This window comes from Erpetoichthys calabaricus, chromosome 12 (genome assembly GCF_900747795.2).
Source record: "Erpetoichthys calabaricus chromosome 12, fErpCal1.3, whole genome shotgun sequence".
Taxonomy (NCBI): domain Eukaryota; kingdom Metazoa; phylum Chordata; class Cladistia; order Polypteriformes; family Polypteridae; genus Erpetoichthys; species Erpetoichthys calabaricus.
The window spans coordinates 15,479,280-15,551,368 of NC_041405.2; the positions used below are offsets into that span (position 1 = coordinate 15,479,280).

Sequence of the window (72,089 nt, forward strand, 5' to 3'; positions counted from 1 at the left end):
ATATATTCATTTTATTATCTCAAATTTAAGCAGTGATGAGATACTTTTGGAGGCTGTACAGTAAACTATATTTGTTACCTTCAATTTCAAAATTAAAAGGATCAGAACACAAAGCAATATATACCATTCAAAAATATATTTTAGCAATAAAAAATGTATTGGCAAAACATTAACAAGCTACAAAGAATTAAAAAAGAAACCTTATTTTCCTTATTATCCTTAGTCTCAATTAGTAGTTCTCAGTAATATTAATTAATCAAAAAAAAAAAAAGTAACATACTGAAAAGGAAACGTTGACATTTTTTGAATTGTTTTTGGGGATGTCAGAGAAATTTTCTTCTTCAAAGATCTAAGTAATTTCTTGTTAACAGCCTACAAACAAACAAACAAACAAATAAATAAATAAAACGTCAAGGCATATAATTATTTACTTCTGTATAGTATCAGAATTCCTAGAAAGTTATAAAGCTTTCATATTTTGTTTTTCTAAGCCAGCATCTTAAAGTTGTCCACTGGGATTTTGCAGTACTGTGCAACTCAGCCTGCTGTTCAATTTAATCAAAGTATGTCAGTCACTGCTAACTTGCGAAATGGCTACATCTATACATTTTTATAAAAGAAAATGGTGTTAAAGAAACTAAAAATGAAAGAAAAATAGACTAAGAAAGATACAACTTAATGAAAAAATGTTTCCTACCTCTTTGATTTTGCACTTCCAGGATATTCACTGGCTCCCCAAAACTTTAAAATGAAAAGAAAAAAAAAACAGTTTGGATAACTAATGGATGGCAACATTAACAAAGGAACAAAACATGAAATGGAATTGTGACATTTACCATATTTACAGCTAAAATAAGACAAAGAAATTGTTTGAAGCACCGGCATTTTAGTGTACACACATTCCTACTTTTTTTCTTATGAATTTTACACTTAGTGTTGTAATGGTAAGCAAAAGTGTTAACTGATTAAGCACTGAAAGAAAGCTATTATACACAGCAGCATTTTGAAGTCGAATATATTCAAATTTATCTCTCCTTCTATGTAAACACCTTTAATGGTTAGACTTAACAGGAAGCTCATGTTTTTTCTGGGCAGTAGCAGCAATAGTTCTTTTGAAGGTATAGCATTGGTGTGTAAGTATTATTTTTTTACTTTACAGTTTAAAATAAAAGTGAAAACATGTTTTAAGATATAATGTTGAAAGAAAATACAACAAACTGTTTTGTCTTATGAAAGCATATGCTGTGCTGTTTTGTAAGAAACAGTTTATCAAAGTAATAGCTAATACAGTACTTAACCAATGCATAACTAAAGAATCAGCATCGACCAAGCATGTTTCCATCATTTGCAAACTTTCTTGTACTATTAAAATATAGAATGTTGATCTGAATACCTGAAGTAAAGACAAATGAATACAGTATGTAAAGAACATTTTCATGTTTGCTCATGATTTTAGAAAGACACATTTTAACAATTTTCATCAAAAATCAACCATTCACCATTCACCCTGTACCCTTATGGTGTTAATAGAGTCAAGCCAAAGACAAAACGAGAAAACATACCCTGTTAGAACAGATAGTCCTTGATGTAAGAAATAAGCCAATGATAATTCTCAGCATGCAAAGACAGTACGTTATCTGTAAGCTGTATCAACACTGATGTTTTTTCTTTTGTTTTGGTACTAAGCAAATAGAAAATATTGCTCTGTCATTGGGCAGCATTTGCTTGAAAGGTATTTATTGTTGATCCTTTACCTTCACTTTGCTGATGCTAGATTTCAATTCAGCCTTCGCCTACTCATATACTTTGCCTTTCACCTTAGTTTGAATAATTAAACATGCCCTTATAATTAAAATATCGAATTGCTAGAGCTTTGCTTGTGTTGCCTTCCTTTCACTTTTGCTTAGTCCTTGTTTGGGACATTGAAGAATTGTTGCTAAGTAAAGAAAAGGGCTGGTATGGTGGATTTAGCATTAGAAAACTATTTTGGAAAGTATGACAAATAATCTGCAAAACAAAGCAGAACATTTTGGTGATGTGTATAAGCTGTTAGCAGATACCCACAGCTATTTCACACATATCCATTATGTGCATTTAATGAATAGTCAGCTTGACAGCTATATTGTTCTTCAGGACAGACCAGTAATTATCTCATTTTCTTATATATTGGTGTCTTGACTGTGGAAAATGAAAAAAACAAAACAGTAGGTCAGTGAGTTTCTAGCATTTTGGTGCTATCATCCCTTGCATGTACTTAAGTTCACTTGGTGGTCACACTTTTGACAGGAATGTTTTGTAATAGTTTTATATTTCTTCCACTCTTGTCTCCAGTTTTGAGTTTATAGATCTCCTTTGGATGCACTAATGCCTATCTCGAAAGTAGGGCACTCCTATTTTCTTACAACACCCAAAATTGAACAAAAGAATTAGAAATTGATCATTTAATTGCCTATTGGTTTAGATAACTGAGATGCAGAAATCCAACCTTCCCATATGAAGCTGAAAATTATGCTTCTTGTATTAACGTTGGGATGTTTTATTACAAAGAGAATAAACCATGAAAAGGTGTCCCTTGCTGAGAAGAACTGTATTGTTAGAAATAGATAACTGTCAGAAAATAAAAAGGTTTTATCAAAATGGAAATACTAAGAAAATAGGATGATACAATACATCTACTTGTTGTTTTGAAAAAATTAAAAACATTTCTTCAAACTACTTTAAGACTCAATCTTCAGAAATGGGCTCTCTATTTCACGGGTGCATTGTTGTGGAATTTTGCTTTAATAGAGCTGCATTATTATAGCACTCCATGTGTACAGTCTTATCTGCACATGGGCAGCTTCTTTAAGCAATGAGTCTTACTAGCTCAGCACAAGCTGACCAAATGGGTAAGCTATACCTGTGCCAGTAACCAAAGAAGGTGGCAGCTTGCCATGCTGCTTTCTATTAAAGCCATCTCTTCTCAGCTGCTAACTCATGTGGGAACATGACAGTCACGCAAACTGTTCTTAATAATATACCTTGACCCAATCAAATCATATAAAATCAATTTTATAATAAAGCAAAACTAATAAAAATACAGTAAAACTGATGGCAGCAAAAGTAGGAAATGTATTTCAACAAAGACTTAAAGATTAGGAAATATATTAGAAAGAGTCTTATTAAAAACACTTATTGAAAATACAGGTGATGGAAGATGAATCTTTTCACGTCTAAGTTCAGAGCTGTTTCAGAATGTTGTTCAGTCGGCAGAGATCTTATCATTGTTTGGGGGTTCTTCTTTTTCTTGTTGGTCTGCTCTACTTGATCTTCTTTCTTCTACTCTGCTCTTCTTCCTTTTTCTGCTCAGCATTAAAACTTTCCAAATTTAAAGGCCTCACTTCACATCAAATTAACAATGATTACAAGAATAATCAATATGTGTCTGTGTTTCTCAGGCTGTTCGTCTGATCCTAATTACTCCAGATTTAATAAATTATCAAACGTATTTTATTTTTTAAGATTCTAAAGGAATGATCAAAAAGATACAAAGTTCAACCCAGTAAATAGCAGTCATTTAAAAAATATACACAAGATTGTGTTTAAAATAGGATTTAGAGTAACAGGTTTTAAAATTTAAGAAGACTGTTTAAATAAAGTTAAAAGGTAAAGGTTTTCTAATTTCTTGCTATTTACTCAACTGTCCTTATTGCTGGCAGGTTAATCAGAGGCTGCTGAGTGGATCTATGGCTTTGTGTCCTTAGAAAAAATATAATCACCCTGGACCCAAGAAGTATTTTTGTGTTTGGAACAGACGTAAATCCAGAAAAGGATCTAAAGCCTCACGCCTGGACAAACTGGTGAGGAAGGCAGGCTCTATTGTAGGCACGGAGCTGGACAGTTTGACATCTGTGGCAGAGCAACGAGCACTAAGCAGGCTCCTGTCAATCATGGAGAATCCACTGCATCCACTGAACAGGATCATCTCCAGACAGAGGAGCAGCTTCAGTGACAAACTGCTGTCACCGTCCTGCTCCACTGACAGACTGAGGAGATCATTCCTCCCCCACACTATGCGACTCTTCAATTTCACCCGGGGGGGGGGGGGGGGTGTGTGGGGGCTTTAAACGTTAACATTATACAAAGTTATTGTCTGTTTTTACCTACATTTTTATTACTCTTTAATATTGTTTTTTTGTATCAGTATGTGCTGCTGGAGTATGTGAATTTCCCCTTGGGATTAATAAAGCATCTATCTATCTATCTATCTATCTATCTATCTATCTATCTATCTATCTATCTATCTATCTATCTATCTATCTATCTATCTATCTATCTATCTATCTATCTATCTATCTATCTATCTATCTATCTTTCTTTCTTTCTTTCTTTCTTTCTTTCTTTCTTTCTTTCTTTCTTTCTTTCTTTCTTTCTTTCTTTCTTTCTTTCAGGAGCTGCAGAAGTTTTTACAAAAGTCACCTGTGAAGATAGAATTCTGTTTTCTAATCTTCAGCAGCAGGTGGACTATGTGGTATTTTACGAGGCCTCCCAAATCCTGCTTTTGTACTCTGTATCTACTGCGAATAAATTAGTTATGTTTTCTGAAAGTGCTTCAGTAATGGTTTAATATAAAAACAGCATGATTTGGAAAACTTGCAAAACTATTATTTCTTTGCAATAAATTACATTGTTCTTGTTTACAGGTGTAATTTAAAAAGCATTCTTTTTTTTGAAACATAGCATCTTTACTGAATGATATTCTATAACTCTTTATGCAAATTTCTTGCAATTACCATAAACTACAGTACAGAGAGAAGAGCACCGAGAAGGTTACTAAGTCACACATGTGTTAATAATAAGACTTAAGTAAGGTTACATGACATGATGTGGATGAGCTAAACCTTAATTTGATATTAATTGCAGAAATGAGCTGTTGCTTTGCCACAATGAAGTCTGCATCAAAACTTAAATGTGGAATTAATACATACTGCTCAAAAAAATGAAAGGACCACTTTTTAGTCCAAGTACAGCATCAAGTTAATGAAACTTCTGGGCTATTGATCTGGTCAGTTAAGTAGCAGAGGGGGTTGTTAATCAGTTTCAGCTGCTTTGATACACTAGGGGGGCAACAATGAGACGACACCCAAAACAGTAATGAATGGTTTAACAGGTGGAGGGAGGCCACTGACATTTTTCCCTCCTCATCTGTTTTGTTACTCACTTTGCATTTGGCTAGGGTCAGTGTTACTACTGGTAGCATAAGGCCATACCTGAACCCTACAGAGGTGGCACAGGTAGTCCAGCTTCTCCAGGATGGCTGGCACATCAGTATGTGTCTTTGCCAGAAGGTTTGCTGTGTCTCCCAGCACAGTCTCAAGGGCATGGAGGAGATTCCAGGAGACAGGCAGTTACTCTAGGAAAGCTGGACAGGGCCCCTCGTAGAAAGTCCTTAACCCATCAGCAGGACCCACTGGTATCTGCTCCTTTGGCCAAGGAGGATCAGGATGAGCACTGCCAGAGCCTACGAAATGACCTCCAGCAGGCAGGCCACTGGTGTGAATGTCTCTGACCAAACAATCAGAAACAGACTTCATGAGGGTAGCCTGAGGGCCCAACGTCCTCTAGTGGGCTCTGTGCTCACTGCCCGGCACCATGGAGCTCGACTGGCATTTGCCATAGAATACTAGAATTGGCAGGTCCAACACTGGTGCCCTGTGCTTTTCACAGATAAGAGCAGGTTCACCCTGAGCACATGTGACAGACGTGAAAGGGTCTGGAGAAGCTGTGGAGAATGTTATGCTGCCTGTAACATCATTCAGCGTGACCAGTTCGGTGGTGGCTCAGTGATGGTCTGGGGAGGCATATCCATGGAGGAACGCACAGACCTCTACAGGTTAGACAACGGCACCTTGACTGCCATTAGGTATCGGGATGAAATCCTTGGACCCATTGTCAGAGCCTATGCTGGTGCAGTGGGTCCTGGGTTCCTCCTGGTGCACGACAATGCCTGGCCTCATGTGGCGAGAGTATGCGGGCAGTTTCTGGACGATGAAGGAATTGATATCATTGACTGGCCCCCAGGCTCACTCGCCTGACCTCAATCCAATAGAAGACCTCTGAGACATTATGTTTCGGTCCATCCGATGTCAACAGGTTGCATCTCAGACTGTCCAGGAGCTCCGTGACGCCCTGGTCCAGATCTAGGAGGAGATCCTCCAGGACACCATGCGTCGTCTCATTAGGATGTTGTCAGCCATGCATACAAGCACGTGGGGGCAATACAAACTACTGAGTACGATTTGGAGTTACTGCAATGAAATTTCAGTGAAATGGACTAGCCTGCCTGCCGCATCATTTTTTCACTTTGATTTTCGGGTGTCTTTGAATTGAGCCCTCTGTAGGTTGATCATTTTCATTTCCATCAAACGATGTGGCATCCTTTTGTTTCTAACACATTACCATATCAGTCCATATCAGTAGAGATAGCTAGCAGAATTTTTTTTCTCATTGAGATCTGATGTGTTTTCAAAGTGTTCCTTTAATTTTTTTGAGCAGTGTATAAATTTGAGATTTCTCAGAAATTAAATATTTAGCTGAAATTATTACTTGCCAAACATTTTATGCTAAAAATGTTTGTTTTTGTGGTTTTTCATTTACACATGTAATGGAGAATAATATCTTGTATATAGGTTGAAAATATTTTTTATTGGTGTCTACCGATATCCAAGTTTAATCTGGCAAGGAAGTTAATGTCTAAGAAAATACACCGTTTAAAGGGAAGTAAGCTATATAACTGGTCTTTGCGAAGATACTTTTATCTGGTAAGACTTTTGCACGCAGTTCCTAGCAGAAATACCAAAGCAGGAACTGGGAAATACAGGTGGCCAAGTTGAAAAGTCAAGGATGGAGATTCACAACTCAAGGAAGAAACATACCTCAAGACTGACTATAACTCAAATACTGTATACCTGATACACAAATTCAGTGAACTGAATTTCAATTTTGGTGTTATGAGGTTGCAGTCTTAACTCACTGCCATCATAATAACAACACAATTTAAAGAATAAGAAACTATTCTTTAATTTATTTTCTAAATCCATCCCACTAAAAACAACCACCCTTAAAGTATAAAATTTAAAAAATGGATATCTTTAAAATCATTTTAAATATAAATACTCTCTGTCATGCACATGCATGTGGATAGGAGACAGCTTAAGGTTCTGGTGATTGTAATTCCCCGATGCTCCAGTGGTTGCCACTGTGTCCTAATGCCATTTCTGCCACTTCACCTGTAAACCAAATGATTGACAGCTGTAACACCTCTGATGTGTTCATCCACCTGAACCCACTTCTTGCCGGAAGGATTTAAAACCAGAAGATCCACCATCTTGAGACAGTTCATTTGGGATCTCGTGTCTCAAAAGATGTTCTTGCAATTATTGCGTGCTTTCTTTTTGTGTCTGCTGCATTCCAGTTGTACGGGGTCACTAGGGTGGTGCCCCAACTCTTTATCATGGTCTGTCTGTTCTCTTACAACTGAAAATGTGTTTTCTTTGCGTACTTTGGTTTTCTCAAGCGTGAGTGTCAGTATGGGTTTGCGCATGAGTGAGCCCTACAATGAACTAATCCTCCATCCATGTTTGTAGACCTGCCTTGACCTTGAACAGGAGTAAGCAGGTTTGAAGATGTTATCTTCCACTATAAGTTTAAATAGTTTGACTGTTATTTAAACTCATAAACACTCTTTTTATTTGCTAAAAAGAATTCTAAAAGGTACAGTAATATTCAAGAGTTTTTACATTTTTTTTGTTAATTACCTTTTCACATTGCTTGGCAGATATCACTGTTGTGAATAACGAACATGCACAGATAGACAGTATTTTTTAAAAACAACCTTAAGATAACCTCAAAAGCAAGGTTAGATAAGGTGTGTCTTCAGCACAATGGTTAGCATTGGTGTCTCACAGCTGCAGGAGAGTGGGTTCAAATGCCAGCACTGCCTTAGTCTGCATGAACATTTCTTTTGAATAGATGACCTTTAATCAAGGTTGGTCCAGTGGTAGCACTGCTGCTTCACATTAAGGAGACTGGGATTCACATCCTAGGTCCACCCTGCATAGACTTTGCATGTTCTCCACATGTCTGTGTGGGTGTCCTCTGGGTGCTCCAGTTTCCTCCCAATGTCCAAAAACACACAGGTTAGGTGAATTGGCGATGGGGTGTGAGGTTGTTCTGTGATGGACTGGCACCCTGTGTAGGGTATGTACCTGCCTTGTGCCCTACACTTGCTGGCATGGGATCCTGGTTTGGATTAAGCAGATTAGAAAATAACATGACCTGACCTGACTTTTAATTGACTTTCAAAAAATGAACATTCATTCCTGACTTGTACCTTAAAATGTTAAAAGTGAGAGGTTAAACGGATATGCCTTAGTAAAGGATGATTTTGATTAGCAAGAAAAAATCTGGAAAAAGAAAACATAAGATAGTGAAACACCAGAATAGGAAATGAGACCAACAATAAATTTTGTTTTTATCTTAATATGTCAAGACACCAAGAAAGGCACAAGCCTCAAATTAAAAATACTGTTTTTTGGAAAATGAGCATACAGTAATGTGTCAACAGAAAACTGTGATAAGCATATGTTACCAAGTGTTTTGCCTGCATACATTAACACACAAAACAAATCATTGAATATCATTTCAAAAAGGCAACATGTTAAAAATTGTACTTAAAAAGCTGGTTAAAGAATAAAAATGAAAAAATGCAGAAACATGTAATATCGAAAATGAAAGTATTAGGAAAGCTAACATATCTGCAGTGAGAAGATAACTTGATAAGAGAAGAACTTTTCATAAACATGTTTACAGAATAGCAGCAAAATTTGCACATAAGGCAAATGAATAGACGAGTCAGCTACAGAAAAAACAGATGCTCACACAAAGATAAAGAGGAGGACGCTAACAAAAAGTAACATGAACCAAACAACTGTCTATGCTGCTAGTTCAATGCAAAGTGACAGGAGGTCACAGCCGATCGGAGCACCCAGCTGGAAACAATTCTGAACTTCTGTTCATGGCAGAGATCACATGCATGCAGTGCCCACAAGGCCAGTTTGGAGAGGCACGTTAACCTGACAGCAGGGCCATCTTAAAATTAATATAGGCCCCCTGGCAAAGCAGTGCACTGGGCCCCCTACCTACACAACCACTCACAGGAATAAAAATGTAAATGGTCGATAAAATTAAACATATATTTATTGTATTAGTATGTCCAACAAAATCAGTGTTTCAGCATTAAAAAACATGCTGTACAAGAAAGATTAATCAACACAAATGTTTGAACAATACAGTAATCCCTCCTCCATCGCGGGGGTTGCGTTCCAGAACCCCCCACGAAAGGTGAAAATCTGCGAAGTAGAAACCATATGTTTATATGGTTATTTTTATATTGTCACGCTTGGGTCACAGATTTGCACAGAAACACAGGAGGTTGTAGAGAGGCAGGAACGTTATTCAAACACTGCAAACAAACATTTGTCTCTTTTTCAAAAGTTTAAACTGTGCTCCATGACAAGACAGAGATGACAGTTCCGTCTCACAATTAAAAGAATGCAAACATATCTTCGTCTTCAAAGGAGTGCACGTCAGGAGCAGATAATGTCAGAGAGAGATCGAGAAAAGCAAACAAATCAATAGGGCTGTTTGGCTTTTAAGTATGCGAAGCACCCGCGGCACAAAGCTGTTGAAGGCGGCAGCTCACACCCCCTCCGTCAGGAGCAGAGAATGTCAGAGCAAGAGCGAGAGAGAGAAAAGTAAGTTGGGTAGCTTCTCAGCCATCTGCCAATAGCGTCCCTTGTATGAAATCAACTGGGCAAACCAACTGAGGAAGCATGTACCAGAAATTAAAAGACCCATTGTCCGCAGAAATCTGCGAACCAGCAAAAAATCCGCGATATATATTTAAATATGCTTACATATAAAATCCGCGATAGAGTGAAGTCGCGAAAGGTGAAGCGCGATATAGCGAGGGATTACTGTATAACACAAAAATTTCAACATATAAATGATACTCAATTAGTAAACCATCCAGACGGAGATGGCACAATATGAAATTACTATGAATTATTTATTATTAATCAAGTGTTCAACACAAACAATTTTCTTTGCAGAGAATTGAGTTGAAGTGACATTAACATATACGCTTCTATGTTCTGTAGTGAGTGAGATCTGTACACATACAGGCACGAGAGGTTGCAGAGGTGACCATGATACTAAATCAGAGGCAAATGCCCATGTGCACTTTTAACACAATAACAAATGTTTATACTGTAGTTTAGTATAGTCTAGTATTTATTTATTGACAGCAAGTCACAACATATGTAGATTAGTCCCCTGGGCAACTGTCCAGTGTGCCCATGCATTAAGACAGCCCTGCCTAACAGGCATGTATTTGAAATTTGGGGAGAAGCACATGCAGGGAGAATGTATAAACTTCACACAGGCTGCAATGACGAATCTATGATGCAGCAGCAGAACCAATTCCTAAGCCACCACAGTGCCCAAACTTTTATTTCGAATTCTATGAGGGTGCAATGATAGATAGATAGATAGATAGATAGATAGATAGATAGATAGATAGATAGATAGATAGATAGATAGATAGATAGATAGATAGATAGATAGATAGATAGATAGATAGATAGATAGATAGATAGATAGATAGATAGATAGATAGATAGATAGATAGATAGATAGATAGATAGATAGATAGATAGAAAACTCGCTTAGCCGCTAATAACACCAGTGAGGTGAACACGTCAGCAAAATGAAATCTCAGAAGAAAGATAAAGTCGCTTAGCCGCTAACATTGGCAAAACGGTATCCTTTTTACTTTTTCTCCCGCCACTAATACACAAGCGAGGCGAGTACATCGGTAAATAAAAGTCCTCCTAGGAAAGAGACGCCCAGAGGAGTTCCTTTCAATTACCTGACATCTCTACATTTTGATTTTTTTCCTGACGCTTTCAATACTTTCTAGGACCCCAGGCTTTTTACAACATGGGCTTACACAGATAGTATATATATATATATATATATATATATATATATATATATATATATATATATATATATATATATATATATATATATATATATATATACTGCGGTGGGTTGGCACCCTGCCCGGGATTGGTTCCTGCCTTGTGCCCTGTGTTGGCTGGGATTGGCTCCAGCAGACCCCCGTGACCCTGTTTTCGGATTCAGCGGGCTGGAAAATGGATGGGTGGATATATATATATATATATATATATATATTGTGGCAGACGGCTGGTGTCCATGCAGAGCCGGGATACCCCTGCACACTATATTCAGTGGGGGCAGCCCTGGACACTGCAATACTTCCCCCTGGACACTAGATGGTCGCCCTCCTGGGGTGAGCAGTGCCTCAGTTTCCCACAGGGCTTCCTGGGTGCAGCCCTGTTGGGTCCCGCAGGCACCTCCAGGGGGTGATGTGTTTGGGACTCCTGATCCCGTGTGGGCAGCATATTCATTACACCCGGAAGTGCAGCCGGAACTCGGGGATCAAGCACCTGGAGCACTTCCGGGTGAAGTATAAAAGGAGCCAGCAACCATCACTCAGTGGCCAGAGTCGGGTGGAGAAAGACAAGGTTGCCTGGGAGGAGTGGTGGTGCCAGTGAGAGAAGAAGAGTGTTTGGGGTGCTTTATTTGGGACTGTGTATTGCCTGTGGGTCACGGGGAAAATGTGCACCCAAAGACAAAGAAAATAAAAAGTATTTGTTTATTTTACACGTACCTCCTGTGTCCAGTTTGTGTCACGCACGAGCGCATGGGAAGAAGCTTAAGGACCCGACGCGCACCGTGACAAGTTGTGCCAGGGGACAAAGGCAGAGTACTAACCTCTCTCTCTCTTTCCCCGTAGAAAGGACGGAGCGCAGCCACCATAAACTTGCTCGGACAGCCCAAAGAACAACACTTCCGGGTTCCTTTCTTTCCTCTGGTCCCCCATTGATGACGTCTAACACCCATACACCACCACGCCTTCCCAGCAGTCCTCATTTCTAATTTCCGGTCTGCCACTTTAAATTGTCCGTTCACCCATCCTTTTTTTGTCTTATGATTTTGAAATATTATTGGACCCAAGTTTTTTTGTTGCAGTATATGGGGCTAAAAACCCCAAACCTTGCTTATCGTGTCTGTGTTTTATTACAGTGGCATAGTCAGCAGGATTTTGAACCCCCGAAAAGATGACAGAAGGGAAGGATTTAAACACCTAGTCTAACCACTTTGGCCAACGAGCTCCAGGCGCTCAAGGTGGACCAGGTGGCCATCAAGGCAGAGCTCGCGGACGCAAGGAGACGACTGGCAGCGGCAGAGACAGCAAAGCCGGAGCCCGCACGACCTCCGCCTCCTCCTATCATTCCACTCTCGGAGACGGATGACATTGAGTCGTATCTCTCGATCTTCGAGAGGACGGCCGCCCGCAATCAGCCCGTACTTAAAAGGCCCAGCGCAGCAGGCCTATCATGATCTTCCCAATATGACCACCTTAAGGCTGAAATCTATAAACGCTACGGCGTAACCTCCGGCCAGCAGGTGAGGGAATGGCGGCACTGGAGATTCGACCCCAGTGGCCTGGCTTGGACCCAGGCCTTCGAGTTCTGGGGCAAGATCAGGTGGTCGAGCAGGTCGTCTGCGAGGTGTTTATATAAGCCATGCCAGACTACCTTGCCCAGCAGGTCTGGAGACATCTGTTTAAGGATATGAACGGCCTTTTGGAGGTGCTTGAGTGACAACTGGCGGTGTCCCAACTCGGGGAGTCTGAGGATCCGGCTTGCGGGGTCCGACAGGGACATGTGGCCACCCTGGAACCCACCCACCATGCTCCTGAGGCTCTGGCTAAACCAAGGGACAGGCTGCCCATCACGCCGCGCTGTTTCACGTGTGGTGAGGTGGGACATATCGTCAGCTCCTATCCCCTCAACCAAGAACCCATGGACTGCAGCTGGACCAAGGGTGAGAGGTATTGTGCTCTGTCTAATCCTCTGGCCATCAACAATACGGGAGTGGTATTAATAAATGGGCACTCGGTGGTGGCGTTATTCGATTCCAGGAGTAACATTACCATTGTTGCTCGCCGTTATGTTTTACAGCGACACTGGAGAGCTCCAAACTTGAAGGTCACTTGTATACATGAGGAGACCAGGTCGTACAGGTCCGCAAAGTGCTTCATAACCTGGGAAGGGGAACCTAGAGAGATGTTTGTTGCAGTGTTGCCCGAACCCCTCTTCCTGGGGGACAAGACTGGTCAGAAAGTAACTGCGATAAAACTGTTAACACTCTGAAGCCCCAGTTGGGTCTGATTATGGAAGGGCAAAGCTCCCTCAAGCTGCTCCCACGCCGTGCTCTTCGGTGACTAGTGATGACACACTATGGTCTGAACACATTCTAGAATGTCTAAAAAGAAAGAAAACTTAAAAGAATGAAAAGTTCTGACTTGACAGTCCCAGTCACAGTGAGGCCTTATGCAGATGTATTGCTGTTGGTATAAAGGAGCCCCAGTCTCTTTTCTTGACACACTTCTGATGAATAATTCTTTGCCTGAAAGTCCTCAGAGTTATTGTGTCAGAGAGAGGATGTGCAGCATTTTTTATAATGACACTCAGTTTGTCTTCTTTCTCTCCTTCAGAGGGTCCAGAGTGCATCCCATAACTGAGCCAGCCCTTTTAATTAGCTTATTGATTCAGTGGGCCTCTCTTGAAGTGATGTTACTGGCCCATCACACCACTGTGTAGAAAAGCACACTGGTATTAAACCTGAGCGTATAAAGTCCTAAATCACTACAATAATAACTATATCACATAAAAATTCAAGAATTAAATTTTTTTTAAACAAAATTATGTCACTCGTTAATGCCTGTCCTTTCATTAATGGGAAATTACTTTTTTACACAATGCCAGCTGGTGATGGATAACTTTATTCATCCAATTAACAAAACAAGTTAAACAGTTTGCAGTGGTAGCGCTGCTGCCTCGCAGTAAGGAGACCTAGCTGTGTTCGTTTCCCTGGTAATAATAATAATAACAATTCATTACATTTATATAGCGCTTTTCTCAGTACTCAAAGCGCTGTAGGTCCTCCCTGCGTGGAGTTTGCATGTTCTCCCCAATGTCTGCGTGGGTTTCCTTCGGGTGCTCCGGTTTCCTCCCACAGTCCAAAGACATGCAGGTTAGGTGGATTGGAGATTCTGAATTTTCCCTAGTGTGTGCTTGGTGTGTGGGTGTGTGGGTGTATGTGTGTGTGCCCTATGGTGGGCTGGCACCCTGCCCGCGGTTTGGTTCCTGCCTTATGCCCTGTGTTGGCTGGGATTTGGCTCCAGCAGACCCCTGTGACCCTGTAGTTAGGATATAGTGGGTTGGATAATGGATGGATGGATGGATGGATGGATGGATGGATGGATGGATGGATGGATGGATGGATGGATGGATGGAAGTTAAATAGTTGACAATGATTAAATAAATAATCAATAATCTCAAAACCACAGTCATATGTATACATTACAAAATTATATTGCTTTCCTGGGCTGATGTTGCATGCTAGATTTATTTTCTCCAGCTTAATAAACAAAGATTTTGATATTCAAAAGAAATAAAGTAAAAATAAACATTTAGAGTTTTTCAATGCTAAAAAATCTGCACACCATCTATTAAAAGATGAGAAGCATCAAATAAACATTTCAAAAGCTAAAGTTGCATCCTAGTTGAGCACATAATTAAGCAGTCTTTAGTATGGCTTGTTTCATAATTCAGCATTCAGGGATGGTTTCTTTAAGAAGTATCAGGATAACTTGTGTTGCCTGCTGCTCGTTAATCCATCTTATTTTATTGCATTCTGTCTGAGAAACCAGAAAAATATGGCCTGTCTGAACATTTCTTCAAACAATCTTCATAGTGGCTTGTTTCAGTCATCATTCACTCAGCCAGTAATGTTTTACTGGGCTATATGTTCACAGTTTGTTGTGCATAGAAGGTATTCTTGTATCTTTACAGGCTTTCGTTTCACTGTATGTCATTGAGGAAGCTGAAACATACATTTTACTAAATCTGAGCTGAAGCTCCACTGTAAAGAAAAAAGATAAATAGACACATTTAAGTAAATGAAAAAAATGCTTAATGCAAAGAAAAAAGATGTTAAAAAGATTATCTAACAGTCTAAAGGTATTTTTTCCAAGTAAAAAGACATACAAACATGTTATGCCATACTTGACTCTCAATACCCAAAAGCTGTCTTGGCTTCAAACATGGACACATTTGGTAAATTTTTAAGCTTTTCCTCCATGTCCTATAGCCTTCAATGTAAAGTGCCAGTATGAGTGATTGATATATATATATATATATATATATATATATTTGAAGCCAAGCTATATATATATATTTTTTTTTAATTATCATCTCCAGACAGAAGAGCAGCTTCAGCGACAGACTGCTGTCACTGTCCTGCTCCACTGACAGACTGAGGAGATCGTTCCTCCCCCCAAACTATGCGGGGGGGGGGGGGGGGGGGGGGGGGTAAACGTTAACATTTAACATTATACAAAGTTATTGTCTGTTTTTCACCTGCATTATTATCAATCTTTAATTTAATATTATTTATTGTATCAGTATGCTGCTGCTGAAGAATGTGAATTTCCCATTGGGATTAATAAAGTATCTATCTATCTATCTATCTATCTATCTATCTATCTATCTATCTATCTATCTATCTATCTATCTATCTATCTATCTATCTATCTATCTATCTATCTATCTATCTATCTATCTATCTATCTATCTATCTATCTAATTTATAGAAAGGACGGCAAATGCGTATCAACACTGTGCTGTGAGCTGTTTCCTATGAAGATAATTTCTGGAAAACTGGAATGTTATCATTTAAAAATTCGTTCATCTTTGCAGCTATTATTTTTATTGAGACATGAACATATGTGCTATATTATGTATTAATAAGTTTCTTTTCCTTAAGACCAGTTAGGTCTGTATTGTACCTAGGCATCACTTCCTCATCTCTATACTTTTACTATGGAAGTAAAACCTATGAAGACATCTGATAAAGATGTGAACCAGTGAAGCACAACACCATATATGAACTTGATATCCTGGCTGCAATTCACACAAAATGCGGCAGCAAGAATCTTAACTAACAGAAGGAAATCTGAGCACATCTCACCAGTCTTAACCTCATTCCACTGGCCGCCTGTGTAATTTAGGATTGATTTTAAATACTTTTAATTGTATTTAAGGCTCTAAACAATCAAGCACATTTTTCTGTTTTCGAGTGTCTGTACCCCAACATTCCTAATCTTAATCTTGAATTCCCAAATGGGAAACATAAAGAACCCTTGATGCAACATTCTGTTTCAATGTACCAAAAATCTGGAATACTTCACCGTCAGAGATATGCTAGACAAGTATAGATGAACGTTTCGAAAAACTCCTGAAATCTCACTCTTTGATTTGTTTTTTTTTTTTCTCAATGTCTTTAGAAATGACTACAATCACTTGCATTCCTTCAAATTTTGGGTAAAAATTGGCTCTTCTAATAAAATGTTGGTAATTCTATTTGTTGCTTTAAAGTAATCACTTCTCTTTTTTTTTTCTGGTACTCGGTGGTTGCACTGTGTGTTATGGCCTTCAGATCTTAGTACACTGAAGCCATTTGCAATGCTGAGAAGGACAAAAGAGCTCTACAAGAACATCTTGCTAATGGTGACACACTCGTCGACTGTAGAATTACAAAATCAGACTTGGTGGTCTTTCGACCTTCGACTCACTTAGGTTCATTTTCTCCAACATCCCTTAACTAAAGTTTTTTTTTCCTCTTCTCTATGGTCATGTCATTATACAGTATTTTTGTTATTAAGCTAGTAATTGTGATTCTTGACTGTTTTATGTATATCTTTATCTTTATATATAATACGCTAACCTTGGCTGTCCATTTGTCTGTCCAGGATTTTAAAATCACCTGTAGCTCACAAACTGTTTGACCTATTGAACTGAAATTTGGTACACATATACTACGTGATGTCTTCTATCCAGGGCCAGATTAAGAGCTTTGGGGGCCCGTAGCACATTTCAAATTTGGTGGCCCTTTTGGTCTGCATCATCTGAACTTTAGATTCTGAACAGTTCAAACCGGACTAAATAATTATTTTACTCTCGATTATAATAAGAATCTTATAATATTTATGTGAATTTTATGTGTTGGGCCCCTAAAGTTTTGTTGTGTAAGAAATTTACAGTTTAAAAACGTAAAGATAATATTTTTAAAGACCAGTTTTTCAATGCTACACTTTTTCATTAAATATTGGGTCCACCATTTGGGGGCCCCCGAAATTGCGGGGCCCGTAGCATATGCTACATGTGCCTATTGGTTAATCCGGCACTGCTTCTATCTGCTTTCAGGTTGATGATTGACCTCCAAGGTTATTCCTCTTTTTATTTTATTTAATTGTAGAATCAACTCTCGGCAACGGCCAGCACGGCGGGCGTGCAGTGCATATGTACGGGCGCTGTTCTCATCCCTACCACCTTCACCATCACTTCTTCCACCTCTTCATATCTTAAATCATTCTTGAGGCAGATTGAAGACTTAAGTGCCAGCTTAAGTGAAAAATTAAGACAAACGTATTAAGTAATTGCAACACAAACTCTGACTTAATCAGTTTTAACGTGAAACTGTCGACGAAAGAACACAAGAAGCGGGCTGCTAGAGTGGAGAAAAGAAGAGCTGCTCAGGAAACAGCAAGCACATCAAAATCTGAGCAAATGAATGATAAATGTACAGAGAAAGAGAATGCAAACTAGGAATGCTCAAATCTGCAGTGTGCCATTACTGGTTTTCTATGTTCTTCTTCTTGTTTCGGATGCTCCTGTTAGGGATTGCCACAGCGGATCATCTTCTTCCATATCTTACTGTCCTCTGCATCTTGCTCTGTCACACCCATCACCTGCATGTCCCCTCTCACCACAACCATAAACCTTCTCTTAGGCCTTCCTCTTTTTCTTTTCCCTGACAGCTCTATCCTTAGTATCCTTCTCCCAATATACCCAGCATCTCTCCTCTGCACATGTCCAAACCAACGCAATCTCGCCTCTCCGACTTTGTCTCCCAACCGTCCAACTTGAGCTGACCTTCTAATGTCCTCATTTCTAATCCTGTCCATCCTCGTCACACCCAGTGCAAATCTTAGCATCTTTAACTCTGCCACCTCCAGCTCTGTCTCCTGCTTTCTGGTCAGTCCCACCGTCTCCTACCCTTATAACATAGCTGGTCTCACTACCGTCCTGTAGACCTTCCCTTTCACTCTTGTTGATATCCGTCTGTCACAAATCACTCCTGACACTCTTCTTCACCCATTCCACCCTGCCAGCACTCTCTTCATCACTTCTCTTCCACAATCCCCATTACTCTGTACTGTTGATCCCAAGTATTTAAACTCATCCACCTTCACCAACTCTACTCCCTGCATCCTCACCATTCCACTGACCTCCCTCTCATTCACACACATGTATTCTGTCTTGTTCCTACAATTAACTATTTTTAGTTTTGGGTCCCTTTGTAAGTACTTTAGCCATTATTGTTGTAGAACATTTCAAGCTCCTTTCATGTGTCGAATGAAAACAACAGGCTCAACAATTTATCCCACATAAAACAAGGATTTATTTATGATTCTACAAGTAGAATTGAAGCACTTGATAGAATACTGATGTAATGTCAATTTGTCTGCCCTTTTCTCTGACCACAGTCACCTTTATATGCTCTTCATCATCACGCGATGCCATGGTGGAATGATTTTATTAAAGTTTATTACTTGTCAGTCAAGCAGGTTTTTTTACCAGATATGCTGAATTTCCAGTCTTTGCAGTTCTTTATCTAATGCCATCTCAAAGGTCAATGCTGTGCCTGCTATTAAAGAATCAGCTAATAACAAGTTTCAGATTTAATGGATTAACAGTTTAAGATTTTTATACTAAAAATAAGGTTACTTTGATACTTTAACACATGTACTGTATGAAGTATGAATAGTGCACATGTGAGACTATCTTATGTGCATGAGATCATTTTTGTGTGGCGTTGAGAAAGTTTCCCATGCTCACAAGATCTTTTTTGTATGCACATGTGATAGTGTTTCTGGGATACACACGTTCCTCTAGGTGTTCCACACTAGGGGCTCCATATATTTCTGGTAGACCTTTTCGACTTCCAGAGCTGTAACTTTTTAATTGTGTAGCCTATTAGAAAGTTGATACGGGCATGAAATTTATAGGCCTATATGTGAAGCAGGGTCTTTCCCATAAAGGCATCAAGATGTTCAATGTCTTACTTTGGAACATTTCTTGACTTCAAAAGATCTATAAAGTCATTCTTCTCCATCATTAATGTAGTCGGAATCTGTATCACAACTCCTTACTTCCAGGATTGACAGGATGTGGCCCCAAATCAAATACATTTCTGTCTATGATTTCCCATGCGGGCACAAAAAGCACACAATATTTTCTATATGGAAAACGTAATGGGTGTGCCCCCGATACTATCACGTGAGCGCACAGAAAGATCTTGTGAGTATGCAAAACTTTCTTGTGCACATGCAACAAGATCTTATGATTCCAGGATATTTTCCTGTGAGTATGCATATCTTTCTGTGAGCACAAGAAAAAAAGATTTCTTTGCTTTCTTTTTGCCCATGTCCCTTTAGGGGGTCCATACTATAGAAATAAATGTTGTTGTAATGAAAAAATCATGAGGCTTGAAAATCATTAAGAGGGAAATCTCCAATTTGCGATATGGTTCATGGGGTTCAGATGTGTAACCTAACAGACATTTCATGCTAAAGGAGGAACTTTGGAGATCATATATCCCAAAGGATATTATAATTAGTTAAACAGTCATTTTTGGTGTACACATTGAATCATATTTCTGTTTTAACAGCACAACAGCAGCATGGTGGTACAGTGGCTAGCAGTTTCCTCAAAGTTGAAGAGACCTGAACTCTTGGCCTGGTAACTGACTGTATGGAGGTTTGAATGTTCACCTCAGTTCTCTAAGGGTTTTGCTTTTACAATCCAAAATATTTGCACATTAATTCATTGATGTTATTTGGATGACTTAGTAAGCCGAGAGTGGCAGCCTTTTTCAGCAGCTCCGTGTATGACTGTATGTGTATGTGTACTTTTCTACTTTTATTTTTCTATTTTTATTTATTGAACACTCCTATCACTTTATTTTATGTAGATCCGTTCCCTGGACACACTTACTTTTACAACGTGGACATGGATTTTTACACGCCGAGACTCGTCTATTCAAGTACTCAACTCCGAGCGCTGAGAACAAATGCCAGTGCCGGTGTGGTTCCCTATTTACCCGACGAGGTAAGAAGGCGGTATCGTGGCAGCAGAGCCGGCACTAAGCTAAAAATGAAGCGGCTTGTGAGAAAGTGGAGCTACAAACCTGCAGTGCCTTCTGTGATTCTGGGAAATGTGAACTCAATCTCAAATAAGATCGACGAACTGGCTGCGCTGGTGAAAAATGTCAGGACCTACAGAGAATGCAGTTTGTTGTGCTTTTGCGAAACGTGGCTAACTACCACCATCCCAGATGTTAACGTGGAGCTACCCGGGTTTAGCACAGTTAGAGCAGACAGAGATGCAAGTACCTGCGGGAAACAAAAAGGAGGAGGACTCGCTCTCTATGTTAATACACGGTGGTGTAACTCTGGACATGTTAACGTCAAAGTCTCCACTTGCTGCAGGGACATCGAACTGTTGGCCGTAAGTTTACATCCCTATTACTTGCCCAGAGAGTTTGGACACGTCATTGTTGTTATTGTATACATCCCTCCTCGGGCGGACTTGGAGACAGCGAGTGACATCATCCATTCTGCTGTTGCTAAGTTACAAACGCAGCACCCTGAGGCACTTGTGCTAATCGCTGGAGACTTTAACCATGTGACGCTGGACAAAACATCACCTGCCTTCTCCCAGTATGTGGACTGCAACACCCAGGGAAATAAGACTATTGATTTACTGTATGCAAACGTTAAAGATGCATACAGCGCCACCCTGCTGCCTGCGCTTGGGAAAGCAGATCATAACCTGGTTCTGCTTCTGCCTCACTACAAACCCAGAGTGAGGGTCCTACCTGCAACCACACACTCATTCAGGAAGTGGTCCCCTGAGGCTGAGCAGGCACTGAGAGAATGTTTTGGAACTACAGACTGGGATATCCTGCAGGGATCACATAGTGAGAACATTGAGGAGGTTGTTGACTGCACTACTGACTACATCAACTTCTGTATGGACACTGTAGTTCCAGTAAGAACTGTACACTGCTATGCTAACAACAAGCCATGGACTACAAGTGACATCAAGGGCCTTTTGAACCAGAAGAAAAGGGCTTTTAAAGGCGGTGATCAGCATGAGCTCAAGCGCGTGCAGAAGGAACTCCGAGTCCAGCTCAGGGCGGCTAAGGAGCAGTACAGGAGAAAGCTGGAGCAGAAGTTGCAGAATAACAGCATGAAGGAAGTGTAGGATGGGATGAAGATCATCACTGGCTGCAGCTCGAAGCGGGGTACTACCATCGAGAGAGACGTGAAGAGAGCAAACCAAATGAACAACTTCTTTAACAGGTTTGACCAACCTAACACACTCTCACTCTCACCTCGGAGTACTGCACCCTCCACAAATCCTTCTGCTGATACCAGCATAGGAGAGACATCCCCACCCATAATTACAACAGCGCAAGTGAGCAGAGAGCTGAGGAGACTTCGTGCCAGCAAAGCAGCGGGTCCAGATAGAATATCGCCATGACTGCTGAAGGTCTGTGTGTTGGAGCTGGGGCGTCCTCTACAGCGCATCTTCAACCTGATCCTGGAACAGGGGAGAGTCCCGAGGCTTTGGAAAACATCTTGCATCACCCCAGTCCCAAAGGTATCACGTCCTAGTGAGCTGAATGACTTCCGGCCTGTTGCTCTGACATCACATGTGATGAAGACCATGGAGAGGCTGCTGCTTCACCACCTGAGGCCACAGGTTCAACACGCCCTCGACCCTCTGCAGTTTGCATATCAGGAGAAGGTGGGAGCGGAGGATCCCATCATCTACATGCTACACCGAGCCCTCTCCGACTTGGACAGAGGCAGTGGTGCTGTAAGAATTATGTTTCTAGACTTAGCTAGCGCCTTCAACACAATCCAACCTCTGCTCCTTAGGGACAAGCTGACAGAGATGGGAGTAGACTCATACCTAGTGGCATGGATCGTCGACTATCTTAAAGACAGACCTCAGTATGTGCGTTTTGGGAACTGCACGTCTGACATTGTGGTCAGCAACACAGGAGCGCCACAAGGGACTGTACTTTCTCCGGTCCTGCTCAGCCTATATACATTGGACTTCCAATACAACTCAGAGTCCTGCCACATGCAAAAGTTCGTTGATGACACTGCTATCGTGGGCTGCATCAGGAGTGGGCAGGAGGAGGAGTATAGGGACCTAATCAATGAGTTTGTTAAATGGTGCGACTCAAACCACCTACACCTGAACACCAGCAAAACGAAGGAGCTGGTGGTGGATTTTAGGAGGCCCAGACCCCTAATGGACCCCATGATCATCAAAGGTGACTGTGTGCAGATGGTGCAGACCTATAAACACCTGGGAGTGCAGCTGGATGATAAATTAGACTGGACTGCCAATACTGATGCTCTGTGTAAGAAAGGACAGAGCTGGTTATACTTCCTTAGAAGGCTGGCGTCCTTCAACATCTGCAATAAGATGCTGCAGATGTTCTATCAGACGGTTGTAGCGAGCGCCCTCTTCTACGCGGTGGTGTGCTGGGGAGGCAGCATAAAGAAGAAAGACGCCTCACGCCTGGACAAACTGGTGAGGAAGGCAGGCTCTATTGTTGGCATGGAGCTGGACAGTTTGACATCTGTGTCAGAGCGACGGGCGCTCAGCAGGCTCCTGTCAATTATGGAGAATCCACTACATCCATTAAACAGGATCATCTCCAGACAGAAGAGCAGCTTCAGTGATAGACTGCTGTCACTGTCCTGCTCCACTAATAGACTGAGAAGATCGTTCCTCCCCCAAACTATGCGACTCTTCAATTCCACCGGGGGGGTAAACGTTAACATTTAACATTATACATAGTTATTGTCTGTTTTTCACCTGCATTATTATCAATCTTTAATTTAATATTGTTTTTTGTACCAGTAAGGTGCGGCTGGAGTATGTGAATTTCCCCTTGGGATTAATAAAGCATCTATCTATCTATCTATCTATCTATCTATCTATCTATCTATCTATCTATCTATCTATCTATCTATCTATCTATCTATCTATCTATCTATCTATCTATCTATCTATCTATCTATCTATCTATCTATCTATCTATCTATCTATCTATCTATCTATCTATCTATCTAGTTGAATAACAAAATAAACACACATTGTTAAATGTCTGCAATGTGAGGCAATGGTTAGAGCTGCTGACTCACCTCTCCTGGGTCTTGGGCTCAGAATTTGGTCATTTTACTCTCTGTGTGAAGTTTTGTGCTCTCACAGTGACATGGTGGATTTTCCTTGGGTCCTCGTGTCTTCTTTTAGATGCCAGAAATCCAGAGAATAACTTGACTGCTGGTATTATTTGTAATTTAGTTTGGTATGACTGAGGTGATGTGTAAGTAGGCCTGGTGTTCCAATGAGGTTCCATTGAGGGATAGCTTCTCTCTTGTGAGCTTGATCTCATTTGTATCCAGTATTTTGTGAGCCTGTAATATAATAGATATATATATTTAGTGAAGGTCTGTGATATGGTTTGCAAATTTGTAGCTAGAAATCCACAAAGGGAGAAAATTAGTCACATATCTTAAAATAATTTTTCATTCCTAAGCCTTCAACAACCTACCAGGTGTCATCATCAGAGCAAAAATGATTAGACATACAGGAATTAAAAGCAATACATAGCAAAATAAATAAGGTGTGGTGCAGAGGGTGTTGTTCATAATGTCGACCCGGCACAGACTGACACAGAGGCATGTGTATAATATACAGTCTTTTTTATTTTTCTTCAGCTGGATGGCACGTCTTCCCCATAATCCCTCCAGCCACAACACAGTCCCACAAGCACTTACAGCACAAAGACTTTTCTCCCAACTTTGGCACCAACACTCCTCCCAGGCAACCTCATCCTCTTCCTCCCGATTCTGGCTCCTGAGTGGTGGATGCTGGCCCTTTTCATAGCCCACCCAGAAGTGCTCCAGGTGCTTGATCACCTGTGGCTAATTGCACTTCCGGGTGGGGCCGTAGAATCGTTCACCTGGGCTGTTGGAAGGAGACAGCCCCCCCTAGCGGCCACACCGGGCCCCAACCAAGCTGTGGAGGACTCCATATCTCATGGAGCGCTGCGGGAGGTTGGGGAATCAGCGTCGGCCAGGGAGGCTGCCACCAAGCGCCCCGGGGGAGGTATTGAGCTGTCCATGGCTGTTCCCCCGGAACATACACAGCAGGGGCGTCCCAGTCGGGCATGGGACCTGGCCGTTCGTCACAACACATACTTTATATATATATTTATACTGTATATATATATATATATATAACATTCAACATTTGTCTGTTATTATATCTGTCCACTTTTAACAAGGGAACTACTTAAAGTATTTGCTTGAACATTCTGGTTGATTTTACAACCTCTCTCATCATGCTAAGTATCATAGTTCGCTTGTAGTACCAATTTATTTGTGCGAATCTGAGAGAGACGTGGTGGACTGAGGGGAGGGGAGTGGGGCCCCTCACATGCCACCATTGGCATGTACCTTACAGCCACTTAGCTAGCGAACGAGAGAACTACTTAACGTTTTTTTTTTTGTAGAATTTGCTTGAACATTCTAGTTAATTTTGTGACTTCTCTCATTGCTGTCTCTTGCAGGAGCGATATATTTGTGCTAATCCGAGATAGAGGCTGTTGGACGAAGGGAGGGAGTAGCGTGACGTCGGGAGTGGGGAGTCAGTCTACCTCTGTGTTTTAGAGAGTAACTTGCCCATGCTTAGCTAGCAGTACATTTTTGTTTTTTTTTTGTCCTATTTCACTACTACGCATGCGGGAATGGCTAGTTTTTTTTCATTCCTAAGCCTTCAACAACCTACCAGGTGTCATCATCAGAGCAAAAATGATTAGACATACAGGAATTAAAAGCAATACATAGCAAAATAAATAAGGTGTGGTGCAGAGGGTGTTGTTCATAAAGTCGACCCGGCACAGACTGACACAGAGGCATGTGTATAATATACAGTCTTTTTTATTTTTCTTCTACATCATTTTTAAGTGGGTATTTGAAAGCTGTAATGGAAATTCTGAGGTACTGTATGTGACTGTTGTAATATGACATGTGCAAAGCTTGGAAAACTCTTAGCCATGTCTACTAACTGCTCAAAAAGTTCATTCAAGGGTGGTCATCACCCATTCTGGGAAACACTATTAATACAGAGAATTAAAACACTTACTGTTGAGGGATAAAATCCTTTGCCAGGGCTTTCTGGTTGTTGATTGCATCCTCTTTCCCTTTTTGCAGAACCTCATAAAGGTGTTTGTATGACTGCAGCTCTCTCCGCAGCTCAGCCACCGTCCTCCTTATAATTTCTGCAGTTTCATTCTTTTTACCTTTAGCCAGGGATATGCTGTTTGTGCAGATTCTGTAAAGATCCCAAACTATAAAAACACTACTACCAACCCCACCCATTATTTTTAGTGCTCCTGTTCCCGTTCCTCTCAGTCCTACAGCTGCACCATCACTCACTGTATCTCCAATTCTAGTCAAATTGGCGATGTCGTCTGCCATGTTTACTGCAGCTTTGCCTAACCCCACTCCTGATCCAGCAGCTTTGATACCAGCATATGACATTTCAGTCTCATCTGTTTTTAGATGATTTTTTTGGATCATCTTTATTAAATATTCCGGTTTACATATTTCCGAAACCTTGTTGAAAACTAGTTCTTGTTTTCTGAGGCTTTCATCAATAGGCTCTATTGTCTTTTTATACTTGTTCAGGATTTCCTCAACTTTATTCTTCTTTACTGCATTACAAGCCCCTTCGGTGATGTTTGTTACTAAATCTCCCACACCTGCACCTGCTCCAACTGCAGTTCCTACTATACTGAGTATTGAGGAGACTCCAAGTGTGACAGGTGTCAAGACCAAGCCAATGATACACAGCACACCGCCTGCTATGCCAACAGTGCCTGTAGACACGCTGACAATCGAGACATTTCTCTTTACTGTGTCCATTGCAGACGCAATCTCCTCTATTTTTCCAAGACATTCTTCCAGAGCTTCCTGATGTTCTGAAAACGTCTTCAGAAAAGGGGCTGAAAACTTCTGGTAAATCAGGTTAGTCCTCAATTCTGGGGTGTTTCTGTTATTAGAAAATTTAAAACAAATGTTAAATCTAATGTGTATAACATGACCACATCTATACCTCTATACATTCTTAAACCCACCAAATTGAACTCATTGTCATGGGGTGGAGAGCCTACCCTGGCAGTACTGGATAAAATGAAGGAAATAATCATAAACTGGACAATCCTGGGGGCACGTTAGAGTTGACACATAACCTAATACAACCGTTTTGGGGAATAAAATCAGAATATCTGTGGGAAATAAAAACAAAAACACACAGACACACAGAGGATGTGCAAGGAGAAGAATATGGTGTTGGAATTGAAAGCTGGACAGGAGCCAAAGGCAACAGGGCTGTCCACCATAACACTATGTTGTCCATTACCTTGTCCAGTAACTCAGAAAAAGTTTAAGTGGAATTTTATGATGGGACATTTTCTTAAATTTCAAGAACTATTTGGTTTGTTTAAATGTCAATGGTCTTTTATTTTAAGTCTGCTCATCGAACATTAACTAGTAGATTAGGGGTTACCATCTCCGGTCCTGGAGGGCCCCAATGACTACAGGTTTTCATTCTAACCCTTTTCTTAATTAATGCACTGTTCTTTTCTGCTAATTAACCTCTTTTGAATTCATTTGAATTGACTTGTTTTTTAAGATTTGTTCCCCTCAGTTTCTTCATTTCTTTTTTTTAAATGGCACCCAAACAGAAATGAAATGTGAAGTGAGGGAGCCAACAGAAGACCAACTAAGTAGGGCCTCAAACTCCAAACAATTTCACTCTAACCAGCTGCTTAATTAGGAGCTGATTCTTCTTGTTAATTTAATTTAATTTAATCTGTATAATTTAATTCCTGATACTCTGTATATCCAATTCATTATAATAACTATTCATTCAAAATCTGTACTAACCCCTACTCTCTCTTCTGTTTCCTTTTCCGGTTTCCTTTTGGTGGTGGCGCAACCACCACCATCTACCCAAAGCACCATGATGTTCCAACAATGATGGATGGATTAAAAGCCAGAAGTCTGTATGACCATCAGCATCAAGTGACTCCGTGAGAGCCCTAACTACAAAGAGGACTATTTCATTTATGTTAGGTAGAATGCCCAGAGGGGACTGGGCGGTCTCGTGGCCTGGAACCACTACAGATTTTATTTTTTCTCCAGCTTTCTGGAGTTTTTTGTTTTGTTTTTTCTGTCCACCCTGGCCATCGGACCTTACTCCTGTCTATGTTAACTAATGTTGTCTTATTTTAATTTTGTATTTTGTCTTTTATTTTTCTTTTCTTCGTTATGTAAAGCACTTTGAGCTACTTTTTGTATGAAAATGTGTTATATAAATAAATGTTGTTGTTGTTAGTTAAACCCATTCTTTAATTCCATGGCTTGCTGCTGTTCTCCTTGTGTAGTAGCAGACATTTCCAAAATTGTTGATGCTTGGGGACCTAAGCAGATCAGCATTCCTTAGACATTCACCTTTCTTTATTTTCAGATATTGTATGATGGACACAGTTTGCTGGTCCTGTTTTGGTTTATTTTGTATCTCATTATTATTTGGCTTCTAATTTAGGAAAAAGAAACAAGTAAGGGGTCTGAGTCTTCTAGAGCAAGTCAAGTAAAATTAATTCAAAAGAAGTTAATTAGCAGCAAAAACTGGTCACTGATTAAGAAAAGATTTAGAATGAAAACCTGCATCCACTGCGGCCCTCCAGGACTGGAGTTGGGGACCCCTATAGCAGATAGTAATATTCCTTACAATAAATCTATCAACATTGACCATTTGTTGGGCAGAATGTTAGTGAAGCAGTTATTGCTACTTCTTCATGAACCCCTGGATTCAAACGCTATAGCCAGTTGTTGTCTATGTGTAGTCTGCATGATCTCGCTGTATCTGTGGGTATCTTTTGTTCAGCTATTCTGGTTTTCTTCCCACACTCCCAGACATATATTGGTTAGTTCAGTTACTAATTCCACATTAGCCTGTGTGCGTGTGTGTGTGTGAATGGACCTTACAATAAACTTGTCCTTGTCCAGGGATGTTTCCTTCCTTGCACCTAGAAAAGTTTTTACCCTCCTCAAAACTATAGTAAATAGGCATAGAAATTCTACAGTATTTCTTTTTGTCCCATCGATTGATTAATTTTTCCCCAGCCATCTGCTGAAGTACATATGTATATAAAGGATTTCTCTGTGATTTTATGCTTGATTTATTGTGAAATCCTCTTCTTTTTATGTGGAACGTTTATTGAGGATTGTACTATGCACAGAAATGAAAATATGCAGAGCAGAAATGAATTAAGCTAAGGGAGTGCACTTTTACGAAACATTGTTTTTTTGATGTTCTTTTGCCATTGTTTCATTTTGCTGTGTATTTGTAATATGTAGCATTATGATAATGGTATAGTACAATGTCATTTAGAACAATAGAACAACCTAGAGGAGAACAGGCCCTGACAGAAGAACTGACAGAAGTTGGTCAGTGTTTTACGACTTAACTACCTGCATATCCTTTCTTCCTTGTTTGTCTGAAACTACTGTTCTGCGTCTGTTGAAACTACGGAGATGGTAGCTACAGAGACACAAGAAGAGGAAGCTGGCATGCTGCCGACTTTCTCTATCTGGCATTTTTCGTCCAGGGAGGAGGAGGAAGAAGCCAGGCCATCGCTGTCTCCATTCAAAGGCCATGCAGGAGTAAAGACCAAGCCTGACCAGAATATCAGACAGCGAGCCACTTGGTAGCAGCATCTACTTAGATTATGATGGTATTTTTGTTACATTCATTTTACTTTGTTCATTATTTGAGGCATATGGTGGTGGCTCTGAGGCTAGGGATATGCACTGCCAATCAGAAGGTTGCCAGTTCGAATCCTGTAAATGCCAACAGGGACTCTGCTCTGTTGGGCCCTTGAGCAAGGCCCTTAACCTGCAATTGCTGAGCGCTTTGGGTAGTGAGAAAAGCACTATATAAATGCAAAGTACAATGCACGTGTTTTACTTTCTCCTGCCTCTTCAGGTACTTTATGCAGTTGCCTGGGTTATAGAAATGAAAAGAAAGTGTGTAGTGATGAACTACAACTACAGTTAATCCTGATAGTGTGGCAAAGGTAAGAGATTTTGGGGCAGTCTGTTAAGGTCTACATAATAAAAAGTAAAACAGGGAATGGGATCACCTTAGCACTCTAGCACAATAAAACAAACTTCATTAACATAATGCAGTGGATCTCAACAGGCATTGGAACTGTTAATATCTTTAAAAGCATGCATGATCACAACTTCCTTAAACTGGCATAACTTAGCTTTCCCCTTTGTAGCTCATCATCTTATTAGGTACAACACGTGAATTGAGTAGAATGCCATTTCTGTTTTCACTTATGAGATGCTATTAACTAAACTGATAATATTAATTAGATAGATAGATAGATAGATAGATAGATAGATAGATAGATAGATAGATAGATAGATAGATAGATAGATAGATAGATAGATAGATAGATAGATAGATAGATAGATAGATAGATAGATAGATAGATAGATAGATAGATAGATAGATAGATACTTTATTAATCCCAAAGGGAAATTCACATACTCCAGCAGCAGCATACTGATACAAAAACAATATTAAATTAAAGAGTAATAAAAATGCAGGTATAACAGACAATAACTTTGAATAATGTTAACGTTTACCCCCCTGGGTGGAATTGAAGAGTCACATAGTTTGGGGGAGATAATTAACATATCTCAAAACTGAAAGACAAAATATGTAGCAGTTAATCAAATAAAGACCTGATCCAATACCTTATTTTTTCCAGTTGATGAAGATGGTTGGTCATCTCAAGAAAGCAGGTGTCATCCATGATGATGTAAGAATTAAAACAATTGTATAAATTGCCAGTAATAAAAATGAATAATCCGTAAGGTATACTGTGGAGCACTTCGACTTATCAATTTTAATTCTCGGTCTCCTTCTTGTACCTTCTTTTGTGGATTACAAATCTCTAAAACAAGCAAGGAGTTGGTAGTGAATTTGGTTTGCTTAATTAAAAATATAGTATACAGCTTAATCCAGCCTAAATAATGAGTGTGAAAATTGACAAGCTCAGTGTAAAGTAAATTATTTCTACTTTCATTATTACTCAAAGAGGGGAAGTAAGCTATAAATATTAACGTTTCCTGCTTTTGCTTAACAAGGAAGAAATATAATAAATCTGAAAACTAGCACCAGCTGTGAATATTCTAATGAAATGTGATATTTGGTTTTAATAGGCAGAGAGAAAGGGAACAGCAAAGACACATAAATATAAGTGCTGATTTTATTTTATTGAAATCAATAAATGACTGATGGTCAACAAAACAGAGCATAGTTGTGTTTTAAAACTACGTACATACCAGGTAAATAGCTGGCTATTCAGTGGTTCTCTCACTTAATGCACCAAATCGGGGAGGTTGCACTCATAATGTTTCTCCATACCTGAAATAATGCCAGAGACGCACTAAGTATTAAATAAAAATTATAATTTCATTACAAGGGGGGAACACAAAGTGCAAAGAAAGAAAAGACAACATAAACACAAGTGACATTATCTTGATCTTCCTATCACTCAAAAAAATGTTGGTTCTTTAATGGCACCTCACGGTTCTTCATTGAGCCATTTCTTGACAAAGAACCATTTCATTCTGTGTAGGTTTCGTTGTATGTAAAGTTGGTTCTTTGTGCTTTTGAAAAAATTCCTAATATGTAGAAAAAAATAAAATCTTTAATGTATGGTAGGCTGCAGGATATAGCAAATTAAGAAAACCTGGACTTAGTGTGTGCTATTGTATTTTAAAGAGTCCTTTATAAATCAGGAGCTATTGCTATTTCACAAATTTGTTATCTATTCATGGTTATTTACTGAATGGAGCTTGTTGTGGATCTCAATAAAAAAAAGGTTCTTTCTGGAACCTTCACATGAATGGGTCTTTTGGGAACAATTGGTTCCCCTATGGCATCGTTCTGAATTAATTGCTATGGCACCTTTATTTTTAAGGGTGTACTCAGGTATTTGCTCTCCAATCTGCTGGATGAGGTGCCTGACCTCACTGCTCACAACTAAGTTGCCAGCAAACAATTTCTCTCTATCTATCTTTTGGATGATCCCATCCTTTGCTTCTTGTCTGCTTTCATTCCTCCTGAATTATTCTCGTAATGTTAAATTTAATCTGCTCCCTGACTTGAGGTATCTATAAATAACCTCTTAAGTTCATTTCCATCAAAGCCCCAGTATTTCCAGTGTCCAAGGTGGCCCCTTTTTGGCTAGCCTGGTATCCATGCATCTCTAAGGCTCTGTTAGCATTACAGGTGTCTCACCTTCAGGGATTCTCTCAAGGCATCGCTTCTCCTCAAGAAGGAAAAACCCAGTCACCATTTTACCTGTCCAGGACTGAGTGGTAACAGATCTCAAGTCCGACATGTTAGTTGTTGCAAACTTTAATTTCTGTATTTTAGGGCCCATGGACGGATCAACCCTCAAAGCATTCTGGCTGCACTTCCAGGGGCGTGTGATGGCAAGGAGACTTTCACCATTCACAAACCTCACCCTACTCAACAAAATTACCAAGGGGGACACAAAAAAATTATTGCATATCCATGCACCAAAACTATCTAGGAGAAACACCCCTTCAGCCCCTCTTCACCACTCGAGTCTCTGCTGGAGTGAAGTCTCCGCACAAATTAAGTAGCGGGGTGTCTGAATGCTGATTCATTTAAAGTAGGACAAACTCTCTGCTAAGGAGGTCTATTCATTAAGTAATCCAAGGGTCTTAATCCAGCCTTGATAGGGACCCTATCTGAAAATTGTTTATTCAAAATAGCAGTGAAAGGCCTGGCCCACAGCTTCTAGTTCATAAAATGATTGTTTGTGCTTTTTAGTATACCAGTATTTTCATCAAATATTTTGTTTTACCGGGCGGCACGGTGGCGCAGTGGGTAGCGCTGCTGCCTCGCAGTTGGGAGATCTGGGGACCTGGGTTCGCTTCCCGGGTCCTCCCTGCGTGGAGTTTGCATGTTCTCCCCGTGTCTGCGTGGGTTTCCTCCCACAGTCCAAAGACATGCAGGTTAGGTGGATTGGTGATTCTAAATTGGCCCTAGTGTGTGCTTGGTGTGAGGGTGTGTTTGTGTGTGTCCTGCGGTGGGTTGGCACCCTGCCCGGGATTGGTTCCTGCCTTGTGCCCTGTGTTGGCTGGGATTGGCTCCAGCAGACCCCCGTGACCCTGTGTTTGGATTCAGCGGGTTGGAAAATGGATGGATGGATTTTGTCTTACCATGACATTCTCTATTGTCTTAGACTGGATTTCTGCAGTACATGAAGTTTTATGGGTGGCATAGTGTGTCAGTGGTTACAGAATCCTTGATGGACTTTGTACTGTACATTCTCCTTATGTCCATGTCCCCTGGTACTCCTCTCATAGTTCCAGAGTTATGCCTAGTAGATTAGTTTATGTTTCTTATTTGAACCAACGTGAGCTTGAGAGGACCCAGCAACAAACTGGTGCAAATTCTGCATGTGGGTTTGGTGGATGGTGTTCTGGATATTTTATTATATATAAAGATTTTTCTGTTTGTTTTCACTTCAAATGTCTGTTTATTTGGGCCTTTTAATAGCAAAATTCAGATGAGTACAGATTGGTGCGTTAAGTATCCTTTTTTGCTTTTAAATCTTCTAGAGAGTTCATCTCAGTATCCATGGCCCATACACCTTTTAATGTATTTAATGTGCTAAGATCTCTTTTGCCTTCTCTGTGCCTGTTCTCAGAGGTTAGAATAAGGTCACCGTTCCACTTATGTATCATAAAAGGCAATTTAAGGAGACTGAAGTAAGGAAGGGCCATGAAAAATTTCCTACAATAACCCCTTTGAGGGAGATTTTGGCCAGACCATAAAAAAGACAATTAAAGTGGCATAGTGACAGATCTTATTTGCTTCACCTCTCTACCTTATTGCCAGTTCACCTAACCTGTATGCCTTTGGACTATGAGAGGAAACCGGAGCACCTGGAAGAAACATATGCAGAGAGAGCATACAAACCCCATGCTGGGAGGGCTCACCATGGGAATTCCAGTTTCCTTGTTGCAAGGCAGCAACACAATCTCTGTGCCATGGTGCCATTCATTTTAGTAACATAGCTTTCTAATGAAATAAAGACATCCTAACAGAAGCCAGGATTAGGAAGAATGTCTTATCTTAGGAGAACTACAATACGAGACAACTGCAGTCTATGCATTCACTTTGGTTAAGATTAAATGAGAATCGTAATGGAGGTTAAATGAATTTACCAAATTGTTGGTTGACATGTGCAGGAGAGTTACCAGGAAGAAACTGTGTAGTCATCTGCCTGCTCATATTAGTCATCACAAAATAGGTTCCTATTTTATGGGTTAATTTCAGACAAAGGAACTGTCTTAAGGCTAAAAAAATAGACTATGACATTTCTCTCTCTTGTAGCATTCATAGGAGATTTCTTCCTTCAATGTCTCTTTGCTTTTTAGCCTATAGTTGACCGTTTTCACCTTTTTAGCTTTGTATTATCATTTTCCAGGTAAGGTTTCAAATTAAGTTATAATTCAAAGATGCTGCAAAGGTAGTTACCTCTCAGTTATTTAAATCACCTGTGGCATTAGCTCTTGGCAGCACTGTTCTACAGGTCCCTTTATACCTCATAGAGTTTTGTAAATTGTAGTTTACTAACCATTTATATTTTTGCATTTGGATTTGGTATTGGCATTTTGGCTTCTTAAAACTTTGTGTTTGTGTATTTTTAGTTAATAATGTATTTTATTTAATTAAGAAACTAAAATTCTCTGTTGTCAGAAATTAAAATGGCTTGAGAGCTGCATTATTTAACTAGAAACAAGAAGTTATTATGAGAAATACATTAGCCAACTCATGACCAATTATGGCACTCTTAACCTTTTAACCTCCAACTCCCTAAATATTCCCCATGCCGGGCGAAATCTGAACAATTTTCGGTTTTTTACTTTTTTTCATTTATTCAAGCAGTATTTATTTACCTGCTGAAATACCTGCTGAAATGTTTCAAATAAATGGTCAATCAAAGGACGTAGCTTGAACAAGCGGTCACGGTTTGGATCTTTCTTATCTGGCTCATTGCTGTTGTCATTGAAATGAAAGAATTTCAGCAGCAAAGAGAATCGGTTACGTTTCATGATAGCTGCAAAAATAGGTGTTGCATACATAGGATCTGTAGACCAGTACATCTCAATATCTGGTTTCTGATTATTCCCATCAACATCAAAATCCCAATGAATTTTTTCATTTCGTTTTCATCAGTGTCTACCCAAGCATGAACACGGGAATGTGGGGGTAAATTGGGATTTTTCTAAATAAACTGTACTGCATACAGATGTGTTTGATGAACAAAATGTCTGATCAAGTCAGGTGACACAAACAGCTCATAAAACTGCTCAGCAGTGTAATTGTTTACATCAACAGTAAAACCACACGTTGCCTCAAATGGATGCAGAAAAGGTAGTTCACCACAGGCAGCAGTCCAGTTGAGATGCTGGGGATACACCCACTCATCGCCATCATCCGATGCGTCGTCATTCACAGTATCATGCAGCGCACGTTGCTGATCATCATTGTCGCTAAAATCTTCTTCATAACTGCTACAATCATGATCAGAATTATTGTCCAAAATCGCCTGCAAAACCTCACTTGAAGTCAGTTTACGTTTCACCATATTCACAGCTTTCACTTCCGAATCACATCACGTGACCAGCCAATACAACCGCAGAGTTGTCGAAATATAATGTAGTAATAATACCCACGCCAAACTGTCAGTTATACTACGCGCCAGGCATTCACATAACCATAGGCAAATGTGCCGGATAATTCCTGCAGTAAGACGTCAGCAATAACGCTACGATGCCGGATATATCCGGCAGACGGCGGTTAAGAGGTTAAGAGATAAAAGGTGGCCATACCTATCTATTCCTCAAGTCTTTGTTGGTCTTTGATATCATGAGTGCTTCTTTTCTAATATTGGTGTTAGTTTCTATAGAGCTGAGTTAAATTAGCTCCCTATGTATGTATGTATTTATCTTTTTTTTGTCTATTATACTAATTGTTAGCATGCCAGTTACTAGTGTTTAGTGGTTTGCAACATATATTTTGTACAGTGGGTATAATGTTTACCAGTAATTCATTAAGGTAAGAGTGCAATATAAATACACCAAAATAAAATGCAATATAAATACCCCCAGTATCATGAGGATGGTAAAATAATATTCAGATAGAAATATTCACTTAGAAAAAAAAATACTTTGGAAACAAATTGTTGTACTTACTACAGGTTAGAACTAGTATAGGTAAAATCTCATGAACTGACTGGTCAGCTAGCCTGGAGGAATACAGGTGGCTGGGCCATTAACAGGCTGACAGATGGACTTGGGGTTGAAGGCTTTGGATCAATCTACTTGTAACCAGTTTCAAAAGGTTAGTTTATGCAAGAGCTCCAAAAATTAAAGATGGGGACACTTTATATTCCGTTAGCACTTTGCACCAGGATGAAAGGCTGGAATAGAAGAGATAGGATTATTTATGCACCCCTTAACTCTTCAGAAGGAAAGCATGGGCTTGAATGAGGGCTCAATGTGCCTGAAATGAGTCATTTTGAACTAAACACTCTAACTCATGCAAAAGGCATGTCAAAGACCATCAGAACTTTATAAATGAGACCTGTAAAGGCATGCTGGAGTCTATTTCTCTGCCATTTTCCATCCTGAGGAGAGGTCATGTCTAAGTTTCTTTGTCTCCATGCAGAAGCCATACTGAATTAAGGACAATGAAAGATTACGAACCATGCTGGACCACATCATACCAAAGACCAATCATCATCATAAGACAGAGAGCCACCTGGTAGCCTATTGTCAGGTTGTATCATTTTATCAGCATCATATTACTCTCCTACTGTGAGCATTTTATCCAAAACATATGAACTTTCCCTCTTGCCAGTTTTATTGCTGTCTTGTTGCTTGAGATGGTGTAACAAATGAGGGCTGTAGAAGGGATTTGGGGCATGTAATAAAGATTATAAAGGGGAGAAAAGGACCATGACAAAACAAAACAAAAAACAGACATTTTACTAGAAAATATCTGTGATGATAAAGGAAGAATCAAAACGATCTTAACAAACATTCTGGTAATCTGAGACAATGTTATGATTAAATGAAACTTTTAATTAGATTCTCACTTATTGTACTGAAATCAATCCTAGACAAAATATGTTATTCCGCAATATGTGCCAGTCATGGGACAATTCGATTTAATACTCTTTATTACATACATCCATTTAGAGTGAATACATTTGTTCAGAATTCTGTAAAGCACCTGCTTTGCCTGGCCACATCCTCTGACAATACTCTTAAGCTTCTTCCTGTTTACGGAACACTATTGTGATTATAGCAGAGCTCCATTTACTAATAGGGAACAACACCTAATGGAAAATCTCGGCTTTATCAGCACTCTGGCATGATAACCTTTCCAATACCACTACTATCATTTGGTTTATTTAGATAGATAGATAGATAGATAGATAGATAGATAGATAGATAGATAGATAGATAGATAGATAGATAGATAGATAGATAGATAGATAGATAGATAGATAGATAGATAGATAGATAGATAGATAGATAGATAGATAGATAGATAGATAGATAGATAGATAGATAGATAGATAGATAGATAGATAGATTTATTTTATACATTTCTATCAGATAGAAATGAAAGGCACTATAGGATAGATAGATAGATAGATAGATAGATAGATAGATAGATAGATAGATAGATAGATAGATAGATAGATAGATAGATAGATAGATAGATAGATAGATAGATAGATAGATAGATAGATAGATAGATAGATAGATAGATACTTTATTAATTTAACTCAAGTGAAAGAATCCCAGCTGGTTTTGTTTATTAAAACAGGAATGAATTGTAATATTTTAAATTAAAAAAAAAAAAGAAAATCAACAGAGAAGCTGTTAGAGAGACAGCACCAATCAGGATTTGATCATGTCTCACATTTCAGGGTGCACATCCCAGCAGGCACAAGACCATGAAATATTATAGAATTTTAGCTGAGAGAAAGAGATATATGTGTACTAGTCATTTCCGGATAAAGTCGTAGCAATTCATAATAATTAACAGTCTGTATTACATCAGATCAATACAAAATTGTGCGTTTAATGACCAAATGTAAGTTTATTTGTATTTATCTTCTATTACTTGTTTGTTATACAGTTAAACTGTTCATTCATTCATTCTTTCATTCATTTATTCATTTTCCAATGGTTATCTGAAGCCAGGTCATGGGGGCAACAGTCTTAGCACAGAGCCCCATATGTCCCTTTTCATAGCCATATACTTGCCAACTTATTCTGTATGATCTCAAGGCGTTCCCCTGCTATCCTCCCAGTGAGGCCTAGGTCTTCCCCAGATTCTCCTTACAGCTGGTTGTGTCTGTAAAACCTCCACAGGGAGGTGTCAAGGAGGCCTCCTTATTAGACGCTCAAGCCACCTCATTTGGCTCCTCTCAATGAGCAGGGTCAGCAGCTTTACTCTGGATGTCTGCGCTTCTCTCTCTATCTCTAAGGGAGAGCAACGCCAGCCCATAGAGAAAACTCATTTCAGCCAATCAATCTCATTCTTTTGGTCATTACCCAAAGCTCATGAGCATAGGTGAGGATCAGAACTAGGGTTGCCACCCGTCCTTTAAAATACGGAATCGTCCCGTATTTGAGAATGAAATTGTGCGTCCCGTTTTGAATCAATACGTATGCATCCCTTATTTTTTTGTATTAAAAGTGGTAACCCTAATCAGAACATAAATCAACTTTTAAATCAAGAGCATCACCTTCTGGCTAAACCAGTGGTTCTCAAACTGTAGGGTGGGCCCCCCTAGGGGGGTGCAAAGTAACAAAAAGGGGGACGAGAAGATGTGAAAAAAAGAAAACAAGAATCTAAAATATGAAAAATACATCTATTGAAACCAAAACAAATTAACTTAAACTACATTCTGATACTAGAAAAATAAATATAGAGTTAGATAAATGTCGATAAAGGTTAAGTAGGTATAATAAAATATGCATCTATGATATATCATTAATTAAAAATGAACAAATTGGTATTAGTGGGCTCCTTTCAAAAAAACGTTAGGGAGTGGGGTGCAATTAAAACTGTTATGAAAACTCGGGTCGCAAATACTTAAAGGTTGAGAAATGCTGGGCTCAACTCCTTCTTCCCCAATACAGATCTGTATAGATCACAAAACTGCCCTTGCCATCCTAATCTGTCTGTCTATCTCAACATCCTTTTTCCATTCACTTGTGAAGAAGACCCCGAGGTACTTAAACTCCTCCAATTCAGGCAGTTACTCACCTCCCAGTCAGAGAGGACAGTCCACTTTTATCCTACTAGTGACCATGGCCTCAGATTTGACCAATTGTGCAGTGGAGTCCACAGACTGATAAAGACAACAGGACTACGTTATCTGCAGACAGCAGTGACACAATCCCAAGGTCACCTAACTGGACTTTGTCTGACCTCTAGGAACACTACCTGTTTGCAATGCTCCTTACACTCATTTTTACAAATGCTTTCCAATACTGTAAAGATTTTGTCTATTTTTATAAACTCTAACTGCCTACTCGCTACTAAGTTTTCTTCTTTGTTGAATCGTTTTTTGGCGAGAAATGAGAAATTAGATGTGTTGTCTGAAATGTATCAAATAATGCAATTGATCTTCAGTTAATAGTACTATAAACTTGCTCTGCAGTGTGATATGCAGCGAATCTTGTGTTCCACTATCAATTTCTATCAAAATGGAAAGATATTAAAATGCTCATAAAGTGAAATTGAAATAAGCGAGACACAACGTAGTATAACTGATTTATTACACAACATTTAATTATGTATTTTCACTTGATTACGACAAGGTGGCTGTCAGTGCAGCCTGTTTGGTACTTTCTTCACACTGATTAAATGTTTTGCTATGTATCTAAAGTAAGCCTCTGCCAGGACTAGAGCTGGATTCCTATAATTGAAGCCCACCTGTTACAATTTTCGTAAATTATTATAGTAATTATTTTAAAAAAGCAAAAAAAAAAAAAAAAAATACAGAGTCATAATTCATTAAAAGTGCCGAGCTTCAGAACCAGTGTTAATAAAACCGCAGACACTTTAAATTATAATATAATTGGTAAAGTAATTGGCAGTAAAGCTTCTGCTGATAATCTAAATGTAGAACATTCTCAAGTCCATCTTTAAATAGATCTTTAGGGTCTTGAAGAAAGTTCACGAGAAAGGGGGCCATTTGTTGTGCTTTGTTCACAAAAAGATGTACCTTCTCACAGTTTGCCCCCGGAGGATACTCAAAAGAGGAGTTTGTATTGGGGAATACAGTCAGTGACGTGACAGCCAGCTTCTCAATGGCATCCAACACCTCTCTCATTCCCTCGTAACTTTTCTGGGTTTTGATAAAAACTTCACTCAGTCTAGTTTGTAACATCTGCTGTTGATCGGACCGGTTCAGTACAATTTTTTTCGCCTTTAAGTTCGTAAATTTTGTTTTAATGTCTTCTATTTCTTTCAGTTCAGTTTTTTTATTTTGCCACCAGACAGGAAAATCCCAGAGATACTTTTCTATCACTTTCATGTATTCAACAGTATCTGTAACATACTTCCTCACAGCTGTGGTGAACTGTGCTCTACATAGAAAAAGAAATACGTTAAATCACAATCTGCCGGCTCTTTATAATACTCTGCAAAATGTCAAAGTACGAAAACTTGAACTGAGACATTAAAAACGTTTTTACTGAAAGTGATTACCATCCATTGATTTACTTACTTTCAAAACTTTCAGTTTGTTACAGGGCACACTCTCATATATTAATATTTACTCATGCCACACACTTTTAGAGTTGCCAACTGAGCAAACAGACAAGTGTTTGTGATGAACTTGGGAAACCAGACAATCCAAAGAAAAACATGAAGAGAACTTCTGAGTAGATTCTGCCCAGTCTAGGATTCAAACCCAGTTTTATGAAGCTGTGAGACACCAGAAAAACTTCATCGTCAAAGCTAAATTATATAAAAGGCAGACTGAAATGCAATTCAAACTAAATATTATTAACTTTGTCATCTTCTTAGTCATCATTGACTGAATCATGCAAAATACCACATCAGAGAAACCCAGTAGACCCGATTACCCAAGCTAGAAGACTTGGACTTTACCAATGACCTCTACAGGAGAAGACTGATAGACTTAATATACACACAAACTGGCTCCTGCTTACTGAGGTGATCCACAAAAGTGACCCTCTTCAGCCCTGTTGAGCCCCTGGTCACACACAACCCTCGCTGGGACTCACACCTGACCACTTACCTCCATCACAAACAAAATGGCCGTCAATATTGTCCCTCACACTTTCCTTTTAACCTCTGTTGCGGTTTGTTCTTGTGGTTTTAAGGTGGGGTTGTTAATTGTTGGGGTGGTGGTGTGTGGGTTGGACTTGCGTTTCCTATTTTTTTCCTGTTTCCCCATTCTTTTTCTTTGATCACATTCCTACTGCGTCTCACCATTTTGCCATGTAGGCTCTGAGGTGTGAATGAAGCAGTTGACTGATCCATTCACATTGTAAAAGCGCCTGACCCAACACAGACTCACACGTATAAAAACCAATAAGTTTTTATTTTTCTTCACCAGTGGGGCACATCTTCCCTGTGATCCCCACAGGCACAACACACTCCCGAGTACACCCACCAAGAACACACCACACTCTTTCTTCTTCTTCTTCCACCACTCCTCCTCTAAGCTTCGTCCTCCTCCTCCCAACTCTGGAAGGTTGCCGGTTCGAATCCCGTAAAATGCCAAAAGGGACTCTGCTTTGTTGGGCCCTTGAGCAAGGCCCTTAACCTGCAATTGCTAAGCGCTATGAGTAGTGAGAAAAGCGCAATATAAATGCAAAAAATTATTATTATTATTATTTTTATTAACTCTGGCCCTTGAGTGGTGGCTGCTGGCCCCTTTTATAGTCCACCCGGAAGTGCTCCAGGTGGTTGATTGCCGAGTTCTAGCTGCACTGTATTCTGGTGAATACGCTTCCCATACGGGCTTAGGGGTCCCAGCTACAGCACCCCCTGGCGACGCCTGCGGGACCCAACAGGGCTGCACCCAACTCCAATTCCCATGGAGCCCTGCGGGAAACCGAGGCACCGCTCCAACCCAGGGGGGCGGCCATCTAGCGTCCAGGGGGAGGTATTGCACAGTCCATGGCTGCTCCCCCCTGAACATATAATGAAGGGACGTCCCAGCCAGGCATGGACCCCAGTTGCCCGCCACAGCATCTACACGTGAATGCCCGATCAACCTTGTTAGCGTCACATGCACATTCCCATGTTCACTACTTCCACCTTGAACCCTGGGATTCCCAATTATTTACTTAAAATACGCAACACCACAAAGCTCTCTCATCACACAATGCTCTTACACACCCTAAGAAACTGAAATGCTGTTCCTCAAAATGTGTAATGTGCTCTATTAAATACGCCTGAAACACCTGCAATTTGTTTTCCTGCACTTCAGTGGAAATGAACTTGAAAAGTCGCACCTGTCTGAAATAATAATTGTAGTTTTCAGCATAATTCAGTTTATTGATTTAAAGCATGGAAATTCTCAGAAAAAGTTAAGATGACACTGTGTTGTTTGACCATACAGTATATCTATCTTAGGGTTCCTTAACTGTTCGAGTACTTAAGGAGGATACTCTATAATGCTGTGCATTTGCTACCTTAGATTTAGAAACTAAAGGATACTTAACCATTTGAATAGCACATTTTAAACACAAGTAGTACCAGATTACATTCAAAAATGCATTGTGACAACTAATTAATCCATAAAATATTCACAAAAAAAAAGATTCATGGAAATTACAAAAAAATTAGCCTTACACAAAGGTTTATTAGTTTTTAGCTTTAAGTTCAGTTTCTATTTAGATCTTCTCCTTACAGGAATAAATCTAAAATATATAAAATAAACTTACTTGGCAGTGTCAGACATTCTTTTCTTGAAGTTTTCTTGTCTTGTTTTGAACACAGGAGCTGATAAGCTGACAGAGGTAATGGTCAGGTTTATACGACAGAGTGTGAGTGCGCAATATGGCTGTCAACACCAGACAGTGCAGAGAAGTAGAAAGAAGTTAGGGAGTGTCCCCTCAAAGAGAAAACAGGAAATTAAATCAGCAGCTCGGAGAAGTTCTCAGTTTGCATTTGATGATACGCTGAAACAAGCAGCGTCTAACTGGCTTCACAGCTGACTGAAAAAAGAAAAGTATTTTCTGAAGGCATCGAGAAGCTTGCGCACCGCCATTATAGGTTTATTGAGTACCAGGCAGACTGCCATGTGAACTAATACATTTGAAATGTCTTTGAACTTATTACAAATTTTATTTGAAAAAGTAAGACAGAGTGCACAAACCTGAAAAAGAAGTAGAGTGGATTCAGAAAGGATTTTGTCCTCTTCAGTTTCTGCACATTTTATTGTGTTTGGATTTTAAATGAATTTGCCATTGCTGCCCATCAATTTATACTCATTAAGCTAGGATGACAAAGTGAAAACAGGCTTTCAGAAAAGATCTGCAAAGTTATTAAAATTCAAAAAGTGAAATCTCTCATTCATTTTTGTTTTCTGACCCTTAATTCAGTAGTTTCTAGAAGCTCATTCTGGCAGCAATTACACGCTTTGCACACCCGTTCTTGGACAGTCTATCTTATTCTTCATGGCATTAGATTGAATGGGAAGCATCTGTGAACGGCCATCTTCAGGTCACTCTACAGATATTCTATGGGGCTTGAGTCTGGGCTTTGGCTGGGCCACTCATGGACACTCCAACCATGTCTTGGCTGTATGATTTGGGTCAATGTCTTGCACAAAGGTTAACTATCAACTCAATTTGAGGTGTTGTGAACTCTACTGGAGGTTTTCTCTTTGAATTTAGCCGCATTTATCTTTCCCTCAGTTCAGACCAGTCTTCTGTTCCTACCCCTGAGAAGCACCCCCATGCCAAGATGCTGCCACCACAGTGATTCACTATAGGGATGGTGTTAGGTAGCTTTTGAACACTGCTTAGAGTTCTGCCCACACAGTTCACCTGTTGCCTCACCAGATCAGATAGTCACTTTCTTCATGCTCTCAGAGTCCAAGTTGGTTCTCGTATGTCTTTTACTCATAAGTTGCCTCACTCTAGCCACTCTTGGATAAATCCCTGATTGATGGAGTGCTGCCAAGATGGCCATCTTTCTGACAGGTTCTACCATCTCAGCACTGGACTTCTGAAGTATCCTTTAAAGTCAACACTGGGGTCTTGGTCACCTCCCTGATTAAGACCCTTCCTGCCTGGTTACTTAATTTGGCTTGATGCCCAACTCTAGGAAGAGCCTTGATAGTTCCAAAGTTCTTCCATTTTACAATTATTGAGGCCTCTGTGCTCCTATGAACACTCAAAGCTTTACAAATGATTTTACCCCATTGTCCTGACCCATACCTCATCACAGTTTGATCAAGGTGTTCTACAGAGAATTACTTGGATATCATGGCTTGGTTTTTCTCCTGACATGAATTGTGAACTTTGGGACAGGTGTGTGCTTTTCTAAATCATGTCCAATCAAGTCAGTTTGCCACAGGTGGATTCCAATCAAATTATAGACACATCTCAAGAAGAATTAAAGCAAAAAATAAAGCCCTAGTAGTGTGTGTCTGTTTGGCCTGTGATGGACTAGCATCCTGTCTGGGGTTTGTTCCTAATGTAAAACAAGTTTTAGGCAGCAATAGTAGCCCTTCTTGTGGTATAGTATGGGTGTATATGAAATGCATTTTTTGAATTAATGAAATTATTCACTTTAAATGAAACTGACAATGAATTTTTAAATTCAGTATGGCTGGGTGACATATGCTAATAGAGTACAGCAGTTAACCAGTACATAATTATAATAACTCTTTGCATTTATATAGCGCTTTTCTCACTACTCAAAGCGCTCAGCAATTGCAGGTTAAGAGCCTTGCTCAAGGGCCCAACAGAGCAGAGTCCCTATTGGCATTTATGGGATTCGAACCGGCAACCTTCCGATTGCTAGTGCAGATCCCTAGCCACAGAGCCATTATAGCTGAATGATCAACATGGACTAGTTTCTTTTCCATCAGATGGAAATTATTTAATTCATGCTTTTATAGTGTCAAAAGATATACCTAGAAAAGTCAAAATGGAGCTATACACATACTGTACCTTGTTACAAAATAATTGTTAATTAGATGAATAACACATCAAAGATGATATTCATGATGGGTATGACTTCTTGCACTCAATGCTCAGTTACTTGCTTTATACCTGAGATGCGGAAATCAAGCCTTTACTTTGGTGTGGATCTGTTTGATTATAAAGAGACTGTGAATCAAGAACATTTGTGATGCTGGAAGAGTCGACAGCCGTTACATTGGCATTAGTGCAATGGAGCCACCAGCCAAAAAAGGATGACACATCAGTTTAATGTTTTGACCGATTGAAGACACTTCGATTGAAACAGTGGTGACTTGGTACATAGGCATGATGGCATCTGTATTTTACCACATTGACTTTTGTTATTTCTTTTAAACCAGGTTTTAAGAATATGAAAATCAAAACTCTGGCATATCAGTGTTAAATCACTCAGAAAAACCCATGAAACAATTCAAAGAGAGACTAGCATCAAGAAGATAAACTCACTGTCAAATATTTTAGGAAAAGACACCACATAGAAGAAGAAGAAGAAGAAGAAGAAGAAGAAGAAGAAGAAGAAGAAGAAGAAGAAGAAGAAGAAGAAGAAGAAGAAGACCACACCTGGGGCCTCATGTATAAATGGTGCGTACGCACAGAAATGTTGAGTACGAATGTTTCCACGCTCAAATCGCGATGTATAAAACCTAAACTTGGCGTAAAGCCACGCACATTTCCACGGTAACTCATACCTTGGCGTACACAATTTCTCCGCTCGGTTTTGCAGACTGGCAGCACCCAGCGTCAAAGCAGTGCTACTGTTCCTGTGTGGTCAACCTTTCTTAGCTCCACATTCCTGACGCGGCTTTATAAATACACTGAAATTAACTGCATATTGTTTATTAGTGTAATGCATCTGATCGTAATTAACCTGTAGCAATATAATGGGCCAGGGAATAGCCATAGTATTCCAAATACCATAACTGCTTTAGCGTTGTTACGCTCACTGCATCTTCTTCTTCTTTCAGCTACTCCCGTTAAGGGTTGCCACAGTGTATCATCTTTTTCCATATTACTCTCGCTGCACCACTCGGACTATTTATATCACTGTATCTGAGTATGGAATCACAGCAGCAGATGATCAGAAAGAGAATTATCGGTATACATTTTCAAGTACACACTACCTCAACCACGGCAAAAAGCGTCAAAGCCTTTCCTGTACGGACCTCGCGTTTCAGAAACAGTTTCATCCCAATAACTATAAACGCACTCAATCAGTCCATCAAGTGCTCCTTGTAGAACTGTTTGTACTTATAAGTACAATCACCTCACTGTAAACTTACACTACAGTTATAATATTGCACAACCTGCGCTACTTTATAAAGCGCGTATGATGACAATATAATTTTTAAGATGAAATGCAGCAAAATATGTTGCTTATAGTATACAGATAAAACTTTAACTTCATTTAAATAATCTGTATTGTTAATAATTAAACATGTGAGGACACGGTGCCGCAGCGTATAGCTAGTTCAAGGATAGCTCCTGCCTTGCGCTGTATTCTTGCTGGTGCTGACGCGACACTGGAAGGATAGACGAATAGAATAATTAAACATGTACTACGAAGATATTTCAATGTTCCTTAAAAGTTTTGAAGAATCGGCGTTCTAAGCTTACAAATGGCTTAATGTTTATTACAGAGCTGATTGTGTGGCGATTGGAGAAAGAAAAGTATGGACAGGAATTGGAGGTTAATACGTTTGAAAGAGACAGTACTTCTGTAATAAATTATTTCATCGAAGGTCGCACATGGTGCAGCAAGCCTCTTGCGTGAGATATGAACAATCACTGCGCCACCGTGTTCCCATGTTTAATAACATGCTTTCATTCCTATCATCATGAAAATAATATCACGTATACATCTCAGTATTTTAATTATTCAGAGAGCTGTAATCTCTCGAATGTAATGCATTCTGTGTCCTGTCGGAGAAAAAGAAAGAACGGAAGCACGTAGTGATTCACACACATAGAGCACATAGAAGATCAAACACAGAACAAAGCATTTAACATGCTACTTGAGAAACTAGTAAAATAAACGATTTTTAAGATGAAGTTTATGATGTTCTACTTTAATGGCAAAATAAACTACGTGATTAAAGTGGAAATTTCGAGATTAAAGTTGACATTTCGTGCTTTTTTCCCACTGTGTGCCTATGTTTTTTGTTTGTACCCTAATACGCTTTCATATGACACTCAGACGGTGGGCTACGACTCGCCTTTTCACGGCGACTTTGATATGTGATTTCTTTTTTATTTCGGGCACTGTGCGACTTTGTGAATTTGATCTTTCGAGTTTTTCCGACACTCTGTCACTCGATCAACTTTCTTTTGTTGATTATACCACTGTTTAAACCAACAAATAGTACGTTTTTCCTTTGCCTCCGCTTGATATTCACTGAAATTCTTATATTTTCCCCTGTGCTTTTCCCATTGTCTTTTCACAGAAGGCTATTTATATTGATTTGCATATTCAAAGAGGCGTAATTCTGGGAGGAGTTGGGGCGGGACAGAAGGCGCGTGCACGTGCGTTACTTTTCACGCAAATTGGGATTTATGTAGTGGAAGAACGTGAAAGTATGCGTGCGCACAGATTCCTGCATCTGGATTTTTCTGTGCGTACGCACAATCCTGCTTTTGTGCTTACGCCATGTTATAGTGTGAGTTCTACGCACGGCGTTATACATGAGGCCCCTGGTATAGTGTGAGTTCTACGCACGGCGTTATACATGAGGCCCCTGGTATCACAGACACTGTGGGGATCAGGAAGATAAACTGTTGATCCAAGGAGTGGCATGCCACTAAGTATGCTGTCAGACACAGTTAGTGAGAAGATGCTTCTAAATTATGCAATGGTTTGCAGGAGGAGAAGGAAATGAGGAGTTCTGAGGTGGGACATGGCCTCAGGCTAAGAAACTGTGCCTGCTTAAGAACTGGTCTATGTAGGTGCTATTGTGGCTATTATTTATCTACTCATACATCCATTCTCTAAACTTACTTTATCCTGACCGGGATTGTGGGGAGGCTGAAGCCTATCCCAGCTTGAATAGGGTGCTCACTCCACACACACTAGGGCCAATTTTAGGATCGCCAATCCAGCTGAGCTGCATGTCTTTAGATGGTGGGAGGACATCAGAACCAGAACACCACCGGAAATCCACGTAGCAAACATGAAAACTCCATGCAGGAAAAAATTTAAGCATTCAAAGAAAAGAATGCCAGACCTACTTTAAAACATGGAGGGTTGGATATTTTTTAGGGCTGCTTTGCTGCATTTGCCATGGGTTGTCTTGAGTCTGTGTAAGGAGCAATGAAATCTCAAGACTATCAAGACATTCTGGAGTGAAACGTAATGCCCAGTGTCAGAAAGGCCTGTCTCAGTTGCAGGTCATAGACCCTCCAACTGGATAATGAGCCAAAATACACAGCTAAAAGCACCCAAGAATGGTGAAGAAGAAAACATTGGATTAGTCTGAAGTGGCCTTCATGAGCCTTGATTTGAATCCCATCGAACATCTACCGCAGCGTTTCTCAACCTTTAAGTATTTGCGACCCGAGTTTTCATAATAGTTTTAATCGCGCCCCCCTAACATTTTTTGAAACCCTAATAAAATGTATTGCTATATTTTTTGCTGCCAATACACCGCTACAAGTTTAAAATTTCCCTACGAATAGCAAAATTACACCACATATGGCAACATTCGAGCCCCCTTTTTTGTTAGGGAGGCACGCCCCACAATTTGAGAACTGCTGATCTACGGAAAGAACTGAACCATGCAGTCTGGAGAAGACCCACTTCACACCTGAACCAGCTGAAGCAGTTTGCTCATGAAAAGAGTGGGCCAAATGACCCGTGGACAGGTGAAGAAGACGTTTTATGGAAAGCTCCAGGAATTGCTTGTTTGTAGTGATTGTAAACTTTAAAGGTTGTGCAACAAAATATTGGGCTATGGGTTCCATGCCATTTTCAATTTGTCTTATTATTTGAAATATTCTTTTGAATCAAACCTGTAAAGCAAAGTCTGATTTTTGTTGAATACAGAGAAAACAATGATGGGTGACAATTACTTTTGTCAGTTTCAAGTTGTTGTAATTGTGAGTTCTCTTTTCTTGGAGGGCTACCAAAACATGTTCGTGTGTTTTTGTTGTGAAGCCGTTTTATTTCTATTAATTGTCTAAAGTGTAATCGTTCTGTCATTTTAATGGGGGCCAGTTTAAAAACGGGACAACAGGGAAGTCAGTTTCATTTCCACCATTAAGAAGCTGCTGACCCCAGAGACGACCCGTCATGCCAGTGGAGCTCCAACAATCAGCTAACCTCTTCTACCCACCTGATTAAAAACCACCAGTCTTGCGGTGCTTATTTTTCCAACTTACGACCTGATGCAAACACTTCCTGAAGTCCTGAGAACAGAAGAGTGCACCAGTGTGGTTCTGAGGCTATTATTGGCTAAAACCCCGTCAGAACTCTTTGCTGTTTTTTTGTTTCCCTTTACACCATGTTTGCTTACAATTTAACTGACACTAAATGAAGGTGACAAGAGAGCTTTTATATGATTAAATATCATTTATAAGAAAATGACTATATTTTAAATATTTCTCCTGAACCTCATTTTTACTAAACAGCTGCTTTTACTACATTCAACGCAGACTCTGTAAATTCCTTCACAACTCTCTCCAGCATCCGATGGATAATATCAAAAGAGGAAGGAGCAGTGAAAATAAAACGAAAGAAGCCTTGCAAGACATTATACCTATTTTTTGAAGCAAAAATGGTCTGAACAGAAGTTGGGCTAATGTCCAACACTAAAGGATGTTTTACTTCTGCTTTCAGAGCTTTTGCACATTTCCCGACTTTATCTGCAAGTCGGTCCAGAGACTCATCATCCAGACCCATATACCTACGGATAAGCAAAAGGGCTTCCACAACAGCAGCCATATTATATACACAGGATGTCCCGGGAATTGTTGTCTCGCCTCCTTTAGAAGCCATCGAAGCAAACAGCGGAATCATTCCTTTAAGGGTAGTCTGTTTCGTGTCAATCAGGTGCTCTGCGGTCTCAGAAATAAGGAGGGAGAAGACCTCTCTCTTTCTTTTTGGTAGTTCCAATTCAAGAGCTTTGCACAGCTCCTTAAAATCAAAATCATTCACACAGTAGCTCGACACAAGAAAGACCCGAGGATACTCCACTCCATTTTCCACCAAACGTTTAAAGCAATACTTTTTGATTTTTTTGAGTTCCTTCTCTCTTTTGCTGTAAACACCATTCAATTTAAGAACATATTCATCGATATCTACTTTGCTGCGAATGAGATACAAGTCCTTATTCATTCTGTTGATCTCTTTGATAAGACATCCATCATTCTCCTTAAACCTGTTTCCAGTTATTAAAAGAAAGAAGTGATATTTTTTAAAATTAAACGTCTTGAGGTATTCCTTGATTTGAAACTGGGGTGTGCCAACTCCTGGGAGATCCCATAAATAGACCGAAGGGAGAGTTGGATGCAAGTAAGACATCAGTTCCAAGGTTTGCTCCGTTATGCCCTCTTCTGCTGCTCCAGGATCACCGGATTTTACACCTCGAATAGCATTTATGAAGGCCGACTTGCCCGTACCTGCTTCTCCTGTTACAGCAATGTGGAACTCTGTGTGGTCAAGCTTGTCTCGAATCTCAAAGACGATGTCCTCTAGTCCACTTTCCTTAAGAGCTGGGAAGAGCTTTTCAGCTTCCTCACGAATAAAGTTTTTAAACATAGATAGTAGATTTCTGAAAGAAAAGATGACGAATGTAATAAGAGTAAAGCTGCAGTAACATTTTGTAAGACTACAAACTTTGTTGATGATTCTGTAACAATCATGGTTTGTGCAAGATGTCTCGTGGGAAAATGAATGAGCTAAAGAGAGCAAATCTGACTGTTTGTGCAGGTCTTTTCATCAGGTTAAAGAAGCACAGAGAAGATTGAGGAGCTGTATGAAACGATGAGACTTCTTTCACATGTTAGTTTTGTTTTCAATTAATTACATTATCATTTTTTTACCTTTTTACTTTCTTATATGTGATGTGTAGGGAAAGTTTGTAATCGTCCACAAATTCGATTTTGAGATTTTGACGAATCTCAACGTCTTAGACCTCCCTGAGTCCAATTTATTTTCTCATAGGGAAAATATTGTAATCGTTCAAAAAATTGACCTCGAGATTTTGATGAATCTCGACGTCTTAGACCTCCTTGAGTCCAATTTACTTTCTCATAGGGAAAATATTGTAATCGTTCAAAAAATTGACCTCGAGATTTTGATGAATCTCAACGTATTTGACCTCCTTGAGTCCAATTTACTTTCTCATAGGGAAAATATTGCAATCGTTCAAAAAATTGACCTCGAGATTTTGATGAATCTCGACGTATTAGACCTCCTTGAGTCCAATTTACTTTCTCATACGGAAAATATTGCAATCGTTCAAAAAATTGACCTCGAGATTTGGATGAATCTCGACATATTAGACCTCCTTGAGTCCAATTTATTTTCTCGAAGGGAAAATATTGTAATTATCCAAAAATTTGATTTCGAGATTTTGATGAATCTCCATGTTTTAGGCCTCCCTGAGTCCAAAAATACCATTTTTGGAATTATGTCTGCATATCTGTCTGTCCATGTATGTGTGTGTGTGCGTGTGTGTGTGTGTGTGTGCGTGTGTGTGTGTGTGTATGTAAACATGATAACTTGAGTACGCTTTGTCACAGGTGGCTGGGTGTGGTCGGCATGCAGCTGCCTATAAAAGGGTCCGCCTCCCGACAATCAAGGCTGTAGTGTGGGGTGAGGAGGCAGACGAGGTCGGAGAAGGAGGTGGGCGAAGAGAGGCCTGAGTGTGAGGAAGAGAGAGGAAGAAGGAATACTGGACTGTTGGGAGACTATGGGGTGTTTGGTGGCGGTGCACATAGAGACTTGTAAATAATAGTTGTGAATAAATGTGTGGTGATGCTCAAGAACGTGTCCTCCTGTCTGTGTCCGGGCTGTACCCTTTCACAGCTTTCACTTACAAGTGTGATACAAGTGTATACAAGTGTGAGATACAAAACGTAGATTTTTATCAACTTTTGAGATATTTCTGCTAACCGGAAGTGGTACTTTTTTATTCATGCAGATGCAGAGTCTGATTAATTCAACGTTACTTCTATAATAATTGTTCAGTATATTATTAATTTGATTTGATTTGATTTGTTGTTGATGGTTCTTTAATGTCATATAAAAATATAATCACTGTTTTGCGGTTTACTCCTCAAATATCCATCCCCATATCTGAGTATATGAGAAATTAGACCACTCTTGATTTTTCTGATAATGTTGTTGGCTTTGGTGATCTGCTTGCTTGTAATGGACACTAATTTTTTAATGTGTTTATTACCATGGGTGCTCATTGCCACTCACTTTATGCCCAGTGCAGGATTTACGTATAAGCTACACAAGCTATAGCTTAGGGCCCCCGCCTTCTTGGGGGCCCCCAAAACAAATTGTCCGAGTGAGCAATTGTCATATATACTTAAATATACTACAGCATTATTTGTCCCAATCAGGCCCGGCCTTAGGCATAGGCGAAGTAGGCAACCGCCTAGGGCCCCGGCGTCCGGGGGCCCCGGATCGACTCCTTGGTCTAATTTTCACGCATTTCACAGAGCTTCCAGGGGGGCTCTGGACCCCCCTTTCACCTAGGGCCCCATAATACCTAAGACCGGGCCTGTTTATGCCACCATGTTATAAAGTGTACTTGGTATAGTTTAAATTATGTATGAAGTTTGTGGAAATAAATAAAAAAGAAACTTTTCTCAAGAAAATGTTTGTTTTTGAGTGCTCTTTTTAGGAAATGTATGGTTTTAGTGCAATCCATAAAAATAACCATTGATTTGAACTTAATCATGTTTCGAGCTTGGTTATGACCGACTTTCCTTCTGCATGAAGCATCACAAAAATGAAACTGAACAAAAAAAGGAATGGGCCAAGACTGCACAGAAAAATCATCAAAGTGAAGTGTATCCCTGAAATCTGAGACATGATAACTTTGAAAGGTAAAAGAAGCTGAACTTTGTCAAATGGAGTGTGTACATTTGTAGATGGATGATCAAATGAAGGTCTTTGAAACTAAGGAAAGTTGAGCAAGCAGCACGTTTTACATTAAATGTTGAATCAAATATTGTGTGACACTTCATGCAAATTACATATAGGTACATTAAAGACTAACAACCAGGAAGCACATCTGTGCACAAAGCCATCAAGGGAAATCTGAAACAAAACTGCCTGGTCACGTGAATCAACCACAGACCCTGACAGTTTATCCCAGCAAATGAGGATGATGCACTGAATTACCTTCTTTTGATCTATGAAATTTCTTATGATGTTAAATACTTTAGCCGGCAATATGTTTCTTACAGTACACCATGTATTTTGCAGTGATGGCTAAGAAAAAAAATAATCTCATGTTTTAATGCAAAATGGAGATAAAGTTTCGGAAAAAACAAATGTCTGTGGAGACAAATGAAACATCCATGAAAAAATCCCATATAACTCGTGGCGCATAATTCACAAGTCATTCAACCCTATCCTCTTTAAATCCCAAACACATTGTTTTTTTAATTGTATTTTTATAAAAATATCATGAAATAAACTCTTGAGATCAAAAATGGTCAATGAGATGCAACAGAGCATTTGAATGATAGACCAGATCCCCGCATGTCCCCCTCCCCACCTTCTGTCATCACATTTGTATTAAAATCCACAACTGGAGTACCACTGGATTGTTTAGTGTCTGTCTGGAATCGGCGCCCTGCTTGTTGAAGTATCTCTGATCTGCACAAGTGTGAGGCGGATTCGCTTTCCGGTAATGTACTTGCTCTCATTTCTTTAATGATCAAACTTTAGTTGTGCTTGTCTCTCAGTTTATGCTTTTTCTTGATACCAAATGGTAAATGAATAAGCTCGAACACACGGTTAATGTCAACGCTCTTTTCATTTAGTGAGACGAGAGCAATTGATTTCACAATAATTTAGTGAAAATACAGATGTTTGTGACATTGTGACCCTACAACTGGATGACCTGATGTGTGGGTTATGCGACACGAGTAAAGTGAGATTTCTATCATTGGCATTTTTGATCACGTTTGCTGTTGTCCTGTGTTGGTCTCCACTGACGCCCGTTATATCACAAACTTTGTTATCTTCATTATGCAAGTAAAAATGAGATTAATCATTTTTCTAGGCCATCACTGCTAACTACGTGGGGTACTAAAAGTCAGGTCATTTTTTTACCAGCCAGATCAGGGTTCCATGGGATTGCTGGAGCCTATCCCAGTTAGCATAATGTGCAAGACAAGAACAGACCATGGATAGGACACAGGGTGAACACACACACATACACCAAACGCACACACACAGGGCTAATGTAGCCTCACCAATTCACCTGTCTTTGGGACAAAGGGAAGAAACCCACACAGACTTGGGAAGGACATATAAACTCCACACAGGGAGGACCAGGAACACAAAACATGGGTCTCCTTACTGTGAGGCAGCAGGTCTACCATTGTGCCACCATGGTACTGAAAGTAACTTATAAAATGTATATCATTTTTGGGTGGAGGATCCATTTAAGGTTGATATGAGCTACAACTACTAGAGAATTTTAATATGGTTTTTATTTTTATAGGCATTTACATTTCAATAAACAACATCCAGGTCTCTGGTTGCTATTAAAAATGAAGCTATGCCTTTACCAAGTACTACTAAGAAAGGCTTCAGCCTCAGGGACACTGAACTTGGTCTAAGTGGGCATACAAATGGATACAAAGCTTATAGATCAATGAACTATGAACTTTAATACTGAAATCTTAGAGCAGTGTTTCTCAACCTTTAAGTATTTGCGACCCGAGTTTTCATAACAGTTTTAATCGCGTCCCCCTAACGTTTTTTTGAAAGGAGCCCACCAATACCAATTTGTTCTTTTTTTAATTAATGATATATCATAGATGCATATTTTATTATACCTACTTAACTTTTATCGACATTTATCTAACTCTATATTTATTTTTCTAGTATCAGAATGTAGTTTAAGTTAATTTGTTTTGGTTTCAATAGATGTATTTTTCATATTTTCAATTCTTGTTTTCTTTTTTTCACATCTTCGCGCCCCACACACACACACTTTTTGTTACTTCGCGCCCCACAGTTTGAGAACCACTGTCTTAGAGTAATACACAGGTAATAACAAAGCAAATAACCCAACATCACTATGAAAAGTTATCAAACCTTCCTGCACCTCTGTGTCATTTGTCCAAAATATTTGCCTTAAACTGAAGTTGCAGTCACACAATAATGAGGCACAGCATGGTTATATGAAAAACTGGAGAGAACGACATAGGTAGAACTTTATTTATCCCAGCGGGCAACTTGACTTTTTAAAGAAGCTCAATAAATCATATATATATACAGTTAGGTCCATAAATATTTGGACAGAGACAACTTTTTTCTAATTTTGGTTCTGTACATTACCACAATGAATTTGAAATGAAACAACTCAGATGCAATTGAAGTGCAGACTTTCAGCTTTAATTCAGTGGGGTGAACAAAACGATTGCATAAAAATGTGAGGCAACTAAAGCATTTTTTGAACACAATCCCTTCATTTCAGGGGCTCAAAAGTAATTGGACAAATGAAATAACTGGAAATAAAATATTCATTTCTAATACTTGGTTGAAAACCCTTTGCTGGCAATGACAGCCTGAAGTCTCGAACTCATGGACATCACCAGATGTTGGGTTTCCTCCTTTTTAATGCTCTGCCAGGCCTTTACTGCAGCGGCTTTCAGTTGCTGTTTGTTTGTGGGCCTTTCTGTCTGAAGTTTAGTCTTCAACAAGTGAAATGCCTGCTCAATTGGGTTAAAATCAGGTGACTGACTTGGCCATTCAAGAATTTTCCACTTCTTTGCTTTAATAAACTCCTGGGTTGCTTTGGCTGTATGTTTTGGGTCATAGTCCATTTGTATCAATCAATTTGATTGCATTTAGCTGGATTTGAGCAGACACTATGTCTCTGAACACCTCAGAATTCATCTGCCTGTGTCACATCATCAATAAACACAAGTGTCCCAGTGCCACTGGCAGCCATGCATGCCCAAGCCATCACACTGCCTCCACCGTGTTTTACAGATGATGTGCTATGCTTTGGATAATGAGCTGTTCCACGCCTTCTCCATACTTTTTTCTTGCCATCATTCTAGTAGAGGTTGATCTTGGTTTCTTCTGTCCAAAGAATCTTTTTCCAGAACTGTGCTGGCTTTTTTAGATGTTCTTTGGCAAAGTCCAATCTAGTCTTTCTATTCTTGAGGCTTATGAGTGCCTTGCACCTTGCAGTGCACCCTCTGTATTTACTTTCATGCAGTCTTCTCTTTATGGTAGACTTGGATATCGATACGCCTACCCCCTGGAGAGTGTTGTTCACTTGGTTGGCTGTTGTGAAGGGGTTTCTCTTCACCATGGAAATGATTCTGTGATCATCCACCACTGTTGTCTTCCTTGGACGTCCAGGTCGTTTTGCGTTGCTGAGTTCACCAGTGCTTGCTTTCTTTCTCAGGATGTACCAAACTGTAGATTTTGCCACTCGTAATATTGTAGCAATTTCTCCGATGGGTTTTTTCTGTTTTCGCAGCTTAAGGATGGCTTCTTTCACCTGCATGGAGAGCTCCTTTGACCGCATGTTGTCTGTTCACAGCAAAATCTTCCACATGCAAGCACCACACCTCAAATTAACTCCAGGCCTTTTATCTGCTTAACTGATAATGACATAATGACAGACTTGCCCACACCTGCCCATGAAGTAGCCTTTGAGTCAATTGTCCAATTACTTTTGAGCCCCTAAAATGAAGGGATTGTGTTCAAAAAATGCTTTAGTTGCCTCACATTTTTATGCAATCGTTTTGTTCACCCCACTGAATTAAAGCTGAAAGTCTGCACTTCAACTGCATCGGAGTTGTTTCATTTAAAATTCATTGTGGTAATGTACAGAACCAAAATTAGAAAAAAGTTGTCTCTGTCGAAATATTTATGGACCTAACTGTATTACGACAAAACACTAACTTCCGCTCAAATATACAGTACACATGAATGACTGTTGAATCACTGGGCAGTCCCAGTTCCCAGTCAGGCACTGCACAGGCATATCGCTGCTGGTTTAAAGGAGCGCCAGTCACATTTCTTGACAAACATCTGCTCAATAATTCTGGCTACAAGTCCTTAGGATTATTCTCCACTAAACAGCCATGGAGGAATGGGTACTGTCACCTGAAAACATCTTGTGGAATGGGTACTATCACCTGGAAACATCTTGGCTAGTCCACGAGATGCTGTACCTCATTGTTAAAGTGTAAAAACCAGCTCCAAAAAGCAAGAGTCAATGACTTGAGAGGTGGAATGGAGGATCTCTCCAATTTGAATAAAAAAAGAGAGGAAACTATGTATACCAGGAAACTATGACAGAAACATAAGATCTGATATAATAAACACAAATATTGCAAAAGAGGTACCACCCAAAACCAACATACTTTATTCTATGTGTTTTAGATGCAAAATGTGTGCTCAGAAACTACTGCATCACAGTAGCATTTATACTCGTTTTCTTTATTAACTATTATTATTATTATTTTGGCCATCTTCTTCTATTTAGGGTAATTCTTTGTTACATTGAAATACTTTCATCACCACCTTCTCTGCAGACTCTGCAAATTCATCCAGTGCTTTGGATAACATCCAGTAGCTGGCGGTAAAAGAAACTGATGCCCCCAGCACAGATCCTATGATCGGGATGAGGTGGAGGAGCTCATCTGACAGCATAGCTACTCCGGCCACAGACTTGGAGAGGTACTTTGTAACAGTCACCGGGGTGATGTCAAACACAAGAGGGGACACCACTACCTCTTTCAGCTCTTCCACAGGTAAGTTGACTTTACAGGCGAGTCTCTCAAGGCTCTCTTCTGTAAGTCCAAAGGATCTCCTTATGTAAAGAAGTGCTGACACGATGATACTAACATCACAAGCGAAGGAAAGCCCCGGAATGGGAATGGCTCCGGCACCAGCAGCAACGGTGGCTGCCAAAATGATTTTTGCTGACAATATCTTCTTCTTCTTTTTAACTACAGACTGTGTAAGATTGGGGAGTGAGAGGACAAACACGTGTTTCTTCTTTTCGGGGAGTTCAGATTCAAGCACCTCACAAAACTCCAGAAAATCATAACCATGCAGATATTTACTAGACACAAGGAAAACTCGAGGAGAGTCCACTTGATTCTCAACCAGGCTTTCAATGCAGTACCTTCTGATCTTATCAAGTTCGTCCTTAATGTGGCACAGGCGGCCACTCAATCTTAGAGAATATTCCTCAATGTCTATTCTGCTCCGAACAAAATAAAACTCCTTCCCCATTTTTTTGATCTCTCTGGCCAGTCGTGCATCATTCTCCTTAAATCTGTTTCCGGTGATCAAGATAAAAAAGTCATACTTCTTAAAGTTGACCTTCTCCAAGTATTTGTGACAGGGGAAGTTGCCTGTTCCCATTCCGGGAAGATCCCACAAGCAAACAGAAGGAAGGTCAGGATGCTGATATGGTGTTGGGTTTTTGGTTTGCTCTGTTAGACCTTCTTTAGCTGCTCCTGGTTCTCCAGGTCTCAAGCCCCTCATGGCATTGATAAAGGCAGATTTGCCAGTACCCGATTCACCTGTGACGGCAATGTTGAGGGGTTCTGTGCCCAGGTTGTCAAACTTTTCTTTAAAGAGTGGAATCACTGCCTCAAACCCACTTTCATTGTATACTGAAGCAAGGGTATTAGTTTCTTCTTCACTGAAAAAGCACAGATTTTCTGATTGAGAATTGCCCATTGAAGTTCTGAAAAAAAAAATTAAAAAGTTGCTAGTTTTAGATGGCCTTTACATGAACTAATCATTAGTATGGGACAGGTCTAGTGCTAAGCTTCACGTGAATTCATTAAACATCACTTGCCAACACTCATCATGGCAATGTAGGCAGTGGAAATGAATTTTTAATAGGCTCACAGTATTTAAATGAAATGTTGTGTAAGAAGCATCCATTTAAAGAAGAATGCCGGAATGGAACTACGCATCAGCACTTCCTGAAGAACCATTCAGTCGGGTCCAAAATACTATGTTCTGTTTTAAGTAACCCTAGAAATGATTTTGATTTAAAATTTTATTTGTTAAAGTTGTGCTGACATCCTAAATACGAACTTAAATAGAAAGAATTTGGAGAAAGGTATGGAGGGCAAAACAATTAGAAGGTGCGTTTTTGTCTTGCTTCAGGTGTTACAAAGACATGCCCCAGCTACCTGTAACACTGGCTTGGAATAGCTGGATTATCACATTTATAGATGGAAGATTCATAACTATCTAAGATGAATTGTGTTGGAACAAAATAACTGGAATGTAAGCTCTGATTAACACAGTGATTAGGTGGTGGGCCGCAGTGGTACAGGTTTTCATTCTAACTCTTTTCCAATGCAGCGAGCAGTTTTCACTGTTAATTAACTCCTTTCCCCTTCCCTGTTTCTAATAATTCATTCCATCTATCCATTATCTAACCTGCTATATCCTAACTACAGGGTCACGGGGGTTTGCTGGAGCCAATTCCAGCCAACACAGGGTGCAAGGCAGGAAACAAACCCCAGGAAGGGTACACACACACCCACACACTAAGCACGCACTTGCCAATCACAATCGCCAATGCACCTAACCTGCATGTCTTTGGACTGTGGGAGGAAACCCATGCAGACTCGGGGAGAACATACATACTCCACACAGGGAGGACCCGGGAAGCAAACCCGGGTCTTCTAACTGTAAGGCAGCAGTGCTACCCACTGCGCCACTGTGCCGCCTGTGTCTAAGGATTCAGTCCTCTGAATTGATTAGATTCTTCATTAAATGGCAGCCAAACAGAAATAAGTTCCTGAGCTAAAATGGAACATCAAACTCAGGCCAATTTCACTCCAACCAGCTTCTTAATGAGAAGCCAAATCTTGTTGTTAACTAAAGCCATTATTGAATATCAGGACTTGTTGCTGCTCTCATTCTGCCACAGACTGTTGATTTTCAGTTTTTTTTCTAAGACCACTGTCAAGATGTTTTGGTGACCTGAGCAGACCGACATGACCAAGACCTACACCTTTCACTGAGACCTTCACCTTTCTTTATTTTCAGGTGAGCTGCTCATATGGCAGCTTGTTTTGTGTCTCATTATTGTTTGGCTGCTCATTAAGGAAAAAGAAACTATGGGGTCAATTAAGACTAAGGTAAAGCAAGTTAATCAGCAGCAGAAATGGCTCACTAATTAAGAAAAAGGTTAAAATGAAAACCTGCACCCACTGTGGCCCACCAGAACCAGAGTTGGACACCCCTGGATTAGGGGGACTGGAATCATTGTTTGGTTTACAATTTCAATTACCTTTCATATTTACTAAATATCTTTCCCCAATATGACTTACTGAAACAAAATTTATTTCTGTTGTTTACAGAGATATTCTTTTGAACTGGAGCACCAGATGTTGGAGTAGTTATTAAAGTCCAACTGCCCAGCCGCTAAGCCATAAAACCTCTCAAATGGATTGAATCTTAAATATGAAAAATAACAAAGGTGTTCCATTTTGACACTTTGCTTATGGAAGCTGGTTTCTTTCACTTCTTCCTATTGTTGATGAAAAAAACAAATAGCCTTATAAAGATGGAGAGCCTGTATGTTTTTGCAGCTCAATATCACCATCACCGACATTCATGATATATTTCAGTTACTGTCATGTGAAATATGTGTTCAAAGTATTGGGTTATTTTATCTGAACACTGAATAAAGGAATACATATGACAATAAAGAAATTCATATCTATCTATCTATCTATCTATCTATCTATCTATCTATCTATCTATCTATCTATCTATCTATCTATCTATCTATCTATCTATCTATCTATCTATCTCACTTATCCTGCCTACTATACTAAAATTCAAGTCCGTCCGTCCGTCCGTCCGTCCGTCCGTCCGTCCGTCCGTCCGTCCGTCTATCTATCTATCTATCTATCTATCTATCTATCTATCTATCTATCTATCTATCTATCTATCTATCTATCTAATTTACATTTTGGTTAGCTGTCTGTATATCTACCGATACTAAAACACCATGAGGACCGCTCTAAATCTATTTCCCTTCCATTTTATTTTCACTCACACTTGCCCTCCTTATCACTGGCTCACTGACTAGCCATTGTATGTATGATTTTAAAGATGTTGTCTTTGGTTTACGACCCCATTTACATTACCTGTCAGAAGTCTGGACACGCCATGTTTTTTCCATATTTTTTTCCCAGAAATTTCCATGTTTACGATAGAAAATGATATCTATTTTTTTAAGATATGATTATACTGATTTACAGATACAGCAAAGAACTTACTAGTGTTTCTAATGGCTATTTCTGCTTGAAAAAACTGATTTTTACTTTAATATTTAAATACAGTATGACTACAAAGTCCCCCTCCTTTAACCGTCACCTTATCGTGGTGGAGGGGTTTGCGTGTCCCAATGATCCTAGGAGCTCTGTTGTCCGGGGCTTTATGCCCCTGGTAGGGCCACCCAAGGCAAACTGGTCCTAGGTGAGGGATGAGACAAAGAGCGGTTAAACAAACCTCCTATGAAGAAAAACAATTTTGGACGGCGTTTTCCCTTGCCCGGACGCGGGTCACCGGGGCCCCACTCTGGAGCCAGGCCTGGAGGTGGGGCTCGATGGCGAGCGCCTGGTGGCCGGGCCTGCACCCATGGGGCTCGGCCGGGCACAGCCCGAAGAGGCAACGTGGGTCCGCCTTCCCATGGGCTCACCACCTATGGGAGGGGCCAAGGAGGTCGGGTGCAGTGTGAGTTGGGTGGTGGCCGAAGGCGGGGACCTTGGCGGTCCGATCCTCGGCTACAGAAACTGGCTCTTGGGACGTGGAATGTCACCTCTCTGAAGGGGAAGGAGCCTGAGCTGGTGCGCGAAGTTGAGAGGTTCTGGCTAGATATAGTCGGACTCACCTCGATGCACAGCTTGGACTCTGGAACCAATCTCCTTGAGAGGGGCTGGACTCTCTACCACTCTGGAGTTGCCCCCGGTGAGAGGCGCCGAGCAGGTGTGGGTATACTTATTGCCCCCCAACTTGGAGCCTGTACATTGGGGTTTACCCCGGTGGACAAGAGGGTAGCCTCCCTTCGCCTTCGGGTGGGGGGACGGGTCCTAACTGTAGTTTGTGCGTATGCACCGAACAGCAGTTCGGAGTACCCACCCTTTTTGGAGTCCCTGGAGGGGGTGCTAGAGGGCATACCTTCTGGGGACTCCCTCGTTCTGCTGGGAGACTTCAATGCTCACGTGGGCAATGACAGTGAGACCTGGAAGGGCGTGATTGGGAGGAATGGCCCCCCTGATCTGAACCCGAGCGGTGTTTTGTTATTGGACTTCTGTGCTCATCACGGATTGTCCATAACGAACACCATGTTCAAGCATAGGGGTGTTCATATGTGCACTTGGCACCAGGACACCCTTGGCCTCAGTTCGATGATCGACTTTGTGGTCGTGTCGTCGGACAAGCGGCCACATGTCTTGGACACTCGGGTGAAGAGAGGGGCGGAGCTGTCAACTGATCACCACCTGGTGGTGAGTTGGCTTCGATGGTGGGGGAGGATGCCGGTCAGGCGTGGTAGGCCCAAACGTGTTGTGAGGGTCTGCTGGGAACGTCTGGCAGAGCCCCCTGTCAGAAGTAGCTTCAACTCCCACCTCCGGCAGAACTTCAACCACATCCCGAGGGAGGTGGGGGACATTGAGTCCGAATGGGCCATATTCCGTGCCTCTATTGTTGAGGCAGCTGACCGGAGCTGTGGCCGTAAGGTGGTCGGTGCCTGTCGTGGCGGCAATCCCCGAACCCGCTGGTGGACACTGGCGGTGAAGGATGCCGTCAAGCTGAAGAAGGAGTCCTACAGGACCCTTTTGTCCTGTGGGACCCCGGAGGCAGCTGATAGGTACCGGCAGGCGAAGCGGAATGCGGCTTTGGTGGTTGCTGAGGCAAAAACTCGGGCGTGGGAGGAGTTTGGGGAGGCCATGGAGAATGACTTTCGGACGGTTTCGAGGAGATTCTGGTCCACCATCCGGCGTCTCAGGAAGGGGAAGCAGTGCAGTGTCAACACTGTATATGGTGGGGATGGTGCGCTGCTGACCTCGACTCGGGACGTTGTGGGTCGGTGGGGGGAATACTTCGAAGACCTCCTCAATCCCATTAACATGCCTTCCAATGAGGAAGCAGAGCCTGGGGACTCAGAGGTGGGCTCCCCCATCTCTGGGACTGAGATCACCGAGGTGGTCAAAAAACTCCTTGGTGGCAGGGCCCCGGGGATGGATGAGATACGCCCGGAGTTCCTCAAGGCTCTGGATGTTGTAGGACTGTCTTGGCTGACACGCCTCTGCAACATCGCATGGACATCAGGGACAGTGCCTCTGGATTGGCAGACCGGGGTGGTGGTCCCCCTCTTTAAGAAGGGGGATCGGAGGGTGTGTTCCAACTACAGAGGGATCACACTCCTCAGCCTCCCTGGAAAAGTCTATTCAGGGGTCCTGGAGAGGAGGGTCCGTCGGATAGTCGAGCCTCGGATTCAGGAGGAACAGTGTGGTTTTCGAACAGTGGACCAGCTCTATACCCTTAGCAGGGTCCTGGAGGGTGCATGGGAGTTTGCCCAACCAGTCTACATGTGTTTTGTGGACTTAGAAAAGGCATTCGACTGTGTCCCTCGGGGAACCCTGTGGGGGGTACTCCGAGAGTATGGGGTACCGGCCCCCCTGATAAGGGCTGTTCAGTCCCTGTACGATCGGTGCCAGAGCTTGGTCCGCATTGCCGGCAGTAAGTCGAACCCGTTTCCAGTGAGAGTTGGACTCCGCCAGGGCTGCCCTTTGTCACCGATTCTGTTCATAACTTTTATGGACAGAATTTCTAGGCGCAGCCAGGGTGTTGAGGGGGTCCAGTTTGGTGGGCTCAGGATTGGGTCACTGCTTTTTGCAGATGATGTTGTCCTGTTTGCTTCATCAGGCCGTGATCTTCAGCTCTCTCTGGATCGGTTCGCAGCCGAGTGTGAAGCGGCTGGGATGAGAATCAGCACCTCCAAATCCGAGACCATGGTCCTCAGCCGGAAAAGGGTGGAGTGCCCTCTCAGGGTTGGTAGCGAGATCCTGCCCCAAGTAGAGGAGTTCAAGTATCTCGGGGTCTTGTTCACGAGTGAGGGAAGAATGGAGCGTGAGATCGACAGGCGGATCGGTGCGGCATCCGCAGTAATGCGGGCATTGCATCGGTCTGTCGTGATGAAAAAGGAGCTGAGCCGCAAGGCAAAGCTCTCAATTTACCAGTCGATCTATGTTCCTACCCTCACCTATGGTCATGAGCTATGGGTAGTGACCGAAAGAACGAGATCGCGAATACAAGCGGCTGAAATGAGTTTCCTCCGCAGGGTGTCTGGGCTTTCCCTTAAAGATAGGGTGAGAAGCTCAGTCATCCGGGAGGGGCTCAGAGTAGAGCCGCTGCTCCTCCGCATCGAGAGGAGTCAGATGAGGTGGCTCGGGCATCTGATCAGGATGCCTTCTGGACGCCTCCCTGGTGAGGTGTTCCGGGCACGTCCAACCGGGAGGAGGCCCCGGGGAAGACCCAGGACACGCTGGAGGGACTATGTCTCTCGACTGGCCTGGGAACGCCTTGGGATTCTCCCGGAAGAGCTAGAAGAAGTGGCCGGGGAGAGGGAAGTCTGGGCATCTCTGCTCAAGCTGCTGCCCCCGCGACCCGACCTCGGATAAGCGGGAGACAATGGATGGATGGATGGATGGATGACTACAAAGTCCCATTTTCAACAGGCATTCCTTCACTGTTGTAATTGTCAACTCCCTTTCCTTATCCTTAATTAGTCATCTTAAAGTCTAATTGGTTATTAGAGAAACCTTTGTAATTGCATCAGCACCACTGAAACCTGTTATTCTGTTCCCGTGGGTTGCCAGGCTTTGGAATTCCTAAAGTTCTGTTCTTGGTTGAAAACAAACTCAGTTATGTCAAGCAACAATAGCCATTATCAAAGCTAGTGATGTCTTGGCTGTATTTTTAAGTCAATTTAATAGTATCTTAATTAAAAAGGGTATCAATTTCTATGAAAAACATTAAAATGTCTAGGTGAGTCCAGGCTGTTTACTAGTAGTTTACATACAATGTACTATAGTATACAAAACATTTATTTGAGTCTCACTGTAATCATTTTTCTTCCCAACTTTAACACAGTCAGTCCAGTTTATATTTATCTGTCAACCTCAGAACAGGTACTCACCCTTCAGTCATATTAAATAAATGGGTTATAAAGGTGAACGCTCCCAGTTGCCAACGGCAGTCACTGCCTCATCTCTCACCTTCAACACAAGCAGATACTCGGCCTTCACTGGTGTCACCTGCTATGCTATGCTGAGGACCACAATGCTACCCTTACTGGGTCTCCAACTCATCTCTCTACCAACAGAAACATCTTCCTGTTTATATAGGCTCCCAGAATGGCTTGAAAACAATGAAGCATTCTGGGAAATAATTCAAGCAAGGCATTCTGGGAGTTTTAATGAGATGGATGATTTATCTGCCATTCATCACCCTGCTCTTTTTTCAAAGACACATCCCATAAGCGTACACATTTTAGGTAGATACATTTATAACCCACTTAATGAAATTTTAGGTTTTGAGAGACTGCAATCTATCCCAACAGCACTGGGAACTCGTCAGGAAATGACCTTATAAAGGATTCTTGTTAGTTGAAAACGTGGTAACACTTTAGTTTAGATACTGAAGCTCATTTGCTCTTACGTAACAAGATCTCAACAAAGGCTTCTTTCGGTCTTCATAACACTTATAAAACATCGGTAGATGGGTCATTCATTCAAGTGCTGTGTGGCATTTTATTGACGTGCTCATGAAATGACTTGTTAATACGAAGGATTTACAAGTCTTATGCTAAATATGTAAAATCAACAGAAATAATGCCACCTCAGGTCACTTTTGTTAGTAGGTCACATCGCACAAATGAATTAACACTTGATGGATGTTTTTTAAGGCCTTGTTACATAAAAGTGAATGAGTAACAGATGCATTTTTGTAGTCCCTAAACTTCACCTAAAATGAAATGCACTTAATTTTCATTTTGTATTCTGGTTTGAAAGCAACCGTCTTCCCAGTCCATTAAACAGATCACAAAATTACATGGCAGTAGCAGCAGGCAGTATGGTGGCACAGTGGTTAGTTTCACTTCCACACAATTTCTGGAAACTGGGCTTTTGACTTTGAGGCATGTGTGAAGTTTGCATGCTCTCCATCTATCTGCTTGTTTTTCTCTTCAAGTAGGCCGGTTTGCTTCCCAAATGATGTTCACGTTAAGTTAATATTCCCATTGTGAGTGCACATTATTATTTACTTATTTGGTTGACACCTTTATTCATGGCAACGTACAACAAAAGGGTATGATCAAAGCGGAACATTTCAGAAAGCAATTGATAAGGTGTGACATGAGGGATTAAGTGTCAAACTAACAGTAGTGGCACTTCAGACTGATGTTTGCTGATGGGTGCAGAATTGGCTCAGACACAGGAAGATGAGGATGATGGTGCGAGGAACATGGTCAGAATTGGCTGATGTAAAGAGTGGTGTCCAGCAGGGGTCAGTGTTGGGGCCACTTCTGTTTTTAATATATATAAATGATTTGGACATGAATATAAGTAACAGGGAGGTGTGAACACTAGAGGGCACTGTTGCTCTTCAAGCCCAGCAGACAGACACTGAGAAGTGCGTGTTTATTTTTCGCAGGCTCTTTTCAATGCCTTCTCTAGCACCACAGCCCCAAACAAATAGGCAATGTAGCCCACAATTATTCCTTCTTTCTCCCTCTAACACTCTTTTCTTCTCCTCCACGCCTTCCAGCAAATGTTGTCCAATTTCCACCTTGCTCTGGCTCACCTCTGTGAGGTCTGTCCAGTCCTTTTATATTGGCCAACCGGGAAGTACTTCTGGGCTTCTGCTCATGTGGCCTGCCAGCACTTCCGGGTTGGGTGAAAACCTTGTCTCCTATATATTCACAGGACCCCTTGGTGGAACCCATGGCACCCAACAGGGCTGATATACTAAACTCCAAGTCACAGGATGCCCTGTGGGAATCCAGGGCATTGCTGTAAAGCAGGGGAGCTGCCATCTAGCGTCTTGTGGGAGGCAGTGCCCTAAAAAAGATGCCTTCCCCCATCCTTCCACTTCTGGGGCGTCCCGGCTGGGTTGAGCTGCCAGCTGCCTGTTACAGTGGTTAAATTTACAGATGATACCAAGCTAGGTGGATTGGTATATAATCCAAGGAAGGAAGGGTCTTAGACAGTATACTGACTTGGGCAGATTTATGGATGATGAAATTTAATGTAAGTAAATAATCATTACATGTGGAAAGTAAAAATGTGAAATCAGAAAACACAGTGGGAGCTTTGAAAATTAAAGGTGCACCGTATGAGCAGGATTTAGGAGTCATAGTGGACTTCACACTATCAACTGCCAGACAGTGTTTAGAATTAAGAAGGCTAACCAGACGTCAGCTTTTATAAAATCCTGATGTGTGGAATACAAGTCAATGGAGGTTCTGCTGAAGCTTTAAACACACTGGTGAGGCCTCATCTGGAGTACTGTGTGTAGTTTTGGTCTCCAGGCTACAAAAAGGACATAACAACACAAGAAAAAGTCCAAAGTAGAGTTACTAGGATGACTCTAGGGCTACAGGAGATGAATTATGAAGAAAGATTAAAAGAGCTGAGCCTTTTTAGTTTAAGCAGAAGGATATTAAGAGGAGACCTGAGTGAAGTGTTTCAAATTATGAAGGGAATTAGTCCAGTGAATTGAGACGGTGACTTTGAAATGAGTTCATCAAGAACACGGGGACACAGTTAGAAATGTGTTAAGAGTAAATTTCACACAAACATTAGGAAGTTTTTCTTTACACAGAGAACCACTGACATTTGTAATAAGTGACCAAGAAGTGTGGTGGACAATAGGACCTCAGGGACTTTCAAAACTAAACTTGATGTTAGTTTAAAAGAATTAAGTGGAAAGAACTGGTGAGCTTTGTTGGGATGAGTGGCCTGTTCTTGTCCAGATTGTTCGAATTTGAGATATAATAGGTTAGGATTCTTTTTGGTTTTCCATTTTTACGAGGGAAGTGTGACAGTGGTGAGGTCTGTGGTAAGAGTGACAGATGCATTCAAGTTGGAGGTGGGATTACATCAGGGATCGGCTCTGAGCCCTTTCTTATGTGCAATGATGATGGGCAGGCTGACAGACGAGAGTAGACAGGAGTCCCCGTGGACTATGATGTTTGCTGATGACATTGTGATCTGTAGCGATAGTAGGGAGCAGGTTGAGGAGACCCTGGAGAGATGGAGATCTGCTCTAGAGAGGAGAGGAATGAAGGTCAGTAGGAACAAGACAGAATACATGTGTGTAAATGAGAGGGAGGTCAGAGGAATGGTGAGGATGAGGGAGTAGAGTTGGTGAAGGTGGATGAGTTTAAATACTTGGGATCAACAGTACAGAGTAATGGGGATTGTGGAAGAGAGGTGAAAAAGAGAGTGCAGGCAGGGTGGAATGGGTGGAGAAGAGTGTCAGGAGTAGTATGTGACAGATGGGTATCAGCAAGAGTGAAAGGGAAGGTCTACAGGACGGTAGTGAGACCAGCTATGTTATTTGGGTTGGAGGCGGTGGTTCTGACCAGAAAGCAGGAGTCAGAGCTGGAGGTGGCAGAGTTAAAGATTCTAAGATTTGCATTGACTGTGAGGAGGATGGATAGGATTAGAAATGAGGACATTAGAGGGTCAGCTCAGGATGGACGGTTGGGAGACAAGTCAGAGAGGCAAGATTATGTTGGATAGGAGAGTGCAGAGGAGAGATGTTGGGTATATTGGGAGAAGGGTGTTAAGGATAGAGCTGTCAGGGAAGAGGAGAAGAGGAAGGCCTAAGAGAAGGTTTATGGCTGTGTTGAGAGAGGTCATGCAGGTGATGGGTGTAACAGAACAAGACGCACAGGACAAAAAGATATGGAAGAAGATGATCCGCTGTGGAAACCCCTAACGGGAGCAGCCAAAAGAAGAAGAAGAAGCATTGGCAAGTGAAGTGATTTGCACGCTCTGTCAGTAGTGGGATTTAAATTTCAAGGTCTTAACCACTGAGCCACAAGTGTGCAAGGCTGGTTCCTGTCTTGTGAATATGCTCAGAGTGGATTACACAAGTCCAATAAATAGATAGATGGAATGGATGGTAGTAGTGAAAAGTAGAATAGAATAAAACACATATGGAATGGGCCATGGAGAGCTGGAGCCTATCTGGGAACCATCAGGTGCAAAGCGACTGTCCAAAACACCAAAGGACGTGCCCATGGGTGCATGGACCGGGGCGTTACACATGGATTTTACAGTTTGAATATTACATTACTATTGTGCATCAATCAGCACAAATGATCAGAATAGCTGCATAATGCACAATGTTTCAGAGTCCCCTGCTGGAATTCCCACACAAGAGCTTGCACATTTTTCTAATGTGTGCACGAGTTTTTCTCATAAAACTTTTTTTTCCCCTTTTAAATGTTAGATAAGCTGACAACTGTAAGTTGATATATATTGGTGAGTGTGCCTTGCAATAGACTGCCGTCACGACCAGCATTAGCTCTTCCCTTGTGACCCTGAACTGGACTCAGCTGGTTTAAAGATGGATCGATGCACAGATAAACAAATAGAAGATGCCAAAACAAAAACAAACAAAACCGTGGCTTTCTCTTTCAGGTTTGGCCACAATGTTTCTTTGACTCTACATTTGTTATTTTTCAGGCTGTGGTTTTGAAATGCTGACCTTGTTTAACTCCGGCTGTAACTGAATACCAAATTTCATTAGCATTAGTTGTTAAGACAGGGGTCTCCAACTCCTGTCCCATACTGCCACTGTAATTGCAGATTTTTATTTTAGCCCTTTATTTAATTACCGACCAGTTTTTGCTGCTAATTGACTTCTTATCTCCTAATTTTAATTGATTTGTGTTTTTTTAAAAGACTCAGTCCACAGAATTACTTCATTTTTTTTTAACAACACTGTGATAAGTGATCCGTGGCGTAGAGCAGATTTTAAATAAATAATCAACTCAGAATCAGGTGCGGGTGTATGCTCTGCTCTGGGGACGGTTGGGGTACCTGGCTGATCGCGGTTACATGTGTGAATGCGAGTGTGAATCAGCTGCCTCATTCTTACCCTGGAGGGAGCGGCGTATCACACCTTTGCCCAATCAAGCTAATATAAGAGAAGCCAGCATGACAGATGATGAGAAGAAGACAAAGGACAAAGAAAGAAAAGAAGAGAGTAGGAAAGGTTAAATGGGAAGAAGAACAAAGGAAAAGCAGGACTGAGAGAATATGTCTAGAGGAATAGATGTAGGTGAGAGCCTCAGGGTGAGAGGTGATCCTACTAAATAACGCAAGAGAATAGAAGCGACCTGATATGCAGTATCTCCCACGGAGGCTGAGGGACTGGCGGCGGGAGACATTATGTGCAGCTTGGTGCAGTGCCCCAGGGATGCCGATGGACCAACAAAAGGGACCCTAGCCAGGCATTGTGGGATGATTGCACCTATCAGAAGGACGTCTCCTCATGCTGCAGGATCACGAGCGAGGTAAGCTGAGGAGACGTTGGTTTTAAATGGAAGAACTGGCTCTTGTGAGATTTCAAAGAACTATCTCTGGATCTGGACTGTTTAACCTTATTTTTATTGGAACACTAGGGGGCTTTGCCCACTGCTTGCTTCGCTCGCTCACCCACTCCCCCATGAGCACACTACGCGCCAGCCACTTCGCGTCTCTGCCTCTTTCGTTGTGAAGAGGGGGGCTGAACGCTCGCTAAGGAGATGCGGTCGCTCCTCTGAAACCCCCTCTTAAATGGTGATACAATGGGAAACAAATTCATTTTATTTTACCTCCTCTATGATCGATCAGCTGGCTTGCTGCTGCTGCGGCTGCTTGTGCCGTGCTGCGTGATCTGCATGTCGCCCGTGCTTCGAACATTTAAAAGCCTGTACAGCAGCTGTCGTCCTTATCTTGCGGGACGTTAAAGTGTCTCCAAGAAAATCAAGTCTCGACCCAAGATTTTTTTATATAATAGAGAGTTATTTGTTGAACTTTTTATCCTAAACTGCAAACTGCGGTTTTGTCGGCCTATTTATTTATCGGGACAAATTGAAGCACTGCATTATTGAGCACAGTTTGTTTGCTTTGATTTTTAATAAAAGCAGTGAACACTTTTGCACCTACCCCTTGCTGTACATATGTGTCCTCATTTGCCTGGCTCATCTCAGTTTATGACTATCGACAGTTCGGGTTCAAGAGGCTCCAAGAAGCAAGACCCTAACCCTAACCCCAGACCATCACAGGTACCCAAAGAGAAGTATGATGTGAAGTGAGCCCACTGATGATCAGTTAATTTGGGCTGTGAACTCCAAGTGATTTCAGCATTTCTTAATTGGAAGTTGACTCTTGCTGTTAATTAAATCCGTCCTTAAATTCCATGGCTTGTTGCTGCACTTGTTCTGACACATCAGGCATTTCCAGAACTGTTGATTTTCTGTTTTCTAAGATCACCAACAACATACTTTGTGGACCTGAGCCGATCAGCATTACTGAGACCTTCACCTTCCTTTATTTTCAGATGTTATATGATGGACACAAGATAGCTGCTCATGTGTTGGCTTGTTTTGTATCTCATTCTATATTGGCTGCTAATTATGGAAAAACAAAGAAATAATTAGTCAACATATGAAGTGCTCTGAGTGTTGTTGCATTGAGGACATGTAGAAGTTTCACCAACACATAGGCAGCTCTCTTCCTGTTAGTTTATTAATGGCTGGATTGTGGAAAACCACCAATAAAGCAACTGTGACATATAAAAAGAGCCACTAACTCCAATGGACTTCACCTGTTGGCAGCTAAGAAGATTCTGCCTAAGTGCCCCAGTTTGGCTAGGGGTGGCATTGATCCAAGTCCAAGGTCTTAGCCACTGAGCCACACCGCCTGCCTGTGTGTACGTGTGTAAGAGTGTGCAAGCATGGTTCCTGTCTTGTGTGGTACACTGACAGAATAGGCTCAGCACCTG

General features: G+C 40.8%; 4 protein-coding genes across 6 annotated transcripts in view; all 4 read right to left on the reverse strand.

Annotated features, from left to right (window-relative positions):
* The window catches only part of LOC114644122 (uncharacterized), a 4,601-nt gene extending 2,818 nt beyond the window's left edge, over positions 1-1,783 (reverse strand). The window contains exons 1-2 of the mRNA XM_051934472.1: positions 1,563-1,783; positions 281-372 (exon numbers count right to left, since the gene is read on the reverse strand). Coding sequence (XP_051790432.1) covers positions 281-372; positions 1,563-1,619 — 149 coding nt within the window. The 5' untranslated portion in view covers positions 1,620-1,783. The remainder of the gene's footprint in view (positions 1-280; positions 373-1,562) is intronic.
* Positions 1,784-13,482: 11,699 nt separating this feature from the next.
* Positions 13,483-43,025, reverse strand: LOC114663017 (uncharacterized). 3 transcript variants are annotated; one of them, XM_051934457.1, is made up of 6 exons: positions 42,557-43,025; positions 30,839-30,920; positions 30,248-30,447; positions 25,557-26,465; positions 23,552-23,824; positions 13,483-13,772 (listed from the first exon to the last, which is right to left on the reverse strand). In XM_051934457.1, the coding sequence occupies exons 3-5, from the start codon at positions 30,304-30,306 to the stop codon at positions 23,581-23,583; spliced, it is 1,212 nt and encodes a 403-aa protein (XP_051790417.1). In that variant the 5' UTR covers positions 30,307-30,447; positions 30,839-30,920; positions 42,557-43,025; the 3' UTR covers positions 13,483-13,772; positions 23,552-23,580. The 3 variants fall into 3 exon arrangements, with proteins under 3 accessions (XP_051790417.1, XP_028672622.2, XP_028672623.2); XM_028816789.2 differs by lacking the exon at positions 13,483-13,772 and adding an exon at positions 13,963-15,120; XM_028816790.2 differs by lacking the exons at positions 13,483-13,772; positions 30,839-30,920 and adding an exon at positions 13,963-15,120.
* Positions 43,026-49,329: 6,304 nt separating this feature from the next.
* Positions 49,330-50,625, reverse strand: LOC114662291 (interferon-inducible GTPase 5-like). The gene has a single exon (XM_028815680.2). The coding sequence runs from the start codon at positions 50,571-50,573 to the stop codon at positions 49,437-49,439; it is 1,137 nt and encodes a 378-aa protein (XP_028671513.1). The 5' UTR covers positions 50,574-50,625; the 3' UTR covers positions 49,330-49,436.
* A 6,883-nt stretch (positions 50,626-57,508) lies between these two features.
* LOC114662296 (interferon-inducible GTPase 5-like) lies at positions 57,509-58,730 on the reverse strand. The gene has a single exon (XM_028815690.2). The coding sequence runs from the start codon at positions 58,728-58,730 to the stop codon at positions 57,519-57,521; it is 1,212 nt and encodes a 403-aa protein (XP_028671523.1). The 3' UTR covers positions 57,509-57,518.
* Positions 58,731-72,089: the final 13,359 nt, after the last annotated feature.

Coding starts and splice junctions, on each gene's coding strand:
- LOC114662291 (XM_028815680.2), bottom strand. CDS start 50,573: ATGTTTAAAAACTTTATTCGTGAGGAAGCTGAAAAGCTCTTCCCAGCT.
- LOC114663017 (XM_051934457.1), bottom strand. CDS start 30,306: ATGGATGACACCTGCTTTCTTGAGATGACCAACCATCTTCATCAACTG. Junction 26,466..30,247: donor CATCAACTGGAAAAAATAAG/GTATTGGATCAG, acceptor TTCTAATAACAG/AAACACCCCAGAATTGAGGA. Junction 23,825..25,556: donor AAGGATTTTATCCCTCAACA/GTAAGTGTTTTA, acceptor ATTATATTACAG/GCTCACAAAATACTGGATAC.
- LOC114662296 (XM_028815690.2), bottom strand. CDS start 58,730: ATGGGCAATTCTCAATCAGAAAATCTGTGCTTTTTCAGTGAAGAAGAA.